Consider the following 72,089-nt stretch of genomic DNA (forward strand, 5'->3'; position numbering starts at 1 on the left):
CAGGCTGAAATCAGGGAGTGTGATACATCCAGCTTTGTCTTTATTTCTCAATATATTGCTTTGATTTTGGGGGATTTTGTATCTCCATACAAATGTTAGAATTATTTGTTCTAGTTCCAGAAAAGTGCCATTGGTATTTGATAGGGATTGCACTGAATCTGTTGGAGAAGGCAATGACAACCCACTCCAGTACTCTTGCCTGGAAAATCCCATGAGCAGAAGAGCCTAGTAGGCTGCAGTCCATGGGGTCATTAAGAGTCGGACACGACTGAGCGACTTCACTTTCACTTTTCACTTTCATGCATTGGAGAAGGAAATGGCAACCCACTCCAGTGTTCTTGCCTGGAGAATCCCAGGGACGGGGGAGCCTGGTGGGCTGCCGTCTCTGGGGTCGCACAGAGTCGGACACGACTGAAGTGACTTAGCAGCAGCAGCAGCACTGAATCTGTAGATTGCTTGATTATTATACTCATTTTAACAATATTAATTCTTATAGTACATGGACACATCTTTTCATTTGTGTCATCTTCAGTTTATTTCATCAATATCTTATAGTTTTGAGAGTATAAGTCTTTTACCTCTCAGTGAGATTTACTCTAAGTATTGTAATCTTTTGATGGAATTGTTTTTTAATCTCTCTTTGTGATAGTTCATTTTTAGTGTGGGAAAGGCAATAGATTTTCTTTAAATTTTTTTTCTAAATTTTATACAGTATTAAAGTTTACTTTCCATTTATAGTTATTAAAAAATAGAAGCTATATTCCTTGTGTTGTATAGTACATCCTTGAGCCTGTCTTACACTCAGTGGTTTGTGTCTCCCACCCCAACTCCTCATTGCCTCTCCCCTCCCCTGAATTGGTAACTGCAGGTTTGTTCTCTATATCTGTGAGTCTGCTTCTTTTTCGTTGTATTCACTAGTATTTTTTAGATTCCACATGTAAATGTCTGTCTAATCTATTTAGCTTAGCATAATGCCCTCCAAGTCCATCTGTGTTGCTGCAAATGGCAAAATTCCATTCTTTTTTATGGTAGAGTAGTATTCCATTGCATATATATACATATATATATACACTACATCTTCTTTATCCATTCATCTGTTGTTAGATGTTTATGTTGCTTTCATATCTTGGCAATTATAAATAATTTTGGCTTCTGTGTCTCTCTTATATACTCCATCATTATGGGCTTTGAAAAAAGTACTTCCTTACTTTCTGTCACACAGGATGCTTCAGGTTCATATTGTATTTTCTCTGCCCCAGGCTTGGAATCAATCAGTTCTCATGGAGCTCTGTTTCCTTTTATTGTAGGGTGCTGTGTGGTTAGTCGCTCAGTCGTGTCTGACTCTTGCGACCCCTTAGATCGTAGCCTGCCAGGCTCCTCTGTCCATGGATTCTCCAGGCAAGAACACTGGAGTGGGCTGCCAGTGTGGACAGGTATTAGAAACAAGCACTAGGCACTGAGTTATGCTCCTTGCTAATGTGTTGTTACTTTCAGGCCCTTTGAGTTGACAGAACAGCAACAACAAAAAAAACCATTTGTGTATTAAGTGGTGTTTGCATACATATCTGCAAATATTTCTATATGTATCCAAGGAGGAGAGTATTTTTATTTTGTGCCTTCTTGGATACCAAATAAAGAGCCACAGACAACACTTTAGGATTATGGGTAACTTTGATTTTTTATCCTTTTAAAATGTTTTTGTATTTTTCAGAATAAAAGTGCATTGTTTTATAATCAGAGAAACAATAATATTAAATAGTTTTATAAAACTGATAAGTTGCAAGAAAATGAAATTATCAAAATTGTAGAGGAGTGATTATCATGTAAGTATGAAGTGTATAAAATTTCATGTATCATACCTGACTCTTAGTAACAGCTCAGTAAATATTAATTTGCTTAATTCTTTTTTTTTATTTTCCTTTTTCTTTATTTTTTTACTTTACAATACTGTATTGGTTTTGCCATACATCAACAGGCATCCGCCACGGGTGTACATGTGTTCCCCATCCTGAACCCCCCTCCCACCTCCCTCCCCATACCATCCCCCTGGGTCATCCCAGTGCACCAGCCCCAAGCTTCCTGTATCCTGCATCGAACCTGGACTGGCAATTTGTTTCTTATATGATATTATACATGTTTTAATGCCATTCTCCCAAATCATCCCCCTCCTCCCTCTCCCACAGAGTCCAAAAGACTGTTCTATACATCTGTGTCTCTTTTGCTGTCTCGCATACATTCTTATTTCTTTTGCTAAGAACAAGACAATAATAATATATGAATGAGGAAAGTTATGGATTTAAAAACCTATCATCTGTTTCCCTAATTGATGCCCAAGCAGAGAAAGCAATTACATGTTTCTAGTGACTTTACCTCTCTTTACATTCTCATCTTCTTTTCTTACCCTTCACTTATATGGGAGATAGACATATGTAGGGGAGATTCCCTGTTTTAGGTTATCTCTGTTTTATCAAGATGAATCATCCAACAACAGGAAAGAATGGTGGCTACTTACTGAGTTGGGGAGGTGAATGGGTATTGAAACATGGGGCAGGCTTTTAGATTTCTTGAGGTAAGAATATGAACATAGCTTTAGAAGACACCACAGGAAGTGGAGGTCTGACCCTTGTGTGCATCCTATACTTCTGAAGAAACTTTCCTTGTGACTCCAGTAGGTTGTATGTAATGTACTGAGACTGGAGGGGAATATGAAGAATTTCTGTGAAGAAGTCTATTGTCAGTCTCACATATTTCGAGATGAGTGTCTGCTTTTTTGAGTGATATGGTTTTTCCAGTGGTCATGTATGGATGTGAGAGTTGGTCTGTGAAGAAAGCTGAGCACTAAAGAATTGATGCTTTTGGACTGTGGTGTTGGAGAAGACTCTTGAGAGTCCCTTGGACTGCAAGGAGATCCAACCACTCCATCCTAAAGGAGATCAGTCCTGGGTGTTCTTTGGAAGGACTGATGCTAAAGCTGAAACCCTAATACTTTGGCCACCTCATGCAGAAGTTGACTCATTGGAAAAGACTCTGATGCTGGGAGGGATTGGGGGCAGGAGCAGAAGGGGACGACAGAGGATGAGATGGCTGGATGGCATCACCGACTCGATGGACGTGAGTTTGAGTGAGCTCCAGGAGTTGGTGATGGACAGGGAGGCCTGACGTGCTGCAATTCATGGGGTCGCAAAGAGTCGGACACAACTAAGCGACTGAACTGAACTGGTGTCTGCTTTTTGTTTTGTTTTCTTATTATAGCATATATATATATTTTATTATTATTTTTAATTGAAGGATAATTGCTTTACTGGTATCTGCTTAATGTAGAGTATACTTGAGGGAGAAAGGCAAACAATCCCCCAAAGATATTTGAGTTTCAAGAAGAAATGGTTAAGACGTAAATAGTTAAAAATAGAAAACCAAAATTACACTAATATAATAAAATTGTTCTTTATTTTGTTATGTTAAAACAAGATGTGAAATATTTGGCAATGAGATGGGGAGAAGTCATTGATAAACGCATGTTATTCACAATATTTTAGTTATTTGTGTAAATTGTGGGATCATGGAGGGTTTATAATACCATTTTAATAAAAAGAAAACTAATAATAAAATAAAATAAAGTAAAAGATGTACATGTATCAACCAATCATTACATACCATCCAAAAAGGGTTATTATTTCTTAAATTCTGTGAGGTGACATCCTTTGCTTTTGCTCTTATTTCTTTCTCCTTTTTTGTTTTGTCTCTTCTTTCTTTCTCCTTCCTTCATTTCTTTCTTTTTTTTTTTTTTTACTATTTTTATTTATTTATTTATTTAATATTATTATTTAAAATTACAGTTTTATTGAGATATAATTGACCTACAGCCCTGTATAATTTTGAGTACGGTATTATGATTTGACTTACATACATCATGAAATGATTACCACAATAAGTTTAGTGAACCTCTCATCATCTCAACAATAAAAATGGAAAAAAAATTTTCCTTGTGATGAGAACTCTTAGGATTTACTCTAACAACTTTCATATATAATGTGCCACAGTGTTAACTATATTAACCATGGTGTATATTACATCTCTATTACTCACATATCTGTTAACTGAAAGTTTGTACTTTTGACGACCTTCATCCTGTTCCCCCTTTCTTTACCCCCACTTCTGGTAACCACAAATCTGATTTCTTTTTCTATGAGTTCGTTTGTTTGCATGTTTGTTTTCGAAGTATAATTGACCTACAACACTGTATTCTTTCCTGGTACACAACATAGTGAAAGGTTGTTGTTGGACCACGCAAAGACACCGGGATTCTTGGCCTCCAGAGGAGAGGAATTCAATCTGGGGCCAGAGATGAGGCTTGATTGCTCAGAGCTTTTGTGTAATACAGTTTTATTAAAGTATAAAGGAGATAGAGAAAACTTCTGACATAGGCATCAGAAGGGGGCAGAAAGAGTACCCCCTTGCTAACATTAGCCATGGAGTTATATACTCTCTAATTAGTTATTACAGTGAATCAAAAGAATGTCTGGAGGTTGTAAAGACCTCACTAGACCTACTCCCATAATTTACACCTTAAGATAACAGGATTAGTCAGAAGGTTTTTTCCAGAGACTGGAAACATGTATCCTCAAGCAGGATACATTATGTTATATAATCCTAAGGAATGTAGAGGGACAAAAAAGTTTGTCCTTTCTTCCTCCTTGAGAACTCCAGACCCCTCTCTCCTTGGGGGACCCCTGGACTTCTTACCAACCTGTCTAGGAAATGACTCTCTCAATAGTGAGTTGATATTTCTGTGCATTTCAAAATGATCACCATGATAAGTCTAGCTACTGTTCACCATAATAAGTCTAGATATCATGTAGGGTTTTAAAGGAAGGGAAAAAAAGAAAAACAGGAAATAAGGAAGAAAGGAAGGATAGATGGATAGAAGGAAGGAAAGAAAAAACTCTGGCTTCAAATATTTTTGGAAATATTTAATGACGAATAAAATAGAAATTATTTCACAGCATCTATTTCATATTTTCATTTTTATGATGAGAAATGGGAAGAAAAACTAGCAGGTGCTAACTTGTTTCATAAATTCTTCTTATATAAAAATGTATGAAAAAGAGAAATAGTAAAAATAAGAATCTTTAAAATATAAAACTTCGGTGAATCACGTATTGCTATGTAACACGTAATAAATCTTTCCTAAAATAATTCCTTTAAAAGGTAAATTGAGAAGGAAAACTTAAAATCCCTTAAATCATCACGGAAGGTAAAATAGGAAAACTATGCATGCAATATGCCATAATTGTAGGAAAAGTCTGAAACATATGTGAAACTTTGAAATTTTATAAATGCAGTTTTGTTTCCCCAAATGACTGTCTCTCTAGATTAGAAACAAAATTTTTAAATCTACATCTTCTTTAGAAAAAAGGATTTATGTGAATTTGGGTCATTTCCCAAATCTTGGTGAGGTCTTTTGAGAGGCTAGGTGGAAACAGAGATATCATGGGATGGTTCAGTTCAGTTCAGTTGCTCAGTCGTGTCTGATGCTTTGTGACCCCATGAATTGCAACGCGCCAGGCCTCCCTGTCCATCACCAACTCCCAGAGTTCACACAAACTCATGTCCATCGAGTCAGCGATGCCATCCAGCCATCTCATCTTCTGTCGTCCCCTTCTGCTCCTGCCCCCAATCCCTCCCAGCATCAGAGGCTTTTCCAATGAGTCAACTCTTCGCATGAGGTGGCCAAAGTACTTGAGTTTCAGCTTTAGCATCAGTCCTTCCAAAGAACACCCAGGGCTGATCTCCTTCAGAATGGACTGGTTGGATCTCCTTGCAGTCCAAGGGACTCTCAAGAGTCTTCTCCAACACCACAGTTCAAAAGCATCAATTCTTTGGTGATCAGCTTTCTTCACAGTCCAACTGTCACATCCATACATGACTACTGGAAAAATCATAGTGGTAGGGCTACAAAAAAGAAAGGAGGAGGCCACCAAAACAAGCCACTTCATCAAGGTTCCTTGAAAGTGTCTTAGGATTCCAGTGTTGGAAGAAAGAATCATTGACCCCTTCGGACCATATTTTGCTTGAGCATAGAGGAGGAAGAATTCCTTCCTCCCGTAATGTCCTCTTTGTTTATTCATGCAATAAATTCCTCAGGCCACATAAGCGTGCCAGTGCATGTGTAGACCTGGGTTTCCAATTCCTGTCTCTCATGAGTGTCCCTCTTCCTCATTCTTCTGACCCTTACTGAAGACTTATCTTTCTTTCAGTTCAGTTCACTCGCTCAGTCGTGTCCGACTCTTTGCGACCCCATGAATCGCAGCACGCCAGGACTCCCTGTCCATCACCATCTCCCAGAGTTCACTCAGACTCATGTCCATCGAGTTGGTGATGCCATCCAGCCATCTCATCCTCTGTCGTCCCCTTTTCCTCCTGCCCCCAATCCCTCCCAGCATCAGAGGCTTTTCCAATGAGTCAACTCTTCACATGAGGTGGCCAAAGTACTGGAGTTTCAGCTTTAGCATCAGTCCTTCCAAAGAAATCCCAGGGCTGATCTCCTTCAGAATGGACTGGTTGGATCTCCTTGCAGTCCAAGGGACTCTCAAGAGTCTTCTCCAACACCACAGTTCAAAAGCATAGCAAAATTGCTGTCTAGGGAGGCCTCACAAATAGCTGTGAAAAGAAGAGAAGCAAAAAGCAAAGGAGAAAAGGAAAGATATAAGCATCTGAATGCAGAATTCCAAAGAATAGCAAGAAGAGATAAGAAAGACTTTTTCAGCGATCAATGCAAAGAAATAGAGGAAAACAACAGAATGGGAAAGACTAGAGATCTCTTCAAGAAAAATAGAGATACCAAGGGGACATTTCATGCAAAGATGAGCTCGATAAAAGACAGAAATGGTATGGACCTAACAGAAGCAGAAGATATTAAGAAGAGGTGGCAAGAATACACAGAAGAACTGTACAAAAAAGATCTTCACGACCAAGATAATCACAATGGTGTGATCACTGATCTAGAGCCAGACATCCTGGAATGTGAAGTCAAGTGGGCCTTAGGAAGCATCACTACGAACAAAGCTAGTGGAGGTGATGGAATTCCAGTTGAGCTATTTCAAATCCTGAAAGATGGTGCTGTGAAAGTGCTGCACTCAATATGCCAGCAAATTTGGAAAACTCAGCAGTGGCCACAGGACTGGAAAAAGTCAGTTTTCATCCCAATCCCAAAGAAAGGCAATGCCAAAGAATGCTCAAACTACCGCACAATTGCACTCATCTCACACACTAGTAAAGTAATGCTCAAAATTCTCCAAGCCAGGCTTTAGCAATATGTGAACTGTGAACTTCCTGATGTACAAGCTGATTTTAGAAAAGGCAGAGGAACCAGAGATCAAATTGCAAACATCCACTGGATCATGGAAAAAGCAAGAGAGTTCCAGAAAAAACATCTATTTCTGCTTTATAGACTATGCCAAAGCCTTTGACTGTGTGGATCACAATAAACTGTGGAAAATTCTCTTTCTTTAATTTCCCCTTATTATTACCATTCTCCATTCTGGCTCATGTTCTCTCATCTGGTTAAACTGTCTTCCCTCTCATTCTCTCTTGCTCATGTTCTCTCTCTCTCTTTTGCCTGAAGCGGATCATATATACACGATTATTTGGTACACTAGGTAGCTTTCTGTTAGCTCTCAATCCCACGCTTGTCTTGTATACTTGGTTTTATATTACTAGGACTAGACCGCTACAGAGGACATTTCCCAAGCACATTTCTATTACTGCTGGCTTCTGATTAGCCTCAGCCAGTAAGAAGAAGTATGGGCAGAAACTAAAAGAGACAGCTAATATGGTTCTGATGGAGGAAAGGTAGCGTCCCTTCAGTACTCCCAGCATCAGCGGCACTTTTCCATGCTCATGGCCTGCCACCTGGCCTCAGTGCTTCCTCAGCACCTAACAGTGGTGCCCCCAGTGAGACAGCAGGGCTGAGCCATCCTCAGAGTGGATTCCTTCCATTTTGCCACCAGTCAAAGGTGCCAGGAAAGGTACAGAGAATGGGTAACATCTGCTTAGCTTTAATAGCATACCCCCTCTCTCAGTAATTCCTGGCTTCTATATTTTCTCCAAATCCCTCTCCAATTTAAGCTCAATCCCAACCCTGAGTCTAAAATTTATGACTCTTTATTATCAGTGACCTTGCCTCTTTTATTTCTAGTAAAACTCCCCCTATAAATCTCAGATTCAGATAAGAATTCAGGTTCTAGACAATTTTCTCAGTGCTAATCTCAATGGGAATATTTCATAAATAAAAAAGAGAATTAATCTGTACCAAATTATCTCAATCTCCTGGACTGAAATAATTAACTGATCCATTGCTTTGTCCCTGAGCAAATTGACTGAACAAAAACAGCAAGTAGCTCTTGGATTTTCTCAATAATTTCAAATGAAACAGGTTCTTGTAAGATATTTTGTCATATCTGTTATGAACTAAGAAAAGTTTTCCTCAACTTGTTATTCAAACATCTGATGAGATGCTTTTGCATTTCCCAGTCATTCCCTACCTGTTCTCTGCTGTCTGAAATGCTATAAACCTTTTTGCCACATTCTTTTCAGAAGATTCTTTTACTTCCTTGTTCTTCAGGCTGTAGTCAAGGGGATTCACTAGGGGAGTGACCACACTGTACTGCAGGGAAAAAGTCAACTCCAGCAGGGAACTTAAGGTTGGCATGAGATAGCGAAGAAAAGCAGATCCATAGAAGAAGCTCACTGCAGTGAGGTGGGAAGAACAGGTAGAGAAGGCCTTCCTTCTGCCTGCAGTGGAGCTGATGTTCAGGATGGTGGAGACAATGCGGGTATATGAGAAGAAGACCAGGAGTAAAGTTCCAGAAGCATGCACAATGGTGGAGAACCCCAGGACTGAAAAGTTGATGGAGATATCAGAGCAAGAGAGAGAATAGAGATGGCAGCTCACAGCTGAAGTGAGGCATGACATGTGCCCCACAGAAGTCCAAGCTCAAAGTCATGAGGGTGTTAATGAGAGCATCCAGAAAGCCCAGTTTCCAGGAGAGCCATACTAGATCACATGCAAACATAGCTGTTTACTCATCAGCTGGCCATAGAGCAAAGGGTGACAGATGGCAGTGTAGTGGTCATAAGCCATGACAGAGAGCATGAAGATTTCCGTCCCTGCCATGGAAAACACAAAAAAAGCCTGGGCAAGGCAACCTTCTACTGAAATTGATTTCTTCTGAGACGGGAGATTCTCTAGCATCTTGGGCACAGTGACTGAAGTTAAACAAAGATCCAGGAAAGAGAGGTGACTGAGGAAGAAGTACATGGGTGAATGGAGGTATGATTCCATCCTGATGACAGTCATCATCATCAGATTCCCTATCAGGGTTAGGAGGTTCTGTAATGGTGCTATGGTTTCCTAAAGCCATGAGAGAAGGTGTTCCACTGGAATGAAAGTAGAAAGAAGTGTGAAGTATTCACCTCCTCTTCATGCCATCTCAGAGTTCTTATTTCATTCCATGCACACATATGTCTCTCTTCAGCCTGCTCATCTTTTACAAGGAGTTAAAAAAAAAGTCTTCCTCCTTTCCCCAAATTCTTCTTTGACTCAATTGCCAGCTGTTTAACTCCTGGAAACATGAGCCAGTCCATCTATCTATGTTCTTTCCCTTTGTGGCTCCTCTACCAAAATAGCTCTGGAGAACTTTATTTAATTTTTCAGTCTAGTCTATGACTAACTGGTTTCATCTTGAACTATCCCTTGTGATTTTTTTTTTTCCCAGCTGTACTGCATGGCTTGCAGGATCTTAGTTCCTTGACCAGGGATTGAATTCACACCCTCTGCAGTGAAAACGCAGAGTCCTAACCACTGGACCCCTAGGAAATTCCCTACCATCCCTTGCTTTTATTCTGTAACACTACTGGTCAAAACCAGTAAACCCGGGTGGTTCTGGTATGGCCCCAGTTGCAGAATCAGGGCACCAATTGTCAGATTGTATTTATTCTGGTGACCTCATTACTCTTCTATTCTCTGCCTTCAACTGATAGTCTTTGAAATTTTTTCTCTTTAAATTTTGACCCAAATCCCATTGCTCTTGAATATTCACTATAATTTCTACCTCCTCCCTTATATATGTCTTCCTTCTCTTCCTACACAGATTATAGAAAAGAATGATATCTGTCATTTTGTGTGTGTGTGTGTGTCAGTTATGTCTAGGTATTATCAAACATTTAGCTTTCCCTCTACTGGAAGATCACAACAAAACTATAAGTGCTGAATTATCTCAAATTTTAGAAGAAGGAAATTCAATCTGAAAATTTTGCAGTAACTTGCTGCTATTGAAAGAGTAAGTGAGTGGGTAAGATTTACATTCATACAGAGTCGGACACGACTGAAGCAACTTAGCAGCAGCAGCAGGTCTATGAAGCTATCATTATCTTTGATTTTTATGTTCTGACCAGCTGATATCCATTTTCTTAAACCTGTTTACTTATCCCCACTCTGTGTTCTCTTTTACTCCTTATTCTGTAAACTCTTTCAACCTTCGTTTGGATATCTATTGCTCTGGTTTTCAGCAGAATGTGTGAGTACTATTTCCTTTTTCTCCAAGCATATTGCTTGCTTATGGAGAACAGATTTGGTATTCAACCATCTTAATTATCTTAAATCTTGAACTACAGCAGAATGAGAGGCATATGATGGGTCCTCAATATTTGTTGAATGTAGAAATAATGAAACTGGTTTAGAAGATATTGTGTGTGCTTTGTTTGAGGAATACCCGCCTCCTCCCTGCCCTCCCCATACCAGTGTGATCTCTGGTTTCAGAAATAAACAACTTGAGGATGACTGGGAAGTTGTAAAGAAAAGGAAGGCTCTGTGGGGTTTTGTGATTGCAGAGGACTTACTTTCTATTGTACTAGCTGGCACCTAAAGATTCATTCCCTCTGAGGAGTACCTACTAGCTCATTTTGGGCCACATTCAGAAGGTTGCTTAAAAACATGACAATTATTCATCTATCCATCAGATAATTTATTGATCAGTTACTAATTTGTTTAGTCACTTAATATTTCATTTGTCCACTCCATTTTCCATCCTGTCAATTCAGCAAGGAAACCATCTGTTTCATTCAGTTATGCATTATTTCATCAGTTCTGTCATATATCTAATTACTCAAAGTATTATAGATTTATTTTGTGCTAGGCTTACTTACAATTGATTGGGCAAAAAGACCTTGCTTAACCTTTACTGAATTGTTGTGTCAATACACTTATTTGTCCTGTTTTTCCAGTTACATTTTCCCAGAATCCAGGGTTGAGTTCTTGCACTGGTTAATTTCTTTGTAGCCAGCGTGAAATCTCAGACTCTGTTCTGTCATGAGTGCTCTTTCCTGGTATGATAATTCCTCACTGAAATCTTGATCTGTCAACTAGAACTGGGAATCAGCTTCGAATTTCCCAAGCTTTCACGCTGGGAATCTCACCAAAGTCTCAGTTGTTCTTGCCCAAAGAACTTACCAGAGTAGATTTAATTCTTGCTGGGCTAGCCAATGCCCTGCTTTTCCTAAATTTCCTTTATTTTTCTATTTCTGTTTAGACAAGTTCTTATACTTTCACCCCTTATCAGAACCCATATTGAAATTACCTCTTGATTCTATCTGGTGAGTAAGTTGTAGTCCAACATGGTGACCTAAATTAATATTTACTCTTCAGTAAAGATGAATAATGGAATGATAACCAAATGGAAAAGTCAATTTTTCCTGTCTTTGAGTTTGTAAAATCTTACAGAAATAAACAATTCTTTGTGTTCTTCAGTAGCAAAGTGGTCAATCCAGTCCATTCACTTTAACTGGAAAATTTCTCAAAATTTGTAATTTACTTTCCAATTTTGGTCAGACACAGTTTGGCCACATTTGCTCCACATTTATTCTCCAGTTTTCCATATTTACTCTCAGTGTAGACCTAGTTACTATCCAAGTTTTATTTCCAGCACTCAGCCTGAGATAACTCTAGGATATCCAAAGGACTTTGGAGAAACCGTGAAAGATCCAATATTTGAAAACCTCTGTCTTCTGCTAACATCTCACAAAGCCCATCAGCAAGGCAAGTGGAAGCCCAAGTTGTAAGATTCTATGATTTTCTCCCTCTGACTCCCAACATAGATCCTCTGACTGTGAGCATGCAAAGACAGAACTTCATTTCAACCTTGCAGTGAAAGTTATATACTAATTTCAAATTCTTGTCACTTACCTTGAAAGGGAACACAGTGGCTTCAATTCACATTAAAGTTGAATGCTTATTTTGAAATTCAGAAAAAGGTAGAGAGAAGTTTTGATGCTTACATAGAGAAGAGGGGAAGATAAGAACATAAAGCTCAAGGTGATCCTCTTAATAGAAATGTGCTATTTACCAATTCGCTGGGTAACTGTGTGTGAGCACTTCTTAAAATAGGTCAGCTCTTAATATCTTATAAATGTTCATGTCAGATATTATCTTAAAGAGAAGAAGAGCAAGATATTGCATTTCTGGATCACTGAAGAATAATAAAAAATAATTATCACTTTCTACCATATTATTTTTTACTTGTGTTTACACTACTGTGAATTCATTTTACTTAAATTAACATTTGCCTAAATTTAAAATTCAACAAATTCAGAAAGCAAAAGAACATAAATGCCATTATAAATTATTAATTCATTTATATCCAATGATTTTACATCATTCCCAAAAAGATATTCTAAGAAAACAGTCTCCAGATTTATCTACTAAGTATATGTGAAGGTTGCTCAGTTGTGTCTGACTCTTTGCGACTCCATGGGCTGCAGCCCACCAGGCTCCTCTGTCCATGGAATTCTCCAGGCAAGAACACTGGAGTGGGCTGCCACTTCCTTCTCCAGGCTACTAAGTGTAATCACACACAAAATATCCACTAATTACATTAATGACTGGATGGACAGCTTAATGAAAATAGAAAGAGAGACAAGTATAGAGTTGGAAGGCAGAAATGGTCTGGGTAACAATTATTGGAAATATAAGAAACTCAGAAGAGTATACGGAATATGGGTATCCCAAGCACAACTTGAAAAAGACAGAAGTGGAAAATGAGAGAAGGGATGGAGGACATGTGGTTTGTATTCATGAAAGACAGACTTTGCATATCTTAATATTCTCCTTATAAGCTTCACCGGATCCTGCTCTTCCTGGTCTCCTTTAACCATGAATTTTGTTAATGACCAGAATATTGTTGATGACTAAGGTGCTTAATAATAGCAGAAAGGTGAACTATTTTTAGCACATGTATTTAGAGTCTAAAAGAAGGAGGAGGATGTCAGGCTACTAAAGTTTATCAACTATGTTATGCTTTTTCCTATTCCTCCCCAGAATGGGGCTCTTCAAGCTCTTGCTTTAAGCTCCCCAGATCAATGCAGATCACATAACCAGTTTGTGCTTAACTCTAAAAAGCATAGATAGGATTTATTTGGTAGATGCTAAGAGCTTCAAAGGAGAGAGACACCCATAAAGTTCTTAGTGTGTGAAACTCAGACTGCAGCACAAGGAAAAGATGATGGGAGAACTTAAGATAAAAGAAAGTGCTTGAGAAAGCCAGGTGCAGAAGGCTGGAGAAGGAAAAGAAAACAGAAGCTGGAAGTCCCAGGTGGGAATGAAGGAAAATTTTAGAGAAATTGTAGAGGTCTGGGTTTTTGTGGCATAAAGCTCATCTTTTGAGTCTAGTCTCACTGTGATATAAGAAGTCATCTTTGGTCAGGTGACCACTACTCACAGGGAAATCAATAATTCTTCAGGTGAATTCAATAAAGTGTACATGTTAGGTTTTCTATTTACAAATATCACAAGGGAGAGAAAACTGACTAACTCAGGTGAAGAAGTTGAAAGCTGCCTTGGTCCTGCCACTTTCAAATTCTGACAGGAGCACAGGAGAAATTTCTCTCATGTCATCCCAAGCCAATTCACAGAAACTATTCTTCATTTAACACTCTTGTGAGTCTATATACCAGGCAAAGAATATCAGTGAAGCAAGTGATTTTCAGATAGAATCTAGCTGAAGGGAAGCCAGAGAAGCTGGTGGAGCTGATGAAACTTAGCAGTGCAAGAGAGCTGTAGTCTCTGAGGTCAAATCTGAAGCCAAATTTTGAACTTAGAAGAGTGAAGGCTGTAGAACTCCTAGGTGAATCTCACAAATATAAGCTATAGAACTTTACGATTGAAGTTCTTACTGTAAACCCTGGAATAGTGTGGGTTTTAAAAGCAGGCAAGCTGAGGAACTTACCTAGCAGTCCGGCAGTTAAGACTCTGTGCTTCCCCTGCAGAGGGTGTGGGTTCAAGGGAACTAAGATCCCACATGTCTTGAGGTGTGGCTAAGAAAAGAAAAGTAGGCAAGCTGAGAAGTCTTTGCCTATTGGCCACTTAAACTGGAGGGATACTTTATTAGGAAATTATCAAGGAAGGTGTTTAGCAAGATGTAATTCACCTGACAGCTCACTTTCCCATATTCACAAGAAACTGTAGTTTTTGTGTGTGTGTGTGTGTGTGAATTTATTTATTTTAATTGGAGGCTAATTACTTTACAATATTGTATTGGTTTTGCCATACATCAACATGCATCCGCCAAGGGTGTACACGTGTTCCCCATCCTGAACCCCCCTCCCACCTCCCTTCCCATACCATCCCTCTGGGTCATCCCAGTGCACCAGCCCCAAGCTTCCTGTATCCTGCATCGAACCTGGACTGGCAATTTGTTTCTTATATGATATTATACATGTTTTAATGCCATTCTCCCAAATCATCTCCCATCTCCCTCTCCCACAGAGTCCAAAAGACTGTTCTATACATCTGTGTCTCTTTTGCTGCCTCGCATACAGGGTGGTTGTTGCTGCTGCTAAGTCACTTCAGTTGTGTCCGACTCTGTGTGACCCCATAGACGACAGCCCACCAGGCTCCCCCGTCCCTGGGATTCTCCAGGCAAGAACACTGGAATGGGTTGCCATTTCCTTCTCCAATGCATGAAATGGAAAAGTGAAAGTGAAGTCGCTCAGTCGTGTCCGACCCTCAGCGACCCCATGGACTGCAGCCCACCAGGCTCCTCCATCCATGGGACTTCCCAGGCAAGAGTACCAGAGTGGGGTGCCATTGCCTTCTCCGAGGGTTGTTGTTACCATCTTTCTAAATTCCATATATATGCATTAGTATACTGTATTGGTGTTTTTCTTTCTGGCTTACTTCACTCTGTATAATAGGCTCCAGTTTCATCCATCTCATTAGAACTGATTCAAATGTATTCTTCTTCATTTTACAGTTATTTAGATGATTGCAAAATACAGATTAAACAAAGCAGAAGCAGCATGAGAATTGATTTATGTCTTACAGGTCTTATGTCTTATAGGTACCAATGAATTATGTGAGATTGATGCAGTGCCTTAAAACCAGCAAACCATAAGCCCCTACACAGTGACCAGTTGTTTGACAGCTGAGAGGTGAGGGACAAAGATGGTTTCAGGACTCCTGTGTCATAAGATCAAATTATTTGTCTAAGGCACATTGCCTACACTCTACACGGGGAAGATCTTGATGAGATCAGCTAATTGGAGAATATGCAAGTCTGAATAATGACTATGTGAGAAATAAAGTTTCTAGAGCCACAGCGCCTCCTTATAGCCTCTTACACTGGTGATTTGGCCAGCACTATGCACATACATGAGGGCTTTCTTGATAGCTCAGTTGGAAAAGAATCCACCTGCAATGCAGGAGACCCTGGTTTGATTCCTGAGTCGGTAAGATCCACTGGAAAAGGGATAGGCTACCCACTCCAGTATTCTGGCCTGGAGAATTCCATGAACTGTATAGTCCATGGGATTGCAAAGAGTTGGACATGACTGAGCAACTTTCACTTTCACTTTTCACTGCACATACATGAGTTCTTAGAAATTTTATCCGAGTCTGAGCTCCATCTCTATACATTCATTGTCTCTCTGCAGAGCTTTTAGCTTTTTAAGCCTGTCTTCTATGGCCACCCAATTGGACTTCTTTTATTTTCAACCCTCTACCCTTACCTATGACTTTTTTCTCTTAAAGATCCAGGACCCTACATTCTTATCAAATCTATGGCTTTTAGCATATTCTCCAGTTAGTAAAAATAATGATAGATTCATGAAACTAATAATTTTACTAAAACAGATGTTTCAGAATGAGAAAAATGGATCAATTTGTTCATAACAAAGTTTTCTAGACAAGGTGATTATTTTAAAAGAAAATAAAGGGAGCTTTCCTTCCTATAACTTTATGCCATTCTCTCATGTATTTCTAATGTAGGTTGTAGCATCTGACGTTGTGAGTACTCAAGAGTGCTCCTTACTACTGCAAACTCACCTGATGTCCTTTTCTATGCAGATTTATTCCAGTTCTTCACTATCCTATATTTTCATTTCAGCACCTGATATGCTGCAAATACTTTTCCAAAGTTCTTTTCAGAGCCACCTTCACCTCCTTGTTTTTCAGACTGTAAATGAGGGGATTCAGCATGGGCGTGATGACAGTATACTGCACAGAGAAGACCAGTTCTGCAGGGGATCCTGAATTTGGCATAAGATGGCGGAACAAACCTGAGCCAAAGTACAGTGTCACTGCAGTGAGGTGGGAAGAGCAGGTGGAGAAGGCCTTGCTTCTGCCTGAGGTAGAGCTGATGCTCAGGATGGTGGTGATAATGTGGGCATAGGATAGGGAGACCAAAAGGAAGGTTCCCAGCCCATGCAGCAGAGTGGAACAGAGCAAGGCAATGAGGTTTCTGGAGATATCAGAGCAAGACAGGGAGAGGAGAGAGGGCATTTCACAGCTGTAGTGAGGGATGATTTTGGCCTCACAGAAGATCATGTTCACAGCTAGGAAGATGTTGATGAGTGCGTCCAGAAAGCCCAGGCCCCACGAGCCCCACACAAGCTGAATGTACAGCTTTTTACTCATGATCTGTCCATAGAGTAGAGGGTGGCAGATCGCAGCATAGCGGTCATAGGCCATCACTGAGAGCAGACAGGCTTCGGTCCCTGCAGCAACAAACACAAAGAAGACCTGAGCTAGGCAGCCCTCTACCGATATTGTTTTCCTTCGAGACAGGAGGTTCTCCAACATCTTGGGCACTGTGACTGAAGAGAAGCAGATATCAACGAAAGAGAGGTGGCTCAGGAAGAAGTACATGGGCGTGTGGAGGTGGGAATCAGCCTTGATCACCAGCAACATCATCAAGTTCCCCATTATTGTCAGAAGGTAAATCCCCAGGAATAGCACAAAGAGCAGAGCCTGGGTGTGAGGGTTGGCAGACAGTCCAAGGAGGATGAACTCTGTGACAGTGCTGTGGTTCCTCAAGTCCATTTACAAAGGCCTTTCCCTAGAAATAATATAAACAGGCATGGGAGCCAAAAGTCTTTTTCCCCAGACCTCTCCCCTCCCCTGATAACAGGGGGTTTTCCTCGGTGACCTCAGGCTACACTGGAATTTTTCCATTGTATTTGTCCTCTGTTCATATCACCATTATTTGTAAATGTTTTTGCTTTCTATTATGACCTCAGTTTGTGTCAATCACTTGAAACAAAAAGATGATCAAGATATGATATCCATTGAAGAATATGCATATGAAGAGTAAATATATAACTGTAATTACTACAATGGGAACTCAAATTGAGATTTAGTGAGGGCCAATAATGACATTACATTGAGTGAATTTGACAATATCCTTAAGAAAGCAATATGATTGCACTTGGAAAATGTTTCTGACAAATATTCAGTTTGCATGAACATGAAGTTTGTATTCAAAGGCTCAGAGAAAAATCAAGTTATATTTGGTTTAACATAATGGCAACCTGCTCCAGTATTCTTGCCTGGAAAATTCCATGAATAGAAGAACCTGGTGGGTGACTGAGTAACCGAGCACAAAATCAGATCTAAGATGCTGACACCTAGGGAATAAATGGGCATCAGAGATAGTGGCTAAAAATGTGGGCTACTGCATCAGACTAGGTTCAAATTTCAGCTCTACCTCTAATTAGGTACATGACTTTGTACATGATGCATAAAACTCCTTGCTTGGATTTCCTTATGTTTAAAATGAATATTAATAACAGTACTAAGAAAGGTTCTAGGATTAAATATGAGATTATATATAAAGTTTTTAAAAAGCATCTACTCCTAACTGTCCATTACTGCTATTATTTGAGATTGTAAGTCTAGGCAAAAGTCACCTAAATTCTCACATATGGTGAAGCTCTGTTAAAGACTAAAGTTGTTTCTGTTAATACTGCTGTTGTACTCAACTTTACATACCTGTATATACTTTATATACCTTATATACCTTTACCAAGAGAAGTGTATGAACACAGTTGTAAAGTAAATTTTAGAATTATTTTGGAGGAGAGAAATTTGTAATTACTGTGGGTACTTTCACTTAGAAAGGAGGAAATAAAAGTATTTCCACTATATATATATATATATATATACACACACATATATACATACATATATATATTTATATAAGTATTTTCTACTGTATGTATAGCTGTAAGACTAAAGAGATGACTGGGGGAAAAAAGTGGGTGGGACTCAGTGTGAATCCCTGGGCCCACCTGGAGGAGCATTATTGGGTTGGATGTGTTCCCAGGTCAGGTTAAAATCTCTAGGAAAGTCAGCAAGAGGAGTGCTTGAGAGGTTTCATGCTGCAGGAAAGAGTAGCAGCCAGGAAAGAGGACTCTGCCCAGTACCACACATTCTGGACCTCCCTCCAATACAGTGTAGCAAACAGGTTTGGAAATTAATCCTGTAGGACAGTAGGAGTTTGACTCAGAGCTCTTACCTTCTGTTGGAAATACCCACTGCAGCTACTGTCTCTCCCTTAGGAGGAAATCTCTACCCATTTTTTCTGCTCACATTCAGAGGCCTGTTTAAAATAGGAATAGAACATTCACTCATATTCCTCTTTTGCAGATATTTAGATATTAGATGAACTTTTGTCTTTCGTCCTTAGAAACTGTCCTCACTCTCCATATCCCAAATTTCTCCTCCATGGCCAGATTCTGTTTATGTCTCTCGACTCTGTTTCTCATAAGTCTTTGGGTCTTGATTACAACAAGGCTCTTTTCGCCTGAATGCTGAATAGTTTCCAGTGATTTCCAGCTTTGTCCTCACACCTGGAAGTCTGGTCTTCGGTTACCCACAGGACTTATTGAGGTGGCTCAGTCAGTTTCCTGGTCCTGTCCATTCCCAGCAAGTCCAAAGCTCGGCCAAAGGGAAGTTCTGATTCCTACTCATTAACTCCTTAGCCATAAACCCACCTCAGAATCCTCCCCACTTCCCCAAAGCAGATTACCTGTACATCCTGTTGGAGAAGGCACTCTGCTTTCCAATGTGACTGCAGAACTTTTATTTAGATTCATCTATTAAGAAGGAAGATGATTCATCTACCAAGAAAAGTGGTTTCTAAGTCTTTTATCGTGGGAGAATTTATAAAATCCCAGTGATGATATGTTTCACTGAATTCTACACTAATAAACTTATATGGCCAGAGAGCAGTTTTCTTTCAGTGCGTCTCAAATACACCTTAGTTTTCTTTGTGTCCAGTATCACATCCCAGCCACACATAGTATTATTTGAGTTTAACCATTCCACAGAGCAGCTACGTTTAGGCAGTTGGCTGGTTTGATTCCTTGCCCTTGGCAGCCTAGGAAGTGGTAAGGGCACAGCTTTTATATCACATAGTCACCATCTGAAGTTGGACTTAGTTTTCAAGAACTGTTTTCAACACTGAGTTTTGTAAAGACCAAGGGGGATCTCTTAGGTGTGGCCTTTGGAATGTCTAGGTGACGCAATGATTAATTAATTAAATATTAATAATAATATTTTTATTTTATTTTTTATTTTATTATTATATTAAAAATAATAATAATTAAATATTAATTCTAAAATCACCTGAGCTAGTGGGAGTTAGAAATAAGAATGGCCAAAGGGGTATTTATCTGAATCCCCAAGCAGGAAAGGAATAGTTTACAAGTGACACTCCAAGGGCTGTCTTCTCTCTGGCGAAATCACCTCCAGTTAAACTTGCTGTGTAAAAGTATTTTGTTCAAATAAGTAAAAAGACAAAAAATAAGGACAATCATTTTCTTAAACTGTTCTAATTTTATTTACTTTGATAGATCCAATTTGTGTGCTCCCATGTTTGGGAGCATTTAGGGAAATGCTTGTTAATAAGTTTATTATAGTCTTAAGTAAGAATAGTCTCATATAAACCAAAATTTCTATTTGTTTGTTACAGTGAATTAAAAAGTTTTCATTCAAACTAGACTTTTGTGACCTGATAATTATTCCCTACTGTCACTTGCCAATTAAACTAGTAAGCAAAAGAAATATAATAGATATTTGGGATAATTAAATTTACTTTTTTTTAAACATTTAATTTTTTATTAATCTATACGGAATTCTAATTTTATGTTTATTTATTTTCTCTTTACAACCTTTGTTCTTATATGTCTCTAAGACTATTCATGTATGTTGTTCAATTGCTCAGTTGTCGCTGACTCCTTGCAGCCCCATAGACTGCGGCATGCCAGGCTTCCCTGTCCATCACCAACTCCCAGAGTTTACTCAAACTCATGTCCATTGAGTCGGTGATGCCATCCAACCATTTCGTCCTCTGTCATCCCTTTCTCATCCTGCCTTCAATCTTTCCCAGGATCAGGGTCTTTTCAAATGAGTCAACTCTTCACATCAGGTGGCCAAAGTATTGGAGTTTCAGCTTCAGTGTCAGTCCTTCCAATGAATATTTAGGATTGATTTCCTTTAGGATTGACTGGTTTGATCTCCCTGCAGTCCAAGGGATTCTCAAGAGTCTTCTCCAACACCACAGTTTGAAAGCATCTGTTCTTAAGTGCTCAGCCTTGTTTATGGTCCAAAATCATATCCATACATGACTACTGCAAAAACCATAGCTTTGACTAGATGGACCTTTGTTGGCAAAGTAATGTCTCTGCTTTTTAATATGCTGTCTAGAGTTGTTATAACTTTTCTTTCAAAGAGCTGCTGCTGCTGCTGCTGCTAAGTTGCTTCAGTCGTGTCCGACTCTGTGCAACCCCATAGACGGTAGCCCACCAGGCTCCCCCGTCCCTGGGATTCTCCAGCAAGAACACTGGAGTGGGTTGCCATTTCCTTCTCCAATGCATGAAAGTGAGAAGTGAAAGTGAAGTTGCTCAGTTGTCTCCGACTCTTAGCGACCCCATGGACTGCAGCCCACCAGGCTCCTCCATCCATGGGAATTTCCAGGCAAGAGTACTGGAGTGGGGTGGCACCGTTAAATTTCATGGTTGCAGTAACCATCTGCATTGATTTTGGAGTCCAAGAAAAGGAGATGCAATTTAAACCACAATGAGATACTATTATACACAGACCAGAATCTGTTGTTTGTCCATTTAAAATTATTATTTAAACCGTATCTTCTTTTACAACTAAATTACTTAACATAATAACAAAAATTAAGTTACTAATACTTCAAAAATAAAGAGATAAAATGTGTAAAAATTATATTTAAATGAGAAACATCATCACGAACTGGTCACATTAAAAGAGTTCCTCTCACTGAGGAAGGAAAAAATACCTTGCATCTAGTAGCCATCGGACTGCAGCCACTCCTTACACTGAGCCCTGAGGAAACTCGGAATGTGAAAACACAGGATACTGGCTACAGATAATTAAGGTGCTTATCAAAGAAATGATTTTAGTGAGCCCAGGCTCTTGCATCTTCCCAACATAGAAAAGTGCTGAATTCCTTTACTTAAGATATACATATATATATATATATATATATATATATATATATTTTTTTTTTTTTAAATTAACAATAATCTTTTGACATTCAGACTCCAGTTCAGTTCAGTTCAGTCGTGTCCGACTCTTTGTGATCCCATGAATGGCAGCACGCCAGGCCTCCCTGTCCATCACCAACTCCCGGAGTTTACTCAAACTCATGTCTATCGAATAACTTGTGAAAAAATAGTAAATAATTCAATAACATCTGCCTACCCATTGTATAATTGTACCACTCTTGATGACCCCTTTTCATCCATTTCCATCCTCTGCACTTTGCAGAACTGTTCCAGCCTCTCACTAGCTGCCCATTCTACAATAACAATGTACTCAAAAAAATGCTTATTAAATTCCTTTTCTCTAATAATAAATTTTGTCTATAAGCAATTTATAGATTCAATGCAATCCCTATCAAGCTACCAACAGTATTCTTCACAGAGCTGGAACAAATAATTTCACAATTTGTATGGAAATACAAAACACCTCGAATAGCCAAAGGTATCTTGAGAAAGAAGAATGGAACTGGAGGAATCAACCTGCCTGACTTCAGGCTCTACTACAAAGCCACAGTTATCAAGACAGTATGGTACTGGCACAAAGACAGAAATATTGATCAATGTAACAAAATAGAAAGCCCAGAGATAAATCCACGCACATATGGACACCTTATCTTTGACAAAGGAGGCAAGAATATACAATGGATTAAAGACAATCTCTTTAACAAGTGGTGCTGGGAAAACTGGTCAACCACGTGTAAAAGAATGAAACTAGAACACTTTCTAATACCATACACAAAAATTAAACTCAAAATGGATTAAAGATCTCAACGTAAGACCAGAAACTACAGAACTCCTAGAGGAGAACATAGGCAAAACACTCTCCGACATACATCACAGCAGGATCCTCTATGACCCACCTCCCAGAATATTGGAAATAAAAGCAAAAATAAACAAATGGGACCTAATTAAACTTAAAAGCTTCTGCACAACAAAGGAAACTATTAGCAAGGTGAAAAGACAGCCTTCAGAATGGGAGAAAATAATAGCAAATGAAGCAACTGACAAACAACTAATCTCAAAAATATGCAAGCAACTCCTACAGCTCAACTCCAGAAAAATAAATGACCCAATCAAAAAATGGGCCAAAGAACTAAATAGACATTTCTCCAAAGAAGACATACAGATGGCTAACAAACACATGAAAAGATGCTCAACATCACTCATTATCAGAGAAATGCAAATCAAAACCACTATGAGGTACCATTTCACACCAGTCAGAATGGCTGCGATCCAAAAGTCTACAAGCAATAAATGCTGGAGAGGGTGTGGGGAAAAGGGAACCCTCTTATACTGGTGGTGGGAATGCAAACTAGTACAGCCACTATGGAGAACAGTGTGGAGATTCCTTAAAAAACTGGAAATAGAACTGCCTTATGATCCAGCAATCCCACTGCTGGGCATACACACTGAGGAAACCAGAAGGGAAAGAGACACGTGTACCCCAATGTTCATCGCAGCACTGTTTATAATAGCCAGGACATGGAAGCAACCTAGATGCCCATCAGCAGATGAATGGATAAGAAAGCTGTGGTACATATACACAATGGAGTATTACTCAGCCATTAAAAAGAATACATTTGAATCAGTTCTAATGAGATGGATGAAACTGGAGCCCATTATACAGAGTGAAGTAAGCCAGAAAGAAAAACACCAATACAGTATAATAACACATATATATGGAATTTAGAAAGATGGAAACAATAACCCGGTGTACGAGACAGGAAAAGAGACACCGATGTATAGATCAGTCTTATGGACTCTGTGGGAGAGGGAGAGGGTGGGGAGATTTGGGAAAATAGCATTGAAACATGTAAAATATCATGTATGAAACGAGTCACCAGTCCAGGTTCGATGCACAGTACTGGAGGCTTGGGGCTGGTGCACTGGGACGACCCAGAGGGAGGGGAGGGGAGGGAGGAGGGTGGAGGGTTCAGGATGGGGAACGCGGGTATACCTGTGGCGGATTCATTTTGATATTTGGCAAAACTAATACAATATTGTAAAGTTTAAAAATAAAATAAAATTAAAAAAATAATAAAATCAAACCAGTCAATCCTAAAAAAAAATCAATCCTGAACATTCATTGGAAGGACTGATGATGAAGCTGAAACTCCAATACTTTGGCCACTTGATATGAAAGGCTGACTCATTAGAAGAGACCCTGATGCTGGGAAAGATTGAAGGGTGGAGGAGAAAGTGAATGACAGAGGATGAGATGGTTGAATGGCATCACAGACTAAACGGACATGAGTTTGAGCAAGCTCTGGGAGCTGGTGATGGACAGCGAAGCCTGGTGTGCTACAGTCCATGTGGTTGCAAAGAGTTGGACATGACTGAGCGACTGAACTGAACTGACTGAATAATAAAATAATAAATAATAAATTTTACCAAATGTATTGTTTGGTAATATCACAAATTTTGCATAGAAACATATTATACCTTTTAATATCTTGACATTTTTTCCCTTGGCATTTGATTAACTTCAAAAATAATTAAATTATTGATTTTACACATACATTTTCTCCTAGATGTCAGTTCAGTCCATTCACTCAGTCGTGTCCGACTCTTTGTAACCCCATGAACTGCAGCATTCCAGGCCTCCCTGTCCATCACCAACTCCCGGAGTTTGCTCAAACTCATGTCCATCGAGTCGGTGATGCCATCCAGCCATCTCATCCTCTGCCGACCCCTTCTCCTCCTGCCCACAATCCCTCCCAGCATCAGAAGCTTTTCCAATGAGTCATCTCTTCACATGAGGTGGCCAAAGTATTGGAGTTTCAGCTTTAGAATCAGTCCTTACAATGAACACCCAGGATTTATCTCCTTTAAAATGGACTGGCTGAATGGATACAAAAACAAGACCCCTACATATGTTGTCTACAAGAGACCCACCTCAAAACAGGGGACACATACAGACTGAAAGTGAAGGGCTGGAAAAAGATTTTCCATGCAAATAGGGACCAAAAGAAAGCAGGAGTAGCAATACTCATATCAGATAAAATAGACTTTAAAACAAAGGCTGTGAAAAGAGACAAAGAAGGTCACTACATAATGATCAAAGGATCAATCCAAGAAGAAGATATAACAATTATAAATATATATGCACCCAACACGGGAGCACCGCAGTATGTAAGACAAATGCTAACAAGTATGAAAGGAGAAATTAACAATAACACAATAATAGTGGGAGACTTTAATACCCCACTCACACCTATGGATAGATCAACTAAACAGAAAATTAACAAGGAAACACAAACTTTAAACGATACAATAGACCAGTTAGACCTAATTGATATCTATAGGACATTTCATCCCAAAACAATGAATTTCACCTTTTTCTCAAGCGCACATGGAAACTTCTCCAGGATAGGTCACATCCTGGGCCATAAAGCTAGCCTTGGTAAATTCAAAAAAATAGAAATCATTCCAAGCATCTTTTCTGACCACAATGCAGTAAGATTAGATCTCAATTACAGGAGAAAAACTATTAAAAATTCCAACATATGGAGGCTGAACAACACGCTGCTGAATAACCAACAAATCACAGAAGAAATCAAAAAAGAAATCAAAATTTGCATAGAAACGAAAGAAAATGAAAACACAACAACCCAAAACCTGTAGGACACTTTAAAAGCAGTCCTAAGGGGAAAGTTCATAGCAATACAGGCACACCTCAAGAAACAAGAAAAAAGTCAAATAAATAACCTAACTCTACACCTAAAGCAACTAGAAAAGGAAGAAATGAAGAACTCCAGGGTTAGGAGAACGAAAGAAATCTTAAAAATTAGAGCAGAAATAAATGCAAAAGAAACAAAAGAGACCATAGCAAAAATCAACACAACCAAAAGCTGGTTTTTGAAAGGATAAATAAAATCGACAAACCATTAGCCAGACTCATCAGGAAACAAAGGGAGAAAAATCAAATCAATAAAATTAGAAATGAAACTGGAGAGATCACAACAGAAAACACAGAAATACAAAGGATCATAAGAGACTACTATCAATAATTATATGCCAATAAAATGGACAACGTGGAAGAAATGGACAAATTCTTAGAAAAGTACAACTTTCTAAAACTCGACCAGGAAGAAATAGAAAATCTTAACAGACCCATCACAAGCACGGAAATTGAAACTGTAATCAAAAATCTTCCAGCAAACAAAAGCCCAGGTCCAGACGGCTTCACAGCTGAATTCTACCAAAAATTTAGAGAAGAGCTAACACCTATCCTGCTCAAACTCTTCCAAAAAATTGCAGAGGAAGGTAAACTTCCAAACTCATTCTATGAGGCCACCATCACCCTAATACCAAAACCTGACAAAGATGCCACAAAAAAAGAAAACTACAGGCCGATATCACTGATGAACATAGATGCAAAAAATCCTTAACAAAATTCTAGCAATCAGAATCCAACAACACATTAAAAAGATCACACACCATTACCAAGTGGGCTTTATCCCAGGGATGCAAGGATTCTTCAATATCCACAAATCAATGTAATACACCACATTAACAAACTGAAAAATAAAAACCATATGATTATCTCAATAGATGCAGAGAAAGCCTTTGACAAATTCAACATCCATTTATGATAAAAACTCTCCAGAAAGCAGGAATAGAAGGAACATACCTCAACATTATAAAAGCTATATATGACAAACCCACAGCAAACATTATCCTCAATGGTGAAAAATTGAAAGCATTTCCCCTAAAGTCAGGAACAAGACAAGGGTGCCCACTTTCACCATTACTATTCAACATAGTTTTGGAAGTTTTGGCCACAGCAATCAGAGCAGAAAAAGAAATAAAAGGAATCCAAATTGGAAAAGAAGAAGTAAAACTCTCACTATTTACAGATGACATGATCCTCTACATAGAAAACCCTAAAGACTCTACCAGAAAATTACTAGAGCTAATCAATGACTATAGTAAAGTTGCAGGATATAAAATCAACACACAGAAATCCCTTGCATTCCTATACACGAATAATGAGAAAACAGAAAGAGAAATTAAGGAAACAATTCCATTCACCATTGCAACGGAAAGAATAAAATACTTAGGAATATATCTACCTAAAGAAACTAAAGACCTATATAGAGAAAACTATAAAACACTGGTGAAAGAAATCAAAGAGGACACTAATAGATGTGGAAATATACCATGTTCATGGATTGGAAGAATCAATATAGTGAAAATGAGTATACTACCCAAAGCAATTTATAGATTCAATGCAATCCCTATCAAGCTACCAGCGGTATTCTTCACAGAGCTAGAACAAATAATTTCACAATTTGTATGGAAATACAAAAAACCTCGAATAGCCAAAGGTATCTTGAGAAAGAAGAATGGAACTGGAGGAATCAACCTACCTGACTTCAGGCTCTACTACAAAGCCACAGTTATCAAGACAGTATGGTACTGGCACAAAGACAGAAATATAGATCAATGGAATAAAATAGAAAGCCCAGAGATAAATCCACGCACCTATGGACACCTTATCTTTGACAAAGGAGGCAAGAATATACAATGGATTAAAGACAATCTCTTTAACAAGTGGTGCTGGGAAAACTGGTCAACCACGTGTAAAAGAATGAAACTAGAACACTTTCTAACACCATACACAAAAATAAACTCAAAATGGATTAAAGATCTAAACGTAAGACCAGAAACTACAAAACTCCTAGAGGAGAACATAGGCAAAACACTCTCCGACATACATCACAGCAGGATCCTCTATGACCCACCTCCCAGAATATTGGAAATAAAAGCAAAAATAAACAAATGGGACCTAATTAAACTTAAAAGCTTCTGCACATCAAAGGAAACTATTAGCAAGGTGAAAAGACAGCCTTCAGAATGGGAGAAAATAATAGCAAGTGAAGCAACTGACAAACAACTAATCTCAAAAATATACAAGCAACTCCTACAGCTCAACTCCAGAAAAATAAATGACCCAATCAAAAAATGGGCCAAAGAACTAAATAGACATTTCTCCAAAGAAGACATACAGATGGCTAACAAACACATGAAAAGATGCTCAACATCACTCATTATCAGAGAAATGCAAATCAAAACCACTATGAGGTACCATTTCACACCAGTCAGAATGGCTGCGATCCAAAAGTCTACAAATAATAAATGCTGGAGAGGGTGTGGGGAAAAGGGAACCCTCTTATACTGGTGGTGGGAATGCAAACTAGTACAGCCACTATGGAGAACAGTGTGGAGATTCCTTAAAAAACTGGAAATAGAACTGCCTTATGATCCAGCAATACCATTGCTTGGCATACACACTGAGGAAACCAGAAGGGAAAGAGACACGTGTACCCCAATGTTCATCGCAGCACTGTTTATAATAGCCAGGACATGGAAGCAACCTAGATGCCCATCAGCAGATGAATGGATAAGAAAGCTGTGGTACATATACACAATGGAGTATTACTCAGCCATTAAAAAGAATACATTTGAATCAGTTCTAATGAGGTGGATGAAACTGGAGCCTATTATACAGAGTGAAGTAAGCCAGAAAGAAAAACACCAGTACAGTATACTAACGCATATATATGGAATTTAGAAAGATGGTAACAATAACCCCGTGTACGAGACAGCAAAAGAGACACTGATGTATAGAACAGTCTTATGGACTCTGTGGGAGAGGGAGAGGGTGGGAAGTTTTGGGAGAATGACATTGAAACATGTAAAATATCATGTAAGAAACGAGTTGCCAGTCCAGGTTCAATGCACGATACTGGATGCTTGGGGCTGGTGCACTGGGACGACCCAGAGGGATGGTATGGGAAGGGAGGAGGGAGGAGGGTTCAGGATGGGGAACACATGTATACCTGTGGCGGATTCATTTTGATATTTGGCAAAACTAGTACAATTATGTAAAGTTTAAAAATAAAATAAAATTAAAAAAAAAAAAGGTAGATTACAGAGTCATGATATAATGGCATAAAAGCCAATTAGAGATATCATCAAAATGCCCTCAATTAGCCAGCGTAATATTTAAGTGACTTCCTAAAAGTGAGGCACTGCTTGGAACTAAAGTGTAAATGAGTACCCAGAATGATATCTAATCAATGAGCTTTAAAGAAGTAGACATTTATGACTGTGTGGATGGTAGGGATTTATAAGATCTGCTACTTTCTACAGTGACTTGGGGTTGTGTGAGAGCAGCTAAGACAGGAACATTTTTCCTTGAATGATTCGAGCTGGAAATTGCTGAAAGAAAAATGCATTCAAGATTTAGAAGGTGAAAGGGAAGCGGCAGCCATGTTTATGCTGGGAAGACTGGTTGCGAGTCAAGCGCTATTGTGCCTCCACATTGTCACAGATATGCTGGCTCACCTTGGCGGTATGGGGCAACATCCAGGCCTCAGTTCTTTCAGCTCCCACACGGTAAAGAGCAAAGAGCATCAGTTCTTTTGCAGTCACCCATGCCATCAAAGTAGAAAGCATGGAAGCAATCAAAGAAGACCACCATGAGTTCCAGCGAGAGACCAACACAAGTACCCACTAACCTTCACTAGGTTTCACTTTGTCCTTCATCTTCCACACTTCACGCCCTTCTTCCCTCCGGCTTCTCCCAGCTGACCCAGACCCAGTACTAGCCATGAAGGCAGCGGATTTACATAATGACTTAACAAGTCCCATAATTACACAAAGTCAAATCCCTATAATAAATCTTTTTTTATTTAAAAAAAAATGGACTGGTTGGCTCTCCTTGCTGTCCAAGGGACTCCCAAGAGTCTTCTCCAACACCACAGTTCAAAAGCATCAATTTTTCAGCACTCAGCTTTCTTCACAGTCCAACTCTCACATCCATACATGACCACAGGAGAAACCATAGCCTTGACTAGACGAACCTTTGTTGGCAAAGTAACGTCTCTGCTTTTGAATATGTTATCTAGGTTGGTCATAACTCTCCTTCCAAGGAGTAAGTGTCTTTTAATTTCATGGCTGCAGTCACCATCTGCAGTGATTTTGGAGCCCCCCAAAAATAAAGTCTGACACTGTTTCCACTGTTTCCCTGTCTATTTGCCATGAAGTGATGGGACCAGATGCCATGATCTTAGTTCTGAATGTTGAGCTTTAAGCCAACTTTTTCACTCTCCTCTTTCACTTTCATCAAGAGGCTTTTTAGTTCCTCTTCACTTTCTGCCATAAGGGTGGTGTTCTGCGTGTCTGAGGTTATTTATATTTCTTTTTTTTAATTTTTTATTTCTTTAATTTAAATTTATTTATTTTAATTTGAGGCTAATTACTTTACAATATTGTATTGGTTTTGTCATACATCAACATGAATCTGCCATGGGTGTACACGTGTTCCCCATCCTGAACCCCCCTCCCCTTCCATCCCTCTGGGTCATCCCAGTGCACCAGCCCCAAGCATCCTGTATCCTACATCAAACTTGGACTGCCGATTTGTTTCTTATATGATATTATACATGTTTCAGTGCCATTCTCTCCAATCATTCCACCCTCTCCCTCTCCCACAGAGTCCAAAAGACTGTTCTATACATCTGAGTCTCTTTTGCTGTCTCACATACAGGGTTATCATTACCATCTTTCTAAATTCCATATATGCGTTAGTATACTGTATTGGTGTTTTTCTTTCTGGCTTACTTCACTCTGTATAATGGTCTCCAGTTTCATCCACCTCATTAGAACTGATTCAAATGTATTCTTTTTAATCTATGTAATACTCCATTGTGTATATGTACCACAGCTTTCTTTATCCATTCGTCTGATGATGGACATCTAGGTTGCTTCCATGTCCTGGCTATTATAAACAATGCTGCAAAGAACATTGGGATACATGTGTCTCTTTCAATTCCGGTATCCTCAGTGTGTATGCCCAGCAGTGGGATTGCTGGATCATAAGGCAGTTCTATTTCCAGTTTTTTAAGGAATCTCCACACTGTTCTCCATAGTGGCTGTACTAGTTTGCATTCCCACCAACAGTGTAAGAGGGTTCCCTTTTCTCCACACCCTCTCCAGCATTTATTGTTTGTAGACTTTTGGATCGCAACCATTCTGACTGGTGTGAAATGGTACCTCATAGTGGTTTTGATTTGCATTTCTCTGATAATGAGTGATGTTGAGCATCTTTTCATGTGTTTGTTAGCCATCTGTATGTCTTCTTTGGAGAAATGTCTATTTAGTTCTTTGGCCCATTTTTTGATTAAGTTGTTTATTTTTCTGGAATTGAGCTGCAGGAGTTGCTTGCATATTTTTGAGATTAGTTGTTTGTCAGTTGCTTCACTTGCTATTATTTTCTCCCATTCTGAAGGCTGTCTTTTCACCTTGCTTAGAGTTTCCTTTGATGTGCAGAAGCTTTTAATTTTAATTAGGTCCCATTTTTTTATTTTTGCTTTTATTTCCAATATTCTGGGAGGTGGGTCATAGAGGATCCTGCTGTGATGTATGTCGGAGAGTGTTTTGCCTATGTTCTCCTCTAGGAGTTTTATAGTTTCTGGTCTTACGTTTAGATCTTTAATTCATTTTGAGTTTATTTTTGTATATGGTGTTAGAAAGTGTTGTAGTTTCATTCTTTTACAAGTGGTTGACCAGTTTTCCCAGCACCACTTGTTAAAGAGATTGTCTTTAATCCATTGTATATTCTTGCCTCCTTTGTCAAAGATAAGGTGTCCATAGGTGCATGGATTTATCTCTGGGACTTTCTATTTTGTTCCATTGATCTATATTTCTGTCTTGGTGCCAGTACTATACTGTCTTGATAACTGTGGCTTTGTAGTAGAGCCTGAAGTCAGGTAGGTTGATTCCTCCAGTTCCATTCTTCTTTCTCAAGATTGCTTTGGCTATTCGAGGTGTTTTGTATTTCCATACAAATTGTGAAATTATTTGTTCTAGCTCTGTGAAGAATACCGTTGGTAGCTTGATAGGGATTGCATTGAATCTATAGATTGCTTTGGGTAGTATACTCATTTTCGCTATATTGATTCTTCCGATCCATGAACATGGTATATTTCTCCATCTATTAGTGTCCTCTTTGATTTCTTTCACCAGTGTTTTATAGTTTTCTATATATAGGTCTTTAGTTTCTTTAGGTAGATATATTCCTAAGTATTTTATTGTTTTCATTGCGATGGTGAATGGAATTATTTCCTTAATTTCTCTTTCTATTTTCTCATTATTAGTGTGTAGGAATGTAAGGGATTTCTGTGTGTTGATTTTATATCCTGCAACTTTACTATAGTCATTGATTAGCTCTAGTAATTTTCTGGTAGAGTCTTTAGGGTTTTCTATGTAGAGAATCATGTCATCTGCAAACAGTGAGAGCTTTACTTCTTCTTTTCCAATTTGGATTCCTTTTCTTTCTTTTTCTGCTCTGATTGCTGTGGCCAAAACTTCCAAAACTATGTTGAATAGTACTGGTGAAAGTGGGTACCCTTGTCTTGTTCCTGACTTTAGGGGAAATGCTTTCAATTTTTCACCATTGAGGATAATGTTTGCTGTGGGTTTGTCATATATAGCTTTTATAATGTTGAGGTATGTTTCTTCTATTCCTGCTTTCTGGAGAGTTTTTTTTTAAATCATAAATGGATGTTGAATTTTGTCAAAACTTTGTCTGCATATATTGAGATAATCATATGGCTTTTATTTTTCAATTTGTTAATGTGGTGTATTACATTGATTTGTGGATATTGAAGAATCCTTGCATCCCTGGGATAAAGCCCACTTGGTCATGGTGTATGATCTTTTTAACATTTTGTTGGATTCTGATTGCTAGAATTTTGTTAAGAATTTTTGCATCCATGTTCATCAGTGATATTGGCCTGTAGTTTTCTTTTTTTGTGGCATCTTTGTCTGGTTTTGGTATTAGGGTGATGGTGGCCTCATAGAATGAGTTTGGAAGTTTACCTTCCTTTGCAATTTTCTGGAAGAGTTTGAATAGGATAGGTGTTAGCTCTTCTCTAAATTTTTGGTAGAATTCAGCTGTGAAGCTGTCTGTACCTGGGCTTTTGTTTGATATTTCTCCCAGAAATCTTGGTTCCAGCTTGTGTTTCTTCCAGCCCAGCGTTTCTCATGATGTACTCTGCTGCTGCTGCTGCTAAGTCGCTTCAGTTGTGTCTGACTCTGTGCGACTCCATAGATGGCAGCCCACCAGGCTCCCCCGTCCCTGGGATTCTCCAGCAAGAACACTGGAGTGGGTTGCCATTTCCTTCTCCAATGCATGAAAGTGAAAAGTGAAAGTGAAGTCGCTCAGTCGTCTCTGACTCTTAGCGACCCCATGGACTGCAGCCCATCAGGCTCCTCCTTCCGTGGGATTTTCCAGGCAAGAGTACTGGAGTGGGGTGCCATTGCCTTCTCCGGATGTACTCTGCATATAAGTTAAATAAGCAGGGTGACAATATAAAGCCTTGACTTACTCCTTTTCCTATTTGGAACCAGTCTGTTGTTCCATGTCCAGTTCTAACTGCTGCTTCCTGACCTACATATAGGTTTCTCAAGAGGCAGGTCAGGTGGTCTTGTATTCCCATCTCTTTTAGAATTTTCCCCAGTTTATTGTGATCCACAAAGTCAAAGGCTTTGGCGTAGTCAATAAAGGAGAAATAGATGTTTTTCTGGAACTCTCTTGCTTTTTCATGATCCAGAAGATGTTGGCAATTTGATCTCTGGTTCCTCTGCCTTTTCTAAAACCAGCTTGAACATCTGGAAGTTCACGGTTCACATATTGCTGAAGCCTGGCTTGGAGAATTTGGAGCACTACTTTACTAGCATGTGAGATGAGTGCAATTGTGTGGTAGTTTGAGCATTCTTTGGCATTGCCTTTCTTTGGGATTGGGATGAAAAATGACCTTTTCCAGTCCTGTGACCACTGCTGAGTTTTCCAAATTTGCTGGCATGTTGAGTGCAGCACTTTCACAGCATCATCTTTCAGGATTTGAAATAGCTCAACTGGAATTCCATCACCTCCACTAGCTTTGTTCGTAGTGATGCTTTCTAAGGCCCACTTGACTTCACATTCCATGATGTCTGGCTCTAAGTGAATGATCACACCATCGTGATTATCTGGGTCGTGAAGATCTTTTTTGTACAGTTCTTCTGTGTATTCTTGCCACCTCTTCTTAATATCTTCTGCTTCTGTTAGGTCCATACCATTTCTGTCCTTTATCGAGCCCATCTTTGCATGAAATGTTCCCTTGGTATATCTAATTTTCTTGAAGAGATCTCTAGTCTTTCCCATTCTGTTGTTTTCATCCATTTCTTTGCATTGATCACTGAGGAAGGCTTTCTTAATCTCCTTGTTATTGTTTGGAACTCTGCATTCAGATGCTTATATCTTTCCTTTTCTGCTTTGCTTTTTGCTTCTCTTATTTTCACAGCTATTTGTAAGGCCTCCTCAGACTACCTGCCCTTTATTGCAAAACTCCTGTATATCTTGGGTCCTCTTTCCCTAGCTTCCTTGGAGAGTTCTCTCTTGCTGCCTCCTAGACTCGAGATCCTCAAACATCCCACCAAATGAAATATAACAATAAAATGGAATAAAATTTCCTCTCAAGAATCTGTCCTGCCTCTGTTTTCATCTACCTAGTAGGAACAGTCTTCAGATATGATAGAGGGGATATCCTTGAGATCCGTAGGACTGCCTTTATGCTATTATACTACTGTGCCCTTTCCTTTTTCCCTTGTAAGATATATGCCTTAGTCTTTAGTATTTTTTCTCTCAATCACTGCCATCCAAGTGATACTGGAATGCTGACTATAGGCAGCCTCTTTCAGAGTGATAACAACAGTCACCCTATGACCCAGATCTTCTAAGGAACACTGACTCCTCGAGTTACACATATATATATGGAGTTTATGCCCCAGTTGAAGCCCAGAAAAGCAATAGAAATAGCCTGTTATTCATTGAAGGTAAATTCGTGGAGGGTTACAGTGCTTATTGAATTTTTAAAAAATTTTATTCAAATTTTTGACAGCTATTAAGAAGAGGCTTCACCTGGGGGAGGTCAATGATGAAGTTAAGAAAACCCATGATCAGACCAATTGTAATGAGGTGAGTTTGTTAAACACCTTGAGAAATTGACTGCTATATATTAAGATAGATAAAACAGATAATGAAGAAAATATTTACAGAAGAATAATATAATTAGTAAGGCACAGAATGTTTTATTATCACTAATAACCAAAGAAATACAAATTACAAAATTCATATTATTTCTTGCTTTTCAAATTAGTACATTATTTTTTGAAGACAGCGGTATCTAAGGCAAAGGAGAAACAGTTGTTAGCATCATTTCTGGCTTTAAACTGGTCAACCCTTTCAGAAAGCAGTCTGTCAATTTGTGACAAGAAATTCATCAGTATTCTTACCTATTAATCCACTAAACCAGTTCAGGAGTGATTCTAACTGAGGAAATGCTGTGCAAAGAAGTCTAATAAAATGTTACTTTTAAGGGTGAACGTCTAACTCAAATTGTGTTTTAAACAGTGAAAAGAAGTGAATTCTAAAAATGTAACAGTGAAATATGCTTTTAATGACATTCTCAGGAAATGGCTTAGTCAACTATGAAGAAGATGTGTAATAAAATGTTAAGATAACTAAAGCTTATGTTTACTATGTCTTTGAATCAATATGGAAAAACTCTTAAAACATTAGGTATGTAAGTTGGATACATACTTTTGCAAATTATATGATTGTTACCAGGCATAAAGTACAGAATATTATATGAGAAATTGATTTGGACTTTTCCTCTTATGCCAGAATTGAAAGTAGGGCTCACAAAGAAAAAGATATATTCTTTGTTTTTGTTGCTGTTAAGTTGCCAAGTCGTAAAGCTCCTCTGTCCTTCACTATCTCCCAGAGTTTGCTCAAACTCCTGTCCATTGAGTCAGGGATGCTATCCAACCATCTCATCTTCTGTTTCCCACTTCTCCTCCTGCCCTCAATCTTTACCAGCATCTATATTTTTATGACCAACAGTTGTGGTCAGATGCTTTTTCTATGACCTTAGTAATAGTTGCCAGACCAGATCTGCCAGTGTTAACCATGCCACTCCTGTTTCCAATGTGTCTAAGAAATTTGGAAGATATTTTGAGAGACTGCAGAAGTCTATGATGTCTTCATCATGTGGAAAACAGTGGTGTTTGATTTGGCCACAAAATTATTTCCCATAAGATCTTTTCCATGTCTAAATCAGACAGATGATGTTAGTAGGGTAATATGAGAGATCATTCCTCTATTTGTAATAAGAAGAGGATTTTAAATTTTATAAACTTAAATTTATGTTTTTAACATTGGGAAATGAAAAACCTTATTAGTCATCTAGAATCAAGTGATTATTACAGTGAAAATAAAATGAACTTCCAATAATTTGCTGTATATATTCTAAGTCCACTGGTCACAGAGTAACCCCTTACTATAAGGAAATGAATATGTGTAGGTGCTATGATTGATAAGCTTATCTTATCACAAAAAGTATTACCAAGTGTGAGTAGAAACAGCCATGGCTAATGAAGTATGTTTTAAAAAACCACAGTTAGTATGTCATACATCAATGTCTGCCTATTGATAAATAATTTTAGTACTATTCCAAAGAATAGCAAGGAAAGATAAGAAAGCCTTCCTCAGCGATCAATGCAAAGAAATAGAGGAAAACAACAGAATGGGAAAGGCTAGAGATCTCTTCAAGAAAATTAGAGATACCAAGGGAACATTTCATGCAAAGATGGGCTTGATAAAGGACAGAAATGGTATGGACCTATCAGAAGCAGAAGATATTAAGAAGAGGTGGCAAGAATACACTGAAGAACTGTACAAAAAAGATCTTCACGACCCAGATAATCATGATGGTGTGATCACTCACCTAGAGCCAGACATTATGGAATGTGAAGTCAAGTGGGCCTTAGAAAGTGTCACTACGAACAAAGCTAGTGGAGGTGATGGAATTCCAGTTGAGCTATTTCAAATCCTGAAAGATGATGCTGTGAAAGTGCTACACTCAATATGCCAGCAAATTTGGAAAACTCAGCAGTGGCCACAGGACTGGAAAAGGTCAGTTTTCATTCCAATCCCAAAGAAAGGCAATGCCAAAGAATGCTCAAACTACAGCACAATTGCACTCATCTCACACGCTAGTAAAGTAGTGCTCCAAATTCTCCAAGCCAGGCTTCAGCAATATGTGAACCATGAACTTCCAGATGTTCAAGCTGGTTTTAGAAAAGGCAGAGGAACCAGAGATCAAATTGCCAACATCTTCTGGATCATGAAAAAGCAAGAGAGTTCCAGAAAAACATCTATTTCTGCTTTATTGACTATGCCAAAGTCTTTGCCTCTGTGGATCACAATAAACTGTGAAAAATTCTTTAAGAGATGGAAATACAAGACCACCTGACCTGCCTCTTGAGAAATCTGTATGCAGGTCAGGAAGCAACAGTTAGAACTGGACATGGAACAACAGACTGGTTCTAAATAGGAAAAGGATTATGTCAAGGATGTATATTGTCACCCTGTTTATTTAACTTCTATGCAGAGTACATCATGAGAAACGCTGGGCTGGAAGAAGCACAAGCTGGAATCAAGATTTCTGGGAGAAATATCAATAACCTCAGATATGCAGATGACACCACCCTTATGGCAGAGAGTGAAGAGGAACTAAAAGGCCTCTTGATGAAAGTGAAAGAAGCTAGTGAAAAAGTTGGCTTAAAGCTCCACATTCAGAAAACTAAGATCATGGCATCTGGACCCATCGCTTCATGGCAAATAGACAGGGAAACAGTGGAAACAGTGTCAGACTTTATTTTTGGAGGGCTCCAAATAACTGCAGATGGTGACTGTAGCCATGAAATTAAAAGACGCTTACTCCTTGGAAGGAAAGTTATGACCAACCTAGATAGCATATTCAAAAGCAGAGACATTACTTTGCCAACAAAGGTCCATCTAGTCAAGGCTATGGTTTTTCCAGTGGTCATATATGGATGTGACAGTTGGACTGTGAAGAAGGCTGAGTGCTGAAGAATTGATGCTCTTGAACTGTGGTGTTGGAGAAGACCCTTGGGAGTCCCTTGGACTGCAAGGAGAGCCAACCAGTCCATTCTAAAGGAGATCAGTTCTGGGTGTTCATTGGAAGGACTGATTCTAAAGCTGAAACTCCAATACTTTGGCCACCTCATGCGAAGAGATGACTCGTTGGAAAAGACTCTGATGCTGGGAGGGATTGGGGACAGGAGGAGAAGGGGATGGCAGAGGATGAGATGGCTGGATGGCATCACCGACTCAATGGACATGAGTTTGTGTGAACTCTGGGAGTTGGAGATGGACAGGGAGGCCTGGCGTGCTGCACTTCATGGGGTTACAAAGAGTTGGACACGACTGAGTGAATGAACTGAACTGACATCTAGGAGAAAGTGTATGTGTAAAATCAATAATTTAATTATTTTTGAAGTTAATCAAACACCAAGGGAAAAAATGCCAAGATATTGAAAGGTATAATATGTTTCTATGCAAAATTTGTGATATTACCAAATCAATACATTTGGTAAAATTTATTATTTATTATTTTATTATTCAGTCAGTTCAGTTCAGTCGCTCAGTCATGTCCAACTCTTTGCAACCACATGGACTGTAGCACACCAGGCTTCGCTGTCCATCACCAGCTCCCAGAGCTTGCTCAAACTCATGTCCATTTAGTCCGTGATGCCATTCAACCATCTCATCCTCTGTCGTTCACTTTCTCCTCCACCCTTCAATCTTTCCCAGCATCAGGGTCTCTTCTAATGAGTCAGCCTTTCATATCAAGTGGCCAAAGTATTGGAGTTTCAGCTTCATCATCAGTCCTTCCAATGAATATTCAGGATTGATTTTTTTTTTAGGATTGACTGGTTTGATTTTATTATTATAGACAAAATTTATTATTAGAGAAAAGGAATTTAATAAGCCTCTTTTTGAGTAAATTGTTATTGTAGAATGGGCAGCTAGTGAGAGGCTGTAACAGTTCTGCAAAGTGCAGAGGATGGAAATGGATGAAAGGGGTCACCAAGAAGTGGAACAATTATACAACGGGTAGGCAGATGTTGTCGAATTATTCACTTTTAAAATTATGCTCTACAATTATTATTTAAAATTGTTCACTTTAAAATTTTAAAGGGAAGCAGGAGGAAAAGGGGACAAGAGAGGATGAGATGGTTGAATGGCATCGCTGAGTCAATGAACATAAGTTTGAGCATATCCTGGGAGGTGGTGAAGGACAGGGAAGCCTGGTGTGCAGCAGTCCATGTGGTCACAAAGAGTCAGACATGACCAAGTGACTGAACAACAACAAAAATTATGCCCAGAACCCATGCTGTTTTGCCATATTTTCAAAAACTGTAATGACTTTTAAAAACTCAAATGGAGAATGACTGCCCTTCAGTTGCAGATCCAGGCAGGCATTTTTGGACCAGTAACCATCTTGACCCAAACCATAGCTAGTGGTTCTGTATTGTACCAGTGAGTCTGACTTTCCTTATTCCATGTTCCCAGAGTGTTCCCTTCTCCAGTGATGTGTTCTCAGGTAAATCTTAGTAAAAGAAATTAGTAGGACTCCCCAGGAGCTGAAATTAATCTGTGATCCACTGCTGGCAAGAAACAGCAGAGTTTGGGAAGGTTTACATGAAACATCTATCCCTAAAAGCAAACTCAACTTTTCTTCAGAACCTTTATCTCTTTTACTTATATCAAGGGCCACTCAGTAGAAGTTCATTGTTTTCCTTCCTGTGACCTCCAAGTTTATGACTCTTTATCCAATAATCTATATTTTCTTAATAGTAAAGTTATACTTAGTAAAAGTGAAAGTTGCTCAGTTGTGTCTGATTCTTTGCAACCCCATGGACTATACAGTCCTTGGAATTATCCAGGCCAGAATACTGGAGTGGGTAGCCTTTGCCTTCTCCAGAGGATCTTTCCAACCCATCGATAGAACCCAGGTCCTGCACTGCAGGCAGGTTCTTTATTGAGCCACAAGAGAGGCCCAAGAATACTAAAGTGGGTAGCCTATCCCTTCTCCAGTGGATCTTGCTGACCCAGGAATCAAACTGGGGTCTCCTGCATTACAGGCAGATTCTTTTCCAACTGAGCTATCATGGAAGACCTTCTCTGTGCATTTTTCTAAATTCAATTTAAAGTAGTGATTCAATATACAAATACTTTACCTAATAAGAAGACCAAAGTGAATATTTGAGGAGTACTGGGAACAATGAGTCAACACTTTCATGACCACACATTCTGTATTGAGATAGTTATTTAGCCCATCATTTCACCTGTATTTGGACTACCCCAACATCTCTCTGCTATGTCTATGCTCATTTCATATGCACTGCTAATTTATTTTGTAACATATCACTTTGCATAGAGCCAGGAAATTTTTCTTAGTGAGAACTCTCATAATGTCTAACTGGCATCATTTTATCCTGATTCTCCATTTTCCTCTGGCTTTATTTTTTCATCTGGACCATCACATATATTTTCCCAGTGTTCTTCTCACAGCTGCCTTTACTTCCTTGTTCCTCAGGCTGTAGATGAGAGGATTCACCATGGGAGTGACCACACCATACTGCACAGAGAAGATCAACTCCAGAGGGGATCCTGAAGTTGGCATGAGATAGCGGAGAAACCCAGAGCCAAAGAAGAAGCTCACTGCAGTGAGGTGGGACGAGCAGGTAGAGAAGGTCTTGCTTCGGCCTGAGGTGGAGCTGATGCTCAGAATAGTGGAGACAATATGAGCATAGGAAAAGACTATTGGGAGGAGGGTCCCAAATCCATGCATCAGGCTGGAACACAGCAGGACTATGAGGTTGATGGAGACATCAGAGCAGGACAGAGGGAAGAGAGAGGGTACCTCACAGCTGTAGTGGCTAATGGTATGGTTCTCACAGAAGTCCAGGTTGGCAGCTAGAAGGGTGTTAATAAATGCGTTCAAAGAAGCCAAACCCCATGAGCCCCATACAAGCTGTACACACAACTGTTTCTTCATCATTTGTCCATAGAGTAGAGGGTGGCAGATAGCGGCATAGCGGTCATAGGCCATTGCTGAGAGCAGAAAGCACTCAGTTCCAGCAGTAATAAGCACAAAGAAGCCTTGAGCCAGGCAGCCCCTTAGTGAGATGGTTTTTGTCTCAGACAGGAGGTCCTTCAGCATCTTGGGCACAGTGACTGAAGATAAACAAAGATCCAGGAGAGAGAGATGACTCAGAAAGAAGAACATGGGCATGTGAAGGTGAGAATCAGCCCTGATCACCAGTAGCATCATCAGGTTCCCCATTAGTGTCAGGAGGTAAATCTCTAGGAACAACACAAAGAGCAGAGCCTGGATGTGTGGGTCAGTAGACAGCCCGAGGAGGAGGAATTGAGTGACGATGGTGTGGTTCCCCAAAGTCATTTGCACAGGTTATTCCCTAGAAATAATATAAAAAGACGTGACAGCAAAGTTCTGATATCGCCCAATGATTTTCTCAAAGCATTTATTCTCTTCTTGTATCACTATTATTCAGTAAACATTTTTGCTCCCTGTTAGACCTAGGCATCTGGAGCATAAAGATCATCAAGGGGTAGTTTCAGCTCTTAAAATGATCCCACTCCATGGAACAATATGGATTTAACACCAATAAATATTGGGTTGATAAGAAAGTTCATTTGGATTTTCTCATAAGTTGGTATGAAAAAACCTAATAATTTTTGGCCAATCCAATAATAACACAGTATTATTTATGTAATGGATAATACAATTGCGATTTTGAGAGGGTTCAGTAGTGACATTATATTGAGAATATTTGAGCAAAATTTTAAAGAAAGTATCTGATTGAGCCTGAAAAACATTTACCAGAGACATGTGGTTTGCATGAACTGAGGCTCAAGACTGAAAAAAATCAAGCCATGTTTGGTAAAAACATGAGTAGGTCTGAAACACTAATGCCTAGGGCTTGAGTGGGCAATGTTGATCTGTGGCTAACCATGTGGGCTTGTCCTTTGGACTAGGTTCAAATCTCAGCTCTACCACTGATTAGGTGTGTGACTTTGTATAAGATACATAAAACTCTTTGCCTCATTTGCCTCACGTGTAAAATGCAGTTAATAACAGCATTGTGGACAGTGGTTTTCTGGAAGGAAGTTCTGTAGAGAATTTTGAATAAACTCTGAGTTACTAATGGGTAAGAAACCAGTTTGGGCCCAACTTTTTAAAGATACATATTAGATAGCCAGACTTGCCTATTTGTCTGAAATCTTTGTTATGGTAATATTTTTAATATTTCCAAACAAGAAAGAAATACAACATGTGTTCCAGTAGCAGATGTCTGAAAAATCAAAATAAATATTAGAAGCATGGGAAAAAATAGCAGTACTGTGGAGCATTTGGGGTAAATATTAACTTATTATTATTTTTTAATTTGGCTGCACTGCATCTTAGTTGAGGGATGCAGGATCTTTTTTTTAGCTGCAGCATGAGAACACTTAGCTGTGGTGTGTGGGATCTAGCTCCCTGACCAGGGACTAAACCTGGGCTCCCTGCGTTGGGAACATGTATTCTTAACCACTGGACCACAGAGAAGTCCCTAAATATTAACTTATATATAAAACTCTTCAAAAGAAGCTGTTCCTATAAGAAACTATTCAATGACAGTAAGAAACTATAACACATTATTGTTTATTATAGTTAGACATATTTATTAAAATATATAATTGGAATATTATTTAGCCTTAGAAAAGAAGGGGACCCTGCAGTTTTGCAAAATGAAAGAATGGAGAGGACATTATGATACATGGAATATACCAGACACAGAATGAAAAATACTGCATGATCTAATTTGTCTGTGGAATCTAAAAATGTGAAATCATAGAGTCAGAGAGAAGAAGGAGCATTACTAGGGACAGGAAGGTGGGGAAATGGGGATATATTGGTGCCCATAAAGGGTACAGACTGAATTACGTAGGATGAGTAAGTCTTGCAACCCATTGGACAATAGTTAATAATACTGCTCTGTATACTGAAAAAGAAAAAGATGAAGAGACTGGCTCCATCTCCATGGATTGATGTTCTTCTCTTCCTGGATAAGTGAAGAATTGAGCCAGAAAGGGGAGTAGAAACAGATGGCAGGGCACAGAAAGTGAAGTAGGAGTGGAGTGACAACAGAGGAGAGGCCTGAATCCCAAGAAGGGTGTTTTTAAAAAGTGTGAGTATCTGGTGCATTAGAAGGACACTCAGAAGGTCTGTGGGCTTGAACAGGTATACCTCTCAGACAGAGAATTAAATCCACACCCGGCAGAATAAACATTCTTACTCAAATCTTTTTTTCTCCTCTAAGAGTGGAGAATGTACAGCTTAGAAGTGGGAGAAGGAAAAGATGTCTGGGAGACAGACAAAGCCATTTTTCTTTGTTTCAAGTGCTGGAGTGGGGCAAAGGAGTAAAAACCTTGAGGAGCAAAGGACTGAAAAACCCTCTTGCCCACTGCAGATCCCCCCAAAAGCCCAGATCAAGCCTGCGCAGGTGCAGTGTGGATTGAGTTTGAGATTAAAATATCGGCGTGCACAGACTTTTAATAATTGCAAATAACTGGGAAGTTGTGAAATAATTCTGAGGGGTCATTAAGGGATAGAAAACTAATATTGGATAAAGCAAGGGGGAAGTCAGACATTGAAAAAATAATTAACTGTTAAGGCCTGCTTGATGATCTAGTCATATATATACGACTCCCACCCACTCCATCCATACACACACCATATTTTAAAAACATTTGTTGACTACTTTTTAATTTTATAACATTCTGCATCTTTTAGTTTTAGCCATATACATATATTGTCAGTTAAAGTAAAGTGTGTGTTTCTTGGAAAAATCATTATTATTATTTCTTGAGATTGAATCTAGTGTCTAGGCAAAAGTCAAATACATTCTCATATTTTGTGCGTGCATGCTAAGTTGCCTCAGTCATGTCCAGCTCTTTGTGACCTTATGGACTGTAGCCGGCTAGGCTCCTCTGTTCATGGGATTCTCCAGGGAATGCTAGAGTGGATTGCCATTTCCTTCTTCAGGGGAATCTTCTTGACCCAGGAATCAAACCCATGTCTCTTACGTCTCCTTCATTGGCAGGTGGGTTCCTTACCACTAGTACCACCTGGGAAGCCCAGTATGTCGTGAGGTGCTATCAAAGATCAAGGTTAGTGCTGCTAGTGCTGATCTTCTGTCCCTTTTCTGTTCCCTTATGAAGAGAGATGTGAGAAAATCACATTGAAATCACTCACAGTAGCTGCCCTCGTCCGTTCATGACCTTAATTGTAAGATAAATTGGAGGTTTATAATTTCTTGAGTTAATCCTGTCTTTACTTTATAATTATTGTGTGTAGCTTCACAGAAAGGAGGGCAGCTAGTGCCACTAATAGCTGCCAAACTGCAGGGATGTCAAGTGGGAGAGAAAGTGTTGGGACTCAGTGTAGCCCCTCGGACCACCCAGAAAAGCATTACTGGGATGTATATGTATCCTAGAATAGGCTAGATCTCTAGAAAAGTAAGCAAGAGGAATGAAACCTTTCAAGTTTCATGGCAGCAATAAAGGAATGGGTATCCTGGCTGTAGGAGCAGCCAGGATAGAGGACTTGACTACACTTTCCATACCTTGTTCCCAGACAGCACAGGAAGCAAGTGTGGCAATTCATACCTCAGGACAGTTAGAGTTTAACTCAGAGTTCTTACATTCTGTTGGAGACACCCACTGCTGCTGCTCTCTGTTCTTGAGGAAGACATTTCCATCTACTAATTTTTCTCTGCTCATGTTCAGAGACCTGTTTAAAATAAAAATAGAACATTCAGTCCTTCCTAGTCCTCTTTTGTACAGATGTTTAGATGAACTTTTTGACTTTCATACTGGGACATTGGTCCTCCATCTCCAAATTCCTAATTTCTCTTCTCTCAACTCTGTTTCTTATCAGTCTTCAGCTGTGGATTACAATGCTGTATTTCCTAGAATACTGAACACTTATTCATGATTCTCAGCTTTGACTTTACACCCTAAAATCTGACCATGGTCACCCATAGCCCTTACTTTCGTAGTAGTCAGTTTCCTGGTCCTGTCCATTTCTCAGTAAGTCCAGAGTTCAACCAGTGAGAAGTTCTGATTCCTTAGTAGCCTTTTAGCCATAACCCCAGACTCAAAATGCTTCCCATATTTGAAACACACATTACCCATATTTCTTGTCAATAAGAAAATCTGCTCTCCAACTTGATTCTGGGGTTTTTATTTAGATTCATCTACTAGGAGGAAAGATGGACTGAAGAATGTGGCTTCTAAGTCCCATATCATGGTAGAGCTTACAAAATCCTGTTGATGATGAAATGTTTTACTCAATTTCACTTGTAAAGTTAAATAGCTGTAGAGCAGTTCCTTTTTCAAGGCGTCTCAAATATGCTTAAGTTTTCCCTGTTTCTAATATCATATCTCAGTCATACATAGTATTGCTTTGGTTTAAGCAGTCTGCAGAGCAGCTATGTTTAGCCTGTTGATTTGAGTCCATGCTCCTGGTAGGTCATGAATATTAAGGGCATTGGTTTTTATATTATAAAGTTACAACTTGAAGTTGGACTACGTTGTCAAGAACTTTAGCAATGTTGACTTTTTTGAGGAAGTAGGGATCTCATCTTTGTGTGACCTTTGGAATATCTGGGTAATGTAATGACCTTTAATCATGAATTCTAAACTCTTCTGAATCTAGTGGGAGTTGAAAGTATGCAGACTGGCCAAGTGGGTATTTGCCTGGCTCCCCAAGCAGGAAAAAAAAAGTTTTCAATTTGTACTCTAAAGGACGTCTCATCTCTGTGGGATTTCTCAAGTGAAATTGTGTCCAGTTAAATTTGGTGTGTAAAAGTAATTTGTTATATTTGGCAAAACTAATACAATTATGTAAAGTTTAAAAATAAAATAAAATTAAAAAAAAGTAATTTGTTGATCAAAGAAGTGAAAAGAAAAAAGTAAGTTAAACATAGTATAATATTTGCCTAAAATATCTATTCAACTCTATTTGCTTTGATGGATCTGATTAGATTCCCACACAGGGCCCTTTTATTATTTGTGAGCTCCAAAATTTGGGTGTATTTTGGGAAGTATTTGTTTAAAAAGTTTATGATAGTCTTATGTAGGACAAAAACTGTTTTATAGATGAAAATGTCTACTTTTCTATTACAATGAGCTATAGGTTTTTAGTCAAACAAGACTGCTCTGGCATAATATTTTTCCTCACGATAACTTATCAATTAAATGAGTAAGCAGTGGTAGTATAAGTGGTAAATGTTTGGAATAATGAAGTTCACATTTATAAATATTTTCTTTATATAGCATTGTAAAGTATTTTATTTTTAATTTATTCCCTTATTTATAATATTTTTAAACTTTGTTTTTATTGGAGGATAATTACTTTACAATGTTGTGTTGCTTTCTACCATACAGCAACATGAATCAGCTTTAAGTGTACATTTATCCCCTCCTCTTGAGCCTCCTTCTCACCTGCCCTCCATTCCACCCATCTTGGTCATCACAGAGCACCGAGGTGAGCTTCCTGTGCTGTATAGCAGCTTCCCACTAGCTAGCTGTTTTACACATGGTAATGTACATAAGAATCAATGCTACCCTCTCAGTTCATCCCACCTTCTCCTTCCCCGCTGTGTCCACAAGCCTGTTCTCTATGTCTGAGTCTCTACTCCTGCTCTGCAAATAGGTTCCTCAGTACCATTTTTATAGATTCCATATATATGCTCTAATATGCAATACTTGTTTTTCTCTTTCTGACTTACTTCACTCTGTATAACAAGCTGTAGGTTTATTCATCCTTCTTCAACGGTTTCAAATTTGTTCCTTTTTATGGCTGAGTCATATTCCATTGTATGTATGTATGTGTGTATGTATGTATGTATATATATGCATACAACCACCATATCTTTTTTATCCATTCATGTGTCGATGGACATCTAGGCTGCTCCCATGTCCTGGCTATTGTAAATAGTGCTGCACTGAACACCAGAATACATGTATCTTTTGAATTATGATTTTCTCAGGCTATATGCCCAGTAGTGGGATAGCTGGGTCATATGGTAGTTTTGTTCCTAGTTTTTAAATGAATCTCCATTCTGTTCTCCACAGTGGTTGTATCAGTTTACATTCCCACCAGCTGTGTAAGAGTGTTCATTTTCTCCCCAGCCTCTCCAGCATTTATTGTTTGTAGATTTTTTAATGATGTCCATTCTGATGAATGTGAGGTGATACCTCATTGAGCTCTGATTTGCATTTCTCTAATAATCAGTGATGTTGAACATCTTTTCATGTTCTGTGATGTGTGTTTGTTGGCCATATGCATTTATTCATGTACCTAAGAATTTATACATGCATGTATGTGTATGTAAAAGAGTTCCATGAATATTTGATATGATTATTTGCCCATATAAGAATTGTTTGAATTAATTTTTAATTATATCTACACACACGTGTGTGTGTATGTGTGTGTGTGTGTGTGTGTGAGTGTAGAGAACATGATTCAAAGTGTTATGATAGGGCTTCCCAGGTGGCTCAGTGGTAAAGAATTGCCTGCCAGTGCAGCAGACAAGGGTTCAATCCCTGATCCAGGATGATCCCACATGCAATGGAGCAACTAAGGCTGTGCATCACAGATATTGAGTCTGTGCTCTAGAGCCTATGCTCCACAATGAGAAGCCACCAAAATGAGAAGCCCGCACACTGAAACTAGAAAGTAGCCTCTGCTCGCCACAACTAGAGAAAAGTATATGCAGCCATGAAGGCCACCACAACCATAAATAAATTACTTTTAAAAAAGTGTTATGGTGGCTTTGGTATAATAAAATATGATGAATGAAATCTATTATACTTTCTTGCCAGTTATTTACTAAAATAAAAGATTAATTGGGATTCATTGAAATTAAAATTAAGAATTTCTATTCATTGAATGACAATTATGAAAGTCATTATTATGAAAGTGAAAGTAAAAGTAAAAGTGAAAGTGAAAATAAACCAATAACTGAGAGAAGATAAATACAGTTCATATATATGATAAGATATATGTAAGGTATAAAAAAATATCCTTTAAATAAATAACAAAATGTCAAATAGTAAATTTATAATTAGGCAAAGAGTTAAACTGTCCTTTCATAAAAGATTTCAAAATAGTAAGCAAATTAGTATGCATTTAACATTATTAGGGGAATACAATTTAAACCAGTATGAGATAATTTTATACATATCATAATTGGTCATTTGCACACTTAAATTATTTATTCTTTTTATTTAATTATAATTGATTATACCATATTTACTTTGCCAAAAAAGGTCCGTATAATCAAAGCTATGGTTTTTCCAGTAGTCATGTATGGATGTGAGAGTTGGACCATAAACAAGGCTGAGCACTGAAGAAATGGTGCTCTTGAACTGTGATGTTGGAGAAGACTCTTGAGAGCCCCTTGGACTGCAGGGAGATCAAACCAGTCAATCCCAAAGGGAATCAATCCTGAATATTCATTGGAATGACTGATGCTGATACTGAAGCTCCAATACTTTGGCCACTTGATGCTATGAGCCAACTCATTTGAAAAGACCCTGATGCTGGGAAAGACTGAAGGCAGGAGGAGAAGGGGACGACAGAGGATGAGATAGTTGGATGGCATCATTGACTCAATGGACATGAGTTTGAGCAAACTCCAGGAGGTGGTAAAGAACAGGGAAGCCTGGCATGCTGCTGTCCACTGGGTCACTAAGAGTTGGACATGACTGAGCAACTGAACCCCAACATACCATATTGTATTAGTTTCATGTGTACAATACAGTGACCTGACATTTGTATACATTGTGAAATGGTCACAATAATAAGTCTAGTAGTCATCTGTCTCCATAAAAGTTAATAAAGTAACATTGACTGTATCTCCCATGCTGGGCATTACATATCCATGATATTTACTCTGTAACTGGAAGTTTGTGCCTCTTTATTCCCTTCACCCATTTCAACCCTCTCAACCCCTTTCTCCTCTGGTAACCACCAATTTGTTCTCTGTATCTATGAGTGTGAGTTTTGTTTTATTTGTCTTGTTTTTTATTTTTTTATTGTTATTTTTTATAATTGGTTTTAATTAAATTTCACAGTCAAGCTATAGAATATAAAATGCATATGGATGCAGTATTTGCTGGAGAGGTTAGACCATAGCAAAATGTGCCTTGTTGTTTTAATTTCCTCTCACCAATCTCTCATGTGTTTGGAATCCCAGATTTTTTTTTTAGTTTATCATCTCTAACTTGGATATTTTTGTTTGTTTCATTAAAAGCTTTTTAACTAGTTTTTCATGGGGATTTTAGCTTTTAGATGATGAAGTTTTATATAGTTTTTATCCCCCTTTACTTAACTCTTTTTATCTTTTTAAAATTTTATTATTATTATTATTTTTTACTTTACAATATTGTATTGGATTTGCCATACATCAACATCAACATGCATGTAAGTGAAGTCATGTGGAACTCTTGTGCAATGTTGGTGGAATGTGGATTGGTGTAACTATTATGGAAACCAGTATGGAGTTTCCCCAAAAATTAATAATAGAACTTCATCAGATCAGATCAGATCAGTCGCTCAGTCGTGTCCTACTCTTTGTGACTCCATGAATCGCAGCACGCCAGGACTCCCTGTCCATCACCAACTTCCGGAGTTCACTGAGACTCATGTCCATCGAGTCAGTGATGCCATCCAGCCATCTCATCCTCTGTCATCCCCTTCTCCTCCTGCCCTCAATCCCTCCCAGCATCAGAGTCTTTTCCAATGAGTCAACTCTTCCCATGAGGTGGCCAAAGTACTGGAGTTTCAGCTTTAGCATCATTCCTTCCAAAGAAATCCCAGGGCTGATCTCCTTCAGAATGGACTGGTTGGATCTCCTTGCAGTCCAAGGGACTCTCAAGAGTCTTCTCCAACACCACAGTTCAAGAGCATCAATTCTTCGGCACTCAGCCTTCTTCACAGTCCGACTCTATAATCCAACAATTCCACATCTGGGTATCTATCCCAAGAAAATGCAAACACTACTTTGAAAAGATATTTTCACCCCTATATTCATTGCAGCACTATGTACAAGAGCCAAGATGTGGAAACAATCTCAATGTCCATAAATAGTTGAATAGATAAAAATGTTGTATAGGGTTGTTTGAAGGATTGGATTCAGACTGCAGAGTAGGGAAATGCTGAGCTCACTTTCTCCCATGGACATGTCAAAACTACAACTACATGTAAAACAACCTGAGAACTATCTCTGAGAACAACGTGAAGACTAGCAGAACAGGTTTTATACAGATGAGGATCTGGGCTTCCCTGATGGCTCAGATGGTGAAGAATCAATCTGCCTGCAATTCAGGAGACTCAGGTTCAATCCCTGGGTCAAGGAGATCCCCTGGAGAAAGAGAATGGCTACGCACTCCAGTATTCTGGCCTGGAGAATCCCGTAGACAGAGGAGCCTTATGGGCTCAAAGGGGTCAAAAAGAGTCAGACACAACTGAGCAACTTTCACTTTCAAGGATATAATAGAAAGGCCACATCAGGATGTGTATGAGGGGCAGCTGCTGCTGCTGCTAAGTCGCTTCAGTTGTGTCTGACTCTGTGCAACCCCATAGACGGCAGCCCACCAGGCTCCCCCATCCCTGGGATTCTCCAGGCAAGAACACTGAGTGGGTTACCATTTCCTTCTCCAGTGCATGAAAGTGAAAAGTGAAAGTGAAGTCGCTCAGTCGTGTCTGACTCATAGCAACCCCATGAACTGCAGCCTACCAGGCTCCTCCATCCATGGGATTTTCCAGGCAAGAGGACTGGAGTGGGTTGCCATTGCCTTCTCTGATGAGGGGCAGAGATGCAGTCTAATCAGAACCTACACCACCAGTGCAGTGACCCACAAGCAAGAGGGCTATCTTTGCTGTGGATGTCTTTCCTAAGGAGTGAGAGGTTCAAGTTTCATGTCAGGCTCCCTATCCTGGGGTACTTGAACTAGGAAAATGAGCCGCCATAATGTCTGGACTTGAAAATCAGCAGGTCTTAGAGTAAGGTCAGGTGGTGCCAGTGATAAACAATTTGCCTGCAATGCAGGAGACCTGGGTTCAGTCCCTGGGTTGGGAAGATCCCTTGGAGAGGGGAATGGCTACCCACTGTAGTATTCTGCCTGGAGGATTCCATGGACAGAGGAGCCTGGTGGGGTCTATGGAGTATCAAACAGTCTGACAGGACTGAGCGACTAGCACACACACAGAGCTTAAAGAATCAGAGGTCTCGGAGAGTCTACTAGTGAAGTGTTCACACACAAACACTTGCTCCAAGTACCAGAGCAGAGGCTTCAAAAGAGCCTGGGTCATAATGAGATTCATTGGCTAAAATAAATATTGGCAGTGTACTAGCATAAACATGAAAAAATGCCTCAGTAGGTAAATCTGGATACACTATTGTGCATATTGTATGATTGTTACTGAATATAAAAAAATGCAAAACATTTTAAAAATATTGATTTGAACTTTTCCTGCCATGCTGAATTGATAATAGAGTTCAGAGAGACAGAATGGCGTATACTTTAAAGAAAGTTGGCAACAATTGAGGACAGACCCTTGTTTTTGGTCTGCATTACAAGGTGTTAGTACTGATTTTCCATCATCAACCACCACATCATACACATTTCCAAATCTATGTAAAAACTCTTGGGAAGGAAGAGAAAAATGTACTTTCTGTGGGAAAGTACAATTTTATTTGGTCATACAATCCTTCCTCCCTTGAGTCATAGATAAATGAAAGTACAGTAGAATGAAGGGGCTTCCCCTGTGGCTCAGCAGTTAAGAATCTGCCTTCAATTCAGGAGCCACAGGGGATGCAGGTTTGATCCCTGGGTTAGGAAGATCCTCTGGAGGAGGGCATGGCAACTCACTCCAGTGTGCTTGGCTGGAGAATCCCATGGATGGAGGAGCCTGGACGGCTACAGTCCATAGAACCCCAAAGAGTGGGACACAGCTGAAGCAACTTAGCATGCACACATACACAGTAGAATGAAAACTCTTCATAGACTTTTGAAAAAAATTTTTTTCATTAAAAATTGAAGCATGCTAGTATTAGAGGATCAAATTATTGTGTTTTAATTATAGTGAAAGTTAAATGAAATGCAACTTCATATAATTTAATGTATGCATTCTGATTCCACTGGCAAAAGAGTAATATCTCACTATACAGAAAGGAATATGTTGTAGTTGCTGTGATTGACAAGCTCCTAGACCAATAAGTATAATCAAATGTGAATAAAAAGCTTAGAGGCAACGAAGTTTCTAAAAATACACTTAAATATATCATGTCACAATATCTGCTTGCTGATAAGCACTTCTTAGAATATAGTCTTTAGGAGAAAATGCAGTTGGTTAATAATTTTGAGTAATTGGTTAATAATTTAAAAACTTATTTATGCAAAGGAGATATATATAACATGATAAAATATGTCTATATGAAATATGTACTATGCTTGCATAATAATATGTATTATTATTTCTATCATGATAGAAATTTGTTATTAGAAAAGAGGACATTTAATGTTTCCTGAGTAAATTGTTATTGATAAAGGTAGATAGCTAGTGAGATGCTGGGAAAGTTCTGCAGAAAGTAGAGAAAAGAACTGGATGAAAAGGAACTGGGTCCACGAAAGGAAGATAGAGACCATCTGTTTGGTTTTTAAATTCTGCACAGAACCTACACTGCTTTCCCATATTTAAAAGAGCTATTGTCAGACTTCCTGGTGGTCCAGCAGTTAACTCTGTCCTCACAATGCAGAGGACACAGGTTCCATTCCTGGTTGGGGAAGTAAGATCCCATATGCCACAGAGCATGGCCCCAAACCCCTACAAACTTATTGTTGATCCCTCTTATCCTGTCCTGGGTCTCATTTGCTTATTGTGGAGTTCTGAGGAGAAAACCTGACTTTCACTTGCAGGATCATGCTGGCGCTGGTTCAGTGACTGTCCTGAAACAAACCACAGCTTAGGTCACCAGCAGTTCTGAATTGTACCAGTGGATCTGTTTTCCTTTTTCCATCTTCCCAACAGAGTCCTCTTCTTCAGAGATGTGTGCCCCAGGCAGTGCCTGGAAAAGGGAATGATCAGAACTCCCGTGCAGCTTGAGATGTGGAATTCTCCACAGACCAGTGCTGGCAAGAAATAGCAAGGTCCTTGGAAGGTTTCTGTCCTAATACGGGAACTCATTGTCTTCAGAACCTGTACCTCCTTCCTTTTGCTTATCGCAAAGGGCCACTCCAGCAGATGCTCATTTTCCTCTTACTTCCTGGTCCCCAAATCTATGATTCTTTTTACCCAATATCTGAACACTCTCTTAATAGTGAAGTTACAGCTTTCACTACCTTCCCTAAGTTCAATTAAAAGTAATAATTTAATTACTTTACAATATTGTATAGCCTCTAATTAAAATAAATAAATTTAAATAAAAAAATAAACTGAAAAAAAGTAATAATTTAAGATACAAGTATTTTACCTTGTAAATAGACCAAAGTGATTATTGCAAAGTACTGAGAATGATGAGGGTTCAGGTGGCTCTGAGGTAAGGAATCCACCTGCCACTGCAGGAGACACAGGGAGATGTGGGTTTGATCCCTGGGTCAGGAAGATCCCCTGGAGTAGGAAATGGCAACCTGTTCCAGTACTATTGCCTGGAAAATCCATGCACAGAGGAGCCTGGTGCTGTAGTTCAGAGGGTCGCAGACTCAGACACGACTAAGCAACTGAGCACACATGAGAATGAAGAATTAATACTTTCATGACCACAGTCTCTGGATTCAGATGGTTATTTAACCCATAGTTTTCCCTCTATTTTGCCTAAGCAAATACTTTCCTACTACCTTTGTATTCATTTCTCATGCACTGCTAATTTACCTTGTGCCAACTGACACTGTGTAGAGCCAGGAAGTCTTCTTAATGTGAACTTTCACAGTGTCATATTATTCTATGGAATTTGCTCAGTGTTCAAATGTTCTTTCGATGAATTTGTGGGGGAGAAAGTGGTCTCCCCGTCCTATTCCTCTGCCATCTTAGGACCATCCCCCTCATATTATTCTAATTCCCCATTTTCCTCTGGCTTTTTTTTTTTTTTTCCCATCTGGAACATAGCAAGTACATATTCAGTGTTCTTCTCACAGCTGCCTTTAACTCCTTGTTCTTCAGGCTGTAGATGAGAGGATTCACCATGGGAGTGACCACACCATACTGCACAGAGAAGATCAACTCCACAGGGGATCCTGAAATTGGTGTGAGATAGCGGAGGAAAGCAGATACGTAGAAGAAGCTCACCACAAGGACATGGGAGGAGCAGGTGGAGAAGGCTTTCCTTCAGCCTGAGGTGGAGCTGATGCTCAGGATGGTGGGGACAATACAAGCACAAGAAAAGACTATTGGGAGGAGGGTCCCAAACCCAGGCATCAGGCTGGAACACAGAAGGACTATCAGGTTGATGGAGACATCAGACCAGGACAGAGGGAAGAGAGAGGGCACCTCGCAGCTGTAGTGGCTAATGGTTCTCACAGAAGTCCAGGTTAGTAGCTTTGAGGATATTGATAAGAGCTTTCAAGAAACCCAAGCCCCATGAGCCCCACACAGCTGCACACACAGCTGTTTCTTCATCATCTGTCTGTAAAGCAGAGGGTGGCAGATGGTGGCATAGCAGTCATAGGCCATTGCTGAGAGCAGACAGGCTTCAGTCCCTGCAGTGATAAACACAAAGAAGCCTTGAGCTAGGCAGTCACTTAGTGAGATGGTTTTTGTCTCAGACAGGAGGTCCTTCAGCATCATGGGCACAGTGACTGAAGATAAACAAAGATCCAGGAGAGAGAGAGATGACTCAGGAAGAAGAACATGGGCGTGTGAAAGTGAGAATTAGTCCTGACCACCAGCAGCATCATCAGGTTTCCCATTAGTGTTAGGAGGTAAATCTCTAGGAAAAACACAAAGAGCAGAGCCTGGATGTGTGGGTCAGTAGACAGCCTGAGGAGGAGGAATTCAGTGATGGTGCTATGGTTCCCCAAAGTCATTGACAAAGGCTGTTTCCTAAATGTTATACAAAAAATCATGTTAGTGATGTTTTCTTTATCCTTCAATCAGTTTTCACATTGTGTTGATTTTCTTTTATTATACTGTCAATCAGCAAATAAATATTTATGTTCCAAACTAAGCCACATATTATATCAGTCACTTTAAATATGATGAGGAATTAAGCATAGTCTCGCTCATTTTAAAGATCACACGTCTGTGAGATACATATATGAATACAGGTTATTAGAAACCATTATGATTAGCACAGTGGGAGTCCTAGAGGTGACTTTTGAAAGAGCCAGTCATGAATTAATATTGAAGTCTTTGAGAAAAGATTTAAAAAAAGAGTAAACAAAGGTCTGTCTAGTCGAGGCTATGGTTTTTCCAGTGGTCATGTATGGATGTGAGAGTTGGACTATAAAGAAAGCTGAGCGCCGAAGAATTAATGCTTTTGAACTGTGGTGTTGGAGAAGGCTCTTGAGAGTCCCTTGGACTGCAAGGAGATCCAACCAGTCCATCCTAAAGGAGATCATTCCTGGGTGTTCATTGGTAGGACTGATGTTGAAGCTGAAACTCCAGTACTTTGGCCACCTGATGTGAAGAGTTGACTCATTTGAAAAGATCCTGATGCTGGGAAAGGTTGAGGGCAGGAGGAGAAGGGGATAACAGAGGATTAGATGGTTTGATGGCATCAGCAACTCGATGGACATGGATTTGGGTGGACTCCTGGAGTTGGTGATGGACAGGGAGGCCTGGCGTGCTGTGGTTCATGGGGTCACAAAGAGTTGGACACGACTGAACGACTGAACTGAACTGAACTGAAGCTTTCTCTAGAGTGACATGCAGATTGAGAGAATAGCAGATTGAGAATCAGAGGTGAAGATAGGAAATAGGATCATTCTTTATAGCTGGACTATAGAGTATGAATGAATAGCATAGTGTAGTATTTACAGGTAAGCATCAGTATAGGCTCAAATCTCAGCTCCACGACTAATTACCTGTGACCTTGTATAAATGACTTAACTCTTCTGTATCTCAGTTTTGTTGCCTATGTGGAATAATTATCTAATCTCATAAGGTTTCTGTAAGAATAAAATATACTTACATATAAAGTATTTAGAAAATACTATGATTATTATGATTATGATTTTCATTATTATTATAAGCTACAATTGTAGGCATAAGTCACATAATAAATCCTCTTGCAGGGTGAAGCACCATCAGGAATTCAAGTTTTTGCTATGATAATTACTTCACTTATTTTGTAAAGGAGGTATAAGAAAATCATGTAGAACTCACCAAGGTAGCTGAAGACTGGCATTTTGCATTCACTCTGGAGTGGTCCCCTGTGCCACCTGGGAAGCCCTCCAAAGCTAAACCACTGTGGGCAGTTTGACTCAGAAGGGGAGTCAATCATGTGATTATTCTCGAAAAGAAGAACAGCTGTAATGAGACAGAGCAGGGATTATTAGGGGTGCTCGGCATATCTTTATCTTTGGCACTTGCCCTTATATTCCTTTGGGGATGGATGCATAGCTCAGTTGGGCAGAAAACTCCAGACAAAGAAGGAAGTGAATGATGCAAATGGAAATTATGCCAGTACTCAGAGGAGCAGCTGGGATAGAAGATCCTCTCTAGAACAAGACTCTGGACAGTTCCCTGAAACAGAGGAGAACAGAGAGAATGTAAGAGAATATCGGGAACTCACCCTCTTGGTCCTGTACCAGCTGGTGCTTAATGAGGGCCCCTATCTTCTGTTCAAATTTCCAGTTGCTGTTTACTCTGTCCAGATAAAGTGGATCTCACCTTTCTTTATCCAGTCTAGAAAGGCATACTTAAAACATTCAGCCCTCTATGTACCTCAGTTGTGTACTTCTATGATCTTGATCCTTAAACACTCTCTGTGTTCAGTTCCAGTCCTTTCTCATGCCCTGCCCTCAGATCTACTTTTATTTTTCATTTGTTGTCGTTGTTCAGTCACTTAGTTGGTCTGACTCTTTGTGACCCCATAGACTATAGCCTGCCTGGCTCCTCTGTCCATGGAATTTTCCAGGCAAGAATACTGGAGTGGGTTGCCATTTCCTTCTCCAGGGGATCTTCCCAACCCACGGATTAAACCTGCATCTCCTGCCTTGCAGACATTCTTTACCACTAAGCCACTGGGAAAGCCTCTTTTATTCTTAGACTTTATAACTAGTTTATAACATCTGGGAGTCTAGTTAAACTTTGTTACCCTGTTTCCAACTCTGGTCTAGCCTAGGGCCTATGCTTTAGCTAGCTCAAGATTCATCACGGTGTCCCAAATTGATTCCTGGTTTTACCTAGTCCTGAGTTGCTTGGTACCTGATTATGCAAGGTCTGGCCCAGATGTAAATACCTAGCAAAGGTGAGCCCTTACTTATCAATTCTTCATCCACAATCCCAGCTTCAAAGCCCTTCTCAAAACCCCAATTATGATTAACTATAAATTCTGTCCAACAAGGCAACCTGATGCCTAAGAAGGTGTAGGAGTATGATTTAAAGCTAGCTTCTAGATGATGAATGAGTTGGGGAAGGTAGTTTTCTGCATCTTGAAATGTGGTTAAGTTTGTGAAATCTATTGATTATTAGATATATTACTGAGTCAGCACTTAACAACATGAAACAGCCATAGGACAGTTGGCTTCTTTCGAATGATCTCAAATGCTTTTTTCTAGGCATTTTTTCACTTGGATTTCCACATATTTCTTTATAACCTGTCTCAGCCACACACGTGTCTATCTTGTCTAGCTGATTCTCAGAATGGTTATGTTTAGGCAGCCTAAGCATCGACTCCCTGGCTTTAGAGGTTCAGAGGAATGACAGCTCTGCTATTCCCGATAGTCACAATTTGAAGCCAGTCTTGTACTTAAGAACTTTAGCAGCTGTACTCAAGAATGTCAGCAAGTTAAAATTCAGAAAGAGTGCCTGAATGTGGAACTACTATGGAACTACTGGCTTGGTGTAATGACCATGAAGCACTACTCATGAACCTTCGTTAGTCACGGAGAAGGCAATGGCACCCCACTCCAGTACTCTTCTAGAGGGAGTTAATTGGATATAGACTGTACCAAGAATATTTGACTGGTCCCCATAAGGCAATGGGAATTCACTTGAAAGTGAGTTGCTGACTCACTAAATTGATTATCAAATTAGTAAAGAGAAAAAAATGAGTGAACTCAATCATTTTTCTAAACAGTTTGACTGGCTTTGTGTGATACATCTGTGTAGATTCAGTCCACTTAAGGGTTCTGTTAAAGTTTGAGTGCTCACAGATTGAGATATCATGTGACAAATCATTTGTTTAAATTAGCATACTCCTGATATAAAACAAATTTCCATTTATTTATTAAAATGAGTTTTAAGCTTATTAATAATACTAACTCTAGAATAAAAAGTAATCCTTAATATTTATTAGGAGAACAAACAAAAGTCCAACAAAATTGGAAAACTCAGGTCCACCTCTCTGTCTAGAGAGAGGTGTGGTCCAGTAGAAATTTCTACCATAAGGAAAATGTTCGATATACACACTGTCCAGTAAAGTAACCACTAGACACGTGATTATTGAGCCTTTGAAATATGGCCAGTGAGACTGAGGAAGTGGATTTTTAATTTTATTTAATTTTAATTAATTAAAAATAAAATTTAAATAGTCATGTGATTAGTAGCTACCACATTGGACAGCTCAGGTACAGACCACTGTTTCTCTATAGAAAAATCTATGCAAAAAGTAAAATTTTCATTTATTTCTCTGGCTATAAAAGCTATATATATAAAATCTAAGAATATGGTTAATGACTTGTTACATGCATGTTGGTATATTTTTATGTGATGGTATCTGCATGTGTTGCAGAACAAGTACCAAGTATTAATAGTAGTTATCTCTTAATGGACAATATTATATATTATTTTAATTAATTATTCTTTTTGAGGGGATTCCCTGTGTTTCTATATTGAGCATCTACTAAAATAAGGAAATAAAAGGTATCAGAACAAAAGTAATGCAAGCTTAAGTAAAATAAAAGCATAAGAAGATATAAAGTCCTCTTTATTTGCACCAGAGGCAAATACTCTGGTGCGTGCTAAGTCGCTTCAGCACATCAGACTCTTTGTGATACTATGGACTGTAGCTCACCAGGCTCCTCTGTCCATGGGATTCTCCAGGCATGAATACTGTGAATGGGTCGCTATTTCCTCCTCCAGGGGATCTTCCTGACCTAGGGATTGACCCCTGTCTCCTGCATTGATATAAAGCCCTCTTTATTTGCCACAGAGATAAATATTCTAATATTAAGGTATTAATATTTTTCTTTTAATTCTACCCATCTATCTTTCACCCATCTACAATCCATGTATCCATGTATCTACCATCAACTTTCCCCTCAAAAATGATTACACCTTTGCTTCTCAACTCAAACTATGGTCTATGGGCTAGTATTAATTGCATCATCTGGGAATTTGTTAGAACCAGACTCTTAGGCTCCATGCTTGCTTTATCAAATTAAGATCTACATTCACCACATCTTCATTTGTGCATAAAAGCTTGGTTAAACAGTGGATTACATCCAAATATAATTTAGTATCATTTTTATGGAGGATTTTAACATGTAAATTTTTCTTATATTAGATATTTTTCTAAGTTCAGTTCAGTCGCTCAGTTATGTCCAACTCTTTGCAACCCCATGGACTGCAGCACGCCAGGCTTCCCTATCCATCACCAATTCCTGGAGCTTGCTCAAATGCATGTCCATCAAGTCAATCATGCCATTCAACCATTTCATCCTCTATTGTCCCCTTCTCCTCCTTCCTTCAATCTTTCCCAGCATCAGGGTGTTTTCCATTGAATCAGTTCTTTGCATCAGGTGGCCAAAGTATTGGAGTTTCGGCTTCAGCATCAGTCCTTCCAATGAATATTCTGGACTGATTTCTTTTAGGATTGACTGGTTGGATCTCCTCGCAGTCCAAGGAACTCTCAAGAGTCTTCTCCAACATCACAGTTCAAAAGCATCAATTCTTTGGTGCTCAGCTTTCTTTATAGTCCAACTCTCACATTCACACACAACCACTACTTTTCTAAATGTGATTTCAAAATATGGATTACAGTATTCAATAGAATGGATTTACCTTAATCAAGCTGTGCATTCCCTAGTATATCAATTAAAGAGTTTACAATTTTCTTCAGTATCATGAAAAATTCTGATAAGCAATCTGGTGGCTAAACATTGATGCAATATATCATTTATTAAGTGAAACTAAAATAAAGGGGAAAAGAATATGAGCTTTGTGATACATTTAACCACACATCTAGAAATATTGAACCAGAATACACTTTGGTCTAAAGCATATGATTATATGATTATGCTTATCTCTTTAGATTTTCACCAACATTGAATATTACTAGTACAATTAATTTTATAATTTATTCATAAAAATTTTATTTCACTTTATATTCACTAGGGTGAATATAATTTTGGATATTTAGTATACAATGCAAATGTAGGAAGTCAAGAGATACCTAGAGTAATAGGCAAATTTGGCCTTGGAGTACAAAATAAAACAGGTTTTTTAAAAGCTAACAGTGTTTTGCCAAGAGAACGCACTGATCATAGCAAACACCCTCTTCCAACAACACAAGAGAGGACTCTACACATGGACATCACCAGATGGTCAATACCAAAATCAGATTGATTATATTCTTTGCAGCCAAAGATGGAGAAGCTCTATACAATCAGCAAAAAAAGACTGGGAACTGACTGTGGCTCAGATCATGAACTCTTTATTGCCAAATTCAGGCTTAAATTGAAGAAAGTAGGGAAAACCACTAGACCATTCAGGTATGACCTAAATCAAATCCCTTATGATTATGCAGTGGAAGTGACAAATAGATTCAAGGGGTTAGATCTGATAGACAGAGTGCCTGAAGAACTATGGATGGAGGTTCGTGACATCATATAGGAGGCAGTGATCAAGATCATCCCCAAGAAAAAGAAATAAAAAAGGCAAAATGGTTGTCTGAGGAGGCCTTACAAATAGCTGTGAAAAGAAGAGAAGCTAAAGGCAAAGGAGAAAAGGAATGATACCCATTTGAATGCAGAGTTCCAAAGAATAGCAAAGAAAGATAAGAAAGCCTTCCTCAGTGATCAATGCAAAGAAATAGAGGGAAACAATAGAATGGGAAAGACTATAGATCTCTTCAAGAAAATTAGACATACCAAGGGAATATTTCATGCAAAGATGGGCAAAATAAAGGACAGAAAGGGTATGGACCTAACAGAAGCAGAAGATATTAAGAAGAGATGGCAAGAATACACAGAAGAGCTATACAAAAAAGATTTTTATGATCCAGATAACCACGATGGTGAGATCACTCACCTACAGCCAGACATCCTGGAATGAGAAGTCAAGTGGGCCTTAGGAAACTTCACTATGAACAAAGCTAGTGGAGGTGATGGAATTCTAGTTGAGCTATTTCAAATCTTGAAAGATGATCCTGTGAAAATGCTGCACTCAATATGCCAGCAAATTTGGAAAACTCAGCAGTGGCCACAGGACTGGAAAAGGTCATTTTTCATTCCAATCCCAAAGAAAGGCAGTGACAAAGAATGTTCAAACTACCACACAATTGCACTTATCTCACACACTAGCAAAGTAATGCTCAAAATCCTCCAAGCCAGGCTTCAACAGTATGTGAACCAAGAACTTCCAGATGTTCAAGCTGGAGTTAGAAAAGGCCAGCTTGAACCAGAGATCAAGGTTCCAGAGAGAGGAACCAGATATCAAATTGCCAACATCCATTGGATAACAGAAAACCAGAGAAGTCCAGAAAAACATCTATTTCTGCTTTATTGACTACACCAAAGCCTTTGGCTGGGTGGATCACAACAAGCTGTGGAAAAGAATTCAAGAGATGGCGATACCAGACCACCTGACCTGCCTCCTGAGAAATCTGTTTGCAGGACAAGAAACAACAGTTAGCACTGGACATGAAACAACAGACTGGTTCCAAGTAGGAAAAGGAGTACGTCAAGGGTATATACTGTCACCGTGCTTATTTAACTTATATGCAGAGTACATCATGCGAAATACAGGGCTGGATGAAGCACAAGTTGGAATCAAGATGCACAGGAGAAATATCAATAACCTCAGATATATGGATGACATCACCCTTTTGGCAGAAAGCTAAGAAGAAGTAAAGATCCTCTTGATGAAAGTGAAAGAGGACAGTGAAAAAGTTGGCTTAAAACTCAACATTCAGAAAACTAAAATCATGGCACCTAGTCCCATCACTTCATGGCAAATAGATCGGGAAACAATGGAAACAAAGACAGACTTTATTTTTTGGGGCTCTAAAATCACTGCAGATGGTGACTGCAGCCATGAAATTAAAAGACGTTTGCTTCTTGGAAGAAAAGTTATGACCCACCTAGACAGCATATTAAAAAGCAGAGACATTACTTTGCCAACAAAGGTCTGTCTAATCAAAGCTATGGTTTTTCCAGTAGTCATGTATGGATGTGAGAGTTGGACTATAAAGAAAGCTAAGTGCTGAAAATTTGATACTTTTAAACTGTGGTATTGGAGAAGACATCAGTCCTGATATTCGTTGGAAGGACTGATGCTGAAGTTGAAACTTCAATACTCTGGCCACCTGATGCAAAGAACTGACTCATTGGAAAACACCGTGATGCTGGGAAAGATTGAAGGCAGGTGGAGAAGGGGACAACAGAGGATGAGATGGTTGTGAAAGGTTGTTGCTGAAACAAGAATGAAACTGGGATTTTTGGCTTCAGGAGGAGAGGAATTCATTCTGGGGCCAGGGCCGAGGCTTAATTGCTCAGAGCTTTTGTGTAATAAATTTTATTAAAGTAAAGAGATAGAGAAAGCTTCTGACATAGACATCAGAAGGGGGCAGAAAAAGGGCTCTGCTCCTAGTCTTTAGCCCGATGTTATTTAACTACTAGCAGTCTGCTGATTAGGGAAAGGAAAAGTCTCAAAACTCAGATTGGCACCAGGCCCGTCACCCACAGCAGGCAGTTTGAGGTAACATTGGCACCAGGTGATTCATCCCGGGCCATAATCATCCGGAGCCATGTATCTTGAAGAAAGGCAGTTTTCCAAGTAAATATATAGTTTCATTAACATAGATTAGGAGAACAATGTATGAGTAAAATATACAGGTTTGTCAAATCAGTTTGAGTCTTAGGTGAAACCAACTTGAAGAAAGACAGAGTCTAGGGTAAATACATAGTTCATTACCATAGTTAAGACAAACATTTCCATAAGAGAAACACATTGGTTAGCTCAGGGTTTGAGAAAAAGTTCAGGTGGAGCCAAGTGTTGTCATGGCAACACAGAATTTTAAGAGGAGCCTCTTTTTAATTTTGTACAGAGAAGGGGAAAAAATCTTAACACTTGTAATTTGTTTCCTCCAGCCACTTAAGAGAGAGACAAAAAATGTTTGACACTTCCAGCCTATTTCCTCCATTTGGAGACCCCTCACCTTCCTGCCTGTTACCCTCTCAGTTGGATGGCATCGCAGACTCGGTGGACATGAGTTTGAGCAAGCTCCTGGAGTTGGTGATTGACAGGGAAGCCTGGTGTGCTGCAGTCCATGGGGTTGCAAAGAGTCGGACATGACTGAGTGACTGAACTGAACTGATACAATTCTATATCTCTATTGTGAAGGACATATTTCGTATTTTGCAAACATTTAATTCACATATCTGTGCTTCTGAGTGGTTTGTAAAATTTTCTGCAGTTTTCAATCAAAAGCCAAAAAGGGCCAAATGCAAAAGGGAAACTGAGCTGGAGAAGAGTGAAATATGAACTAGCTGTATAACAAAATAAATAGAATTAGAAATACATAGCTTGAATAAATAAAGTTGAATAAAAAAAATTTACTGAAAAAGACCACATTTTATCATGAAATAAAGTAAATATATTTTCTGGCAAAGAGATATTGAACTAGAAAGCAATATGAAAAAAAATAAATAGAAAAGTCTCCATCCCTCTGGGTCATCCCAGTGCACCAGCCCCAAACATCCATGGGAGGGGGGTTCAGGATGGGGATCATGTGTACACCCGTGGTGGATTCATGTTGATGTATGGCAAAACCAATACAATACTGTAAAGTAAAAAAAAAAAAAGAAGAAGAAGAAGAATAAAAAAAAAAAAAAAAAACAGGCTTCACTTTCCAGCTAGTTGAATTTATGATGGAGAATGAATAACAAACAAAAAAAGAGAAAAGTCTCCAATACATTTCTCAATGTATAAGGGTTAAAAGAGACATTGCAAAGGAAATAAGAAAATACCTTGATTTAAAAGAAAATGAAAATGATGTAACAAAATCTACGAGTTGTACCTATGGCAATGCTAAGATGGACACAAACTCTTTAATCTGTTAGAGACTTGTGCCTCAAGAATTTTGGGGAAAAAGCCAATAAGTTATATATAGAAAAATGAAAAGAGAAAAAAATAATCAAGAACAGTAAACACAGAATATAAAGCATATATACAACATTCGCTGGACCATCAAAAAAGCAAGAGAGTTCCAGAAAAATGTCTATTTCTGCTTTATTGACTATGCCAAAGCCTTTGACTGTGTGGATCACAATAAACTGTGGAAAATTCTGAAAGAGGTGGGAATACCAGACCACCTGACCTGCCTCTTGAGACATCTGTATGCAGGTCAGGAAGCAACAGTTAGAACTGGACATGGAACAACAGATTGGTTCCAAATAGGAAAAGCTGTATACGTCAAGGCTGTATATTGTCATCCTGCTTATATGCAGAGTACATCATGAGAAATTCTGGGCTGGAAGAAGCACAAGCTGGAATCAAGATTGCCAGGAGAAATATCAGTAACCTCAGATACGCAGATGACACCACCCTTATGGCAGAAAGTAAGGAAGAATGAAAGAGCCTCTTGATGAAAGTGAAAGAGGAGAGTGAAAAATTTGGCTTCCAGCTCAACATTCAGAAAACGAAGATCATGGCATCTGGTCCCATCACTTCATGGCAAATAGATGGGGAAATAGTGGAAACAGTGGCTGACTTTATTTTGGGGGGTCTCCAAAATCACTGCAGATGGTGACTGCAGCCATGAAATTAAAAGACTCTTACTCCTTGGAAGGAAAGTTATGACCAACCTAGACAGTGTATTAAAAAGCAGGGACATTACTTTGTTAACAAAGGTCTGTCTAGTCAAGGCTATGGTTTTTCCAGTAGTCATGTATGGATGTGAGAGTTGGAGTATAAAGAAAGCTGAGCACAGAAGAATTGATGCTTTTGAACTGTGGTGTTGGAGGAGACCCTTGAGAGTCTCTTGGACTGCAAGGAGATCCAACCAGTCCATCCTAAAGGAGATCAGTCCTGGGTGTTCATTGGAAGGACTGATGTTGAAGCTGAAACTCCAATACTTTGGCCACCTGATGCGAAGAGCTGACACATTTAAAAAGACCCTGATGTTGGGAAAGATTGAAGGCAGGAGAAGAAGGGGATGGCAGAGGATGAGATGGTTGGATGGCATCACTGACTCAACGGACATGAGTTTGGGTAGGCTCCGAGAGTTAGTGATGGACACGAGGCCTGGTGTGCTGCCGTTCATGGGGTAGCAAAGAGTCGGACACGACTGAGCGACTGAACTGAACTGATACAATGGAAAATAAGCAAACCAGAGTTGATTTCACAAAAAAATTAGTATAGCTGACAAACTCCTCACAGTGATGACAAGGAAGGAAGGAAAGAAAGAAAGAAGAAAGGAAAGAAAGAAAGAGAAATTTGTGATACCTGAATTGAAAGGATGATATTATTACAAATCCTACAGACATTAAAAAGATATTATAAACATATGATGTACAAATTTACCAAATACTTTAAAAAACATGTTCAGTTCAGTTCAGTTCAGTCACTCAGTCATGTCTGATTCTTTGCAACCCCATGGACTGTAGCACGCCAGGCTTCCCTGTGCATCATCAACTCCTAGAGCTTGATCAAACTTATGTCCATCGAGTCGGTGATGCCCTCCAACCATCTCATCCTCTGTTGTTCCCTTTTCCTCCCCATTCAGTATTTCCCAGCATCAGGGTCTTTTCAAATGAGTCAGTTCTTCACATCAGGTGGCCAAAGTATTGGAGTTTCAGCCATCAGTTCTTCCAATGAATATTTAGGACTGATTTCCTTTAGCATGGACTGGTTGGATCTCCTTGCAGTCCAAGGAACTCTCAAGAGTCTTCTCCAACACCACAGTTCAGAAGCATCAATTGTTTGGCTCTCAGCTTTCTTGACAGTCCAACTCTCACATACATGACTATTGGAAAAACCATAGCTTTGACTAGATGGACCTTTGTTGGCAAACTATTGTTCCTTTTTTAAATATGCTGTCTAGGTTGATCATAGCTTTTCTTCCAAGGAGTAAGTGTCTTTTAGTTTCATGGCTGCAGTCACCATCTGCAGTGACTTTGGAGCCCCCAGAATAAAGTCTGTCATTGTTTCCATTGTTTTCCCATCTATTTGCCATGTAATGATGGGACTGGATGCCATGATCTTCGTTTTTTCAATGTTGAAACATGAAGTATGAAATTTGAATGTTGAATATGAAAACATATTAAATACACAAATTCTTTGAGAAATTCAATCTAACAAATATAACATAAGAAGAGATATATTTGATTACTGCAATGCTGCTACTGCTGCTGCTAAGTCGCTTCAGTCATGTCCGACTCTGTGCGACCCCATAGATGGCAGCCCACCAGGCTCCCCCATCCCTAGGATTCTCCAGGCAAGAACACTGGAGTGGGTTGCCATTTCCTTCTCCAATGCATGAAAGTGAAAAGTGAAAGTGAAGTCATTCAGTCGTGTCCGACTCTTAGCGACCCCATGGACTGCACCTACCAGGCTCCTCCGTCCATGGGATTTTCCAGGCAAGAGTACTGGAGTGGGTTGCCATTGTTATAAAATTTTCCATAAAGAAACTCTAGAAACTCATAATTTCCCTGACAAAGAAATCTTTCCAATGTTATATGCAAATTTATTTAGAGAATATAGATGGTCAGAACTGTTCTCAACCTGTTTTATGAAGTCAGTAACAACCCTGAAACTAAAATCTGACAGGAACATTTAAAAGAAAAGAAAAGAAAATAGTATGTATCATGAATGTCAATGGAAAAATTGCAAACAAAACATAGCAAATATATTCAAGCAATATATTAAAAAGATAACATATTACATTCCAACCAACAGTGTGGGAGGATTCCCTTTTCTCCACACTCTCTGTAGCATTTATCATTTGTAGGTTTTATGATTGGCTGCTCTGATTTTTGTAAGTTGATAGCTCATCATAGTTTTGATTTTCATTTCTCTAATAATTAGTAATATTGGGCATCTTTTCATTTACCTGTTGTTTATCTAGGACTTCTTTGGAGAAATATCTATTTAGGTCTTCTTCTTATTTTTCAATATTTTAGAATATTGAACTGTATGAGATATTTGTGTATTTTCAAAATTAATCCCTTGTTGGTCACATTGTTTGCAGATATTTCCTCCCATTTCATAGGTTGTCTTTTCACGTTATGAATGGTTTCTTTTACTGTGCAAAATCTTTTATGTTTAATTAGGCCCCATTTATTTATTTTTGTTTTTATTTCCATTATTTGAGAAGATGAATCAAAAGAATTTTGTTGTGTTTTATGTCCAAGAGTTTTCTCTAGGAATTTTATAGCATATGATCTTACATTTAGGTCTTTAATCTATTTTGAGCTTATTTTTTGTGTATGGTGTTAGACAATGTTCTAATTTCATTCTTTTACTTGTAGCTGTCCAGTTTTCTCAGCACCACTTATTAAAGAGCCTTATTCATATTTATATTCTTGCCTCCTTTGTTTCATATTAATTGGCCATAAGTGCATGGTTTATTTATGGACTTTCTATCCTCTTCCTTATCTTTGTGTCTGTTTTTTTTTGTGCCAGTACCATACTGTTTTTGTTAGTGTAGGTTTGCAATATAATCTGAAGTCAGGGAGCATGATTCCTCCAGCTCCATTCTTCTTTCTAAAGGTTGTTTGGGAGAATGGCATTGAAACATGTAAAATATCACGTATGAAATGAGATGCCAGTCCAGGTTCAATGCACGATACTGGATGCTTGGGGCTGGTGCACTGGGACGACCTGGAGGGATGGTATGGGGAGGGAGGAGGGAGGAGGGTTCAGGAGGGGGAGCATATGTATACCTGTGATGGATTCATTTTGATGTTTGGCAAAACGAATACAATTACGTAAAGTTTAAAAATAAAATAAAATTAAAAAAAAGGTTGTTTTGGCTATTTAGGGTCTTTTATGTTTCCATGCAAATATAATATTTTGTTCTGTTTTAGTTCTCTGAAAAATGCCATTGGTAATTTGATAGGGATTGCATTGAATCTGTAGATTGCCTTGGGTTGTATGCTCATTTTAAAGTAATGAGTCTTCCAATCCATCTTTCTATCTGTTTATGTCATCTTCATTTCCTTTCCTCATTGTCTTATAAGTATTGGGGTACAGTTCTTTTGCCTCTTTAGGTAGCTTTATTCTGAGATATTTTATTCTTCATGATGTGATGGTAAATGGGACTGTTTCTTTTGTTGTTAGTGTATAGAAATGCAATAGATTTTTGTATATTAATTTTGTATCCTGCAACTTTCCCAAATTCATTGATGAGTGCTAACAGTTTTCTGATAGTACATTTAGGATTTTTTATGTGTAGTATTATGTCATTTGCAAAAGTGACAATTTTACTTCTTTTTTTTCAATTTGAATTTCTTGTATTTCCTTTTCTACTCTGACTGCAGTGGTTAGAAGTTCCAAAACTATGTTGAGCAAAAGTGGTGAGAGAGGGCATTTTGTCTTGTTCCTGATCTTATAGGGAATACTTTTAGTTTTTCACCATCGAGTATGATGTTAGCTGTGGGTTTGTCATATATGGCTTTTGTTATGTTGAGGTATGTTTTCTCTATGGCCACTTTCTGGAGAGTTTTTATCATTAATGAATGTTGAATTTTATCTGAAGCTTTTCCTGCATCTATGTAAGAGATGTAAGTTGTAAGATGTAAGTTGTGTGTCTGTTGAGATATAAATTTATGCAGCCACTATGGAGAACAGTATGAAGGTTCCTTAAAAAACTAAAAATAGAGTTACCATATGATGTGGCAATCCCACTCCTGGGCATACATACCTGGAGAAAATTCTAATTTGAAAAGACACATGTGCCCCAATGTTCATGGAAACACTATTTGCAATAGCCAAGACATGAAAGCACCCTAAATGTTCCCTGACGATGAATAGGTAAAGAAGATGTGGTATAAATATATATACAATGGGATATTACCTCGCCATAGAAATGAATGAAATAATGCCTTTTTATTAGGTCATGGATGGACTTAGAGATTATCATACTAAGTGAAATAAGTCAGACAGAGAAAGATAAATGTCATACAATGTCACTTAGATATAGAACCTTAAAAATTATACAAATAAACTTATTTACAAAACAGAATTAGACTCACAGACATAGGAAATAAACTTATGGTTACCAAAGGGAAAAGGGAAGGGAGGAATAAATTTGGAATTTGGGATTAACAGATACTCAACCTAGACAGCATATTGAAAAGCAGAGACATTACTTTGCCAACAGGCTATGGTTTTTCCTGTGGTCATGTATGGATGCGAGAGTTGGACTGTGAAGAAAGATGAGCACTGAAGAATTGATGCTTTTGAACTGTGGTGTTGGAGAAGACTCTTGAGAGTCCCTTGGACTGCAAGGAGATCCAACCAGTCCATTCTGAAGGAAATCAGCCCTGGGATTTCTTTGGAAGGAATGATGCTGAAGCTGAAACTCCAGTATTTTGGCCACCTCATGTGAAGAGTTGACTCATTGGAAAAGACTCTGATGCTGGGAGGGATTGGGGGCAGGAGGAGAAGGGGACGGCAGAGAATGTGATGGCTGGATGGCATCACTGACTCGATGGACATGAGTCTGAGTGAACTCCAGGAGTTGGTGATGGACAGGGAGGCCTGGCATGCTGCAGTTCATGGGGTTGCAAAGAGTCAGACACGACTAAATGACTGAACTGAACTGAACTGAACTATGTATAAAACAGATAACCAACAGGAACCTACTGTAAAGCACAGGAGACCATATTCAATATTTTATAACAACCTGTAATGAAAAAGGATCTAAAAAAGGAATAGAATATATATACTCATATATATAGCTGAATCATTTTGCTGTACACCTGAAACATTGTAAATCAACTGCACTTTAATAAAAAATAAAAAATTTAAAAAGTATATATATTTCAAAATAAAAGCTGTAAAAGTTTCAGAAGTATGTGCATTAAAAAAGATAACGTACTATAATGAGTGCATTTTGGGGATGCTAGATTAATGTAATAGTAGTCAAAAAAACCTTCAAGATAGGGCAGGACTAGAAAGAAAGATGAATAAAAATGAACAGTACCTAAGGGACCTATGAGACACCATTAAATGTACCAACATATGCATTATGTGGCTTAGTTGGTAAAGAATCTGCCTGCAATGTGGGAGACCTGGGTTTGATCCCTGGGTTGGGTAGATCCCCTGGAGAAGGAAAAGGCCACCCACTCCAGTATTGTGGCCTAGAGAATTCCATGGACTGTATAGTCCATGGGATCTCAAAAGGTCGGACACGACTGAGCAACTTTAATTTCACTATGCATTATGGAAATCTTAGAAGAGAGTAAGAAAGGGGCAGAAAAAAGTTATTTGAAGAAATAATGGCGAACTTCCCTGGTGACGAAGTGGATAAGAATCTGCCTGCCAATGCAGGGGATACGAGTTCGATCCCTGGTCCAGGAAGATCCCACATGCCAAGAAGCAGCTGAGCTCGTGTGTCACAACTCCTGAGCCCATGAGCAGCAAGTACTGAGCCTGTATGCCACAACTACTGAAGCCCATGGGCGTAGAGCCTGTGCTCTGAAGCCACCGCAATGAGAAGCCGAAGCACCACAACGAAGAATAACCCGCACTTGCTGCAACTAGAGAAAGCCCACACAAAGCAACCAAGACCCAGCACAACCTAATAAATAAATAAAAATTTAAAAACAGTATTAAAAATTAATGGCTGAGAAGAACTTTATCATTTTAGCTCTTATATTTAGGTCTTTGATTCATTTTGAGCTAATTTTTGTATATAGTGGAAAGTGGGGGTCCAACTTTTGCAAGTAGTTATGCAGTTGTCTCTGCACCATTTGTTGAGGAAAAGGTTCTTTTCCTGTTGGATAGACCCTGTTCTTCTTTTTCAAGATTGTTTTGGGGTCCTTTGCAATTCCATAAGCATTTGAAGTTTGGCTTTTCCACTTCCCCATAAAAAGGCAGGTGAAATTCTGATTGGGATTGCATTGGATCTGTAGACCACTTTGGGTCCTACTGACAACTTAACAATATTTAGTCTTACAGCCCATGAACACAGGATGTCCTTCTGTTTATAGGCATATCTCAGAGATGTTGTGGGTTCAGTTGCACACCATTGCAATGAAGCAAGTTATCACAATAAAGTGAGTCACACAAATTTTTTAGTTTCCCAGTGCATGTAAAAGTTACATGCTATATTAAGTGTGCAGTAGCATTACGTCTAAAAAAATAATGTATGTACCTTAATTAAAACAATTTTATGGGGGAAATGATGCTAATAGACTAGTTTGGAGAAGGAAATGGCAACCCACTCCAGTGTTCTTGCCTGGAGAATCCCAGGGACGGGGGAGCCTGGTGGGCTGTCGTCTATGGGGTTGCACAGAGTTGGACACGACTGAAGTGACTTAGCAGCAGTAGTCAAAATTCAATGGGAAATAAATCTAAATCACAATGAGAAAACACTTCACATCCATTCGAATAGCTGTTATAATAGCAAAACAACAAAACCCAGAAAATAAGAAGTGTTAGCTAGGATGTGGAGAGACTGGAATCCTGTAAGTTGGTGGAAATCTAAAATGGTGTAGATACTGTGGAAAACAGTATGATGGTTCCTCAAAATAAAATTAAACACAGAATTATCATGTGATCCAGCAATTCTTCCTC

General features: G+C 38.9%; 2 protein-coding genes and 2 pseudogenes across 2 annotated transcripts; all 4 read right to left on the bottom strand.

Moving 5' to 3' along the window:
- Window positions 1-8,539: 8,539 nt before the first annotated feature.
- LOC133248663 (olfactory receptor 8S1-like) lies at window positions 8,540-13,209 on the bottom strand (annotated as a pseudogene).
- A 3,222-nt stretch (window positions 13,210-16,431) lies between these two features.
- On the bottom strand, window positions 16,432-17,371 carry LOC133248819 (olfactory receptor 8S1-like). The gene has a single exon (XM_061419124.1). It carries the CDS (start codon window positions 17,369-17,371, stop codon window positions 16,433-16,435), a length of 939 nt encoding a protein of 312 aa, XP_061275108.1. The 3' UTR covers window position 16,432.
- A 22,996-nt stretch (window positions 17,372-40,367) lies between these two features.
- LOC133248820 (olfactory receptor 8S1-like) lies at window positions 40,368-41,291 on the bottom strand. Its single transcript, XM_061419125.1, has one exon. It carries the CDS (start codon window positions 41,289-41,291, stop codon window positions 40,368-40,370), a length of 924 nt encoding a protein of 307 aa, XP_061275109.1.
- Window positions 41,292-54,010: 12,719 nt separating this feature from the next.
- Window positions 54,011-54,985, bottom strand: LOC133248821 (olfactory receptor 8S1-like; annotated as a pseudogene).
- Between the last annotated feature and the right edge of the window lie 17,104 nt (window positions 54,986-72,089).

This window comes from Bos javanicus, chromosome 5 (genome assembly GCF_032452875.1).
Source record: "Bos javanicus breed banteng chromosome 5, ARS-OSU_banteng_1.0, whole genome shotgun sequence".
Taxonomy (NCBI): domain Eukaryota; kingdom Metazoa; phylum Chordata; class Mammalia; order Artiodactyla; family Bovidae; genus Bos; species Bos javanicus.

What these genes read in the sequence shown, in the direction of transcription:
- LOC133248819 (XM_061419124.1), bottom strand. Translation starts at nt 17,371, where the DNA reads ATGGACTTGAGGAACCACAGCACTGTCACAGAGTTCATCCTCCTTGGA.
- LOC133248820 (XM_061419125.1), bottom strand. Translation starts at nt 41,291, where the DNA reads ATGACTTTGGGGAACCACACCATCGTCACTCAATTCCTCCTCCTCGGG.